Source organism: Lycium ferocissimum, chromosome 8 (genome assembly GCF_029784015.1).
Source record: "Lycium ferocissimum isolate CSIRO_LF1 chromosome 8, AGI_CSIRO_Lferr_CH_V1, whole genome shotgun sequence".
Lineage (NCBI taxonomy): Eukaryota > Viridiplantae > Streptophyta > Magnoliopsida > Solanales > Solanaceae > Lycium > Lycium ferocissimum.
This window is the reverse complement of record NC_081349.1, coordinates 29529469-29601557: the sequence shown is the minus strand read 5'-3', so window position 1 is coordinate 29601557 and position 72089 is coordinate 29529469. Positions and strand designations below refer to the sequence as shown.

The following is a 72089-nucleotide window of genomic DNA, read 5'->3' as shown; positions in this document are numbered from 1 at the left end:
TCATCTCTTATTTTTAATTTTCAAAATAAGAGTAAAAAGAAAATTAAAAACAAGAGAAATTAAAGCATTTTTGTCATTTAGCCAAGTTATTGTACTGTACTTTGTAAGGAAAACTAGTAAAGTCCAAAAAAGAAGCTACACACTTATTTTTGAACTAGATGATGAAAGCCCGTGCTAGCTGAACATAAAAAATAGCATTTTTTTTTGTTTCAATTTATATGATACATTTTTTTTTTAGTCTGTCTAAAAATGAATGATATATTTTTATGTTGAGAAATTATTTAACTTGAAACTTCTCTTTTTGCCTTTAATGAGATGATTTACGTCCACACAAATATCTATGACTTATTTTAGGCTACAAGTTTCAAAGATTTTTCTTTTATTTTTTAAACTTCGTGTCTAGTCAAACTATATCACATAAATTAGGATAGAGAGAGTACCTTTTAGTAATATGATTATGGAATTTTTATTATAGAAAGTATTATAATTCAATTAACTGAAATTATCAATAAATTATTTTACTTAGTCCGCTTCTCCTGTATATGACTTCCTGGTTTGGTTCTCCAATTGAAAGATTTGAAATACGCCTTCTCCTATCGAGTTTCATGCCATCATCTCTTTCTACTCAACAACACTGAAAAGCGTTTTCATGCGTTAGCATATGTTGTAGTCTTAAATTATTAAGTATAGACCAACTTCATCATTTTAAGAAAATATGTGTATACATTTCTTTATTTTCTTGGCCTTTTATATTTCATCTTCTTGATGTTATTCCTCATTATTTGTGTGAGACGTATGCGTCTAAAATTAGTGCATTTTTATCCTTACCCAAAGGTTTAAGATTTAAATCTTTTGGTTTTATGACTTCTTTAGCGGTTTTTGTGTTCAATTAATCGTTATGTCTTTTTTCCTGAATTTCTCTTCATTAAATTTTCTCTAAGCATACCGTTACCAATTTCTGAACTTAGTATCCTTATTTAAATGTCCTTTTTTTTTTTGTTGCAATTGTCTCCTATCTTTTAAACTATTAGGGAATTTGTCTAATACAAATTTAAAAACTTTATCCTAATACAATATTTGGATATTATCATTGTAAAAATATTGAAGCACACTACTAATCATTTCAATTTTTCATATTACTATTATGGGCCTAATTCATTATATTTTTCACAAATTGTTGAAAGAAAATATTTCATCTTTCAAAATAAATATGTTGTACAGTTTATAAGGTATTAGGTTTGTAGGATATTTTATTTTTAATGAAACATTTATTAAGTCATATAAAAGTAAATTAATTCCTCATTTGCTCTAGAAGTTGATCAAATTGACATGAAAAATTGACCTTAAAATAAAATTTGATAAGCAAATATTTAAAATTGGTAAATTAGTAAGGTGATCCTTGTCAGCTCTTTCTTATTCTTATTTAACATGATTGAGATGTTGGATAGGGTGTAATACAATTTTCTTCATTATAGCTCAGTATTGAATTTAATTTAAAAAAATAATTATACTAGTAGTTAACTATATTTTAAAGTATTTTTAAGTGCATAAAATTTAATGCCACCAGAGCGAAAAAGGTATCTGGCCTTTTTGGTGCTTTCAACAAATGAAAATATTCAATAAATGGAAGGAAATTTTAATTAATGCACACGCTATTAAAAAAAATTTAGTCACATAATTCAAAGAGAAAATTGCTTGTTAAGATCTGGCCAAAATACGTAGAGGTGAGAAATTGTTTGGCTAAGGGATGGTCCACGTGAATAAGTACAAAATTGATTAGGGGAGGTGGGAGAGTGCATGATGGGTTAACCAAAAGGGTGAAAAGATTAAATGTCAAAATGCCATTACATTTCATTGTAATTACAATTTAGGCACATGTCGACGATCCCCACCTTAAACCCATGCTTCTATATAGTTATAACGGAAAAGGCTCAAATATGCCATCCAACTATCAGAAATGACTCAAAATGATTATTTATCGCTACGTGATTAGTTTGGCTCATTTATGTTGCCATCAAATTATAGGAAATGACTCATTTATGCCATCGAACTATAGAAAATGTCTCATTTATGCCACTCATCAATAGTTTGACTCATTTATGTCATCGCTTATTATCAAAATGACTCATCGATGCCATATTTCATTAAAACTGGTTTACAATACCATATATGACACGTGGCCTCCAACTAGATTATGATTGTGAGTGGGTAAGGTGTATGGATCGAGTTTTTTATTAATTTGGTATTTAAAATTGGGCTGGTTTAATTAAACGACGTAAACCTCTAATTGGAGCCACGTGTCATATCTGGTATTATAAAACCGGCGTTAGTGAAAAATGGCATGAATGAGTCATTTTGGTAACGGGCGATGGCATAAATAAGTCAAACTATTGATGAGTGGCATAAATGAGCCATTTCCTATAGTTCGATGGCACAAATGAGCCAAACTATTGACGAGTGGCATAAATGAGCCATTTTCGATAATTGAATGACATATTTGAGCCTTTTCTGTAGTTATAAAGTCAATGAATCATGTGCAACGAATACAAAATTAAGGGGCTACGAATTAAGGACAACCTATAAATAAATAGCAATGTGAAATTTTACATTCTGAATTATATTGGGAACATCAAATCTATGTGCAATATGGTAAATTTTGCATTAATTAGCGAGTAAAAGTCATCTTTTTAATATATCATGTCAAATTGTCAACACACTTGTTGTATCACGTAACTTGAAGTTCAAGATTGAACGGTCAAAAACACATCTAAATTATCATATATTTTTTTGTGAGTTTCACACCCAAACTATCTATTGTTTCATTTTTCTATTTGAACTATCAACATCTATATATTAGAACACATTGCAGATTGAGCTCTTCATAAACAATCACATAGGAAAGAGATTTTACTTTACTTAATTATTAGATGTACCTAAGTATCAAGAGATTGGTTTAATTATCCGGTATTCAAAATTTATTAAGTGACTCATCAAGATTAGTGTTGTGGAAGACTCACTAAAGAGGGAAGCTTTCCCTACTAAGAGTTTCTCTATTTTCAGTGTCGAACAAGAAATCTATATCTATATATAATATAAAACTAGGCATAGACAAGGTGATGTGACACCTCTCTATGGCCAGAATTGACATTTATCTTTTTTCTCCTTTTTTTTTTTTGACATTTTGTCTCATTTTTCCCTTAAAATATTTGCTGAAAAATAAAGTTACTCTATAAGAAATTCTATAATAATTGTCTACATTTATTGCTCAATTAAAATGGAAGACATTAAAGGGTATGCATGAAGTGTTTCAGTTTCCAATCCTTTCATTTTCATTGGAGAGCTATAAGTAAAGAGATTGCCTCCAAATATTTCTAAAAACGAATTAACTCCAAATATTTCTAAATATTTTGGTCATTACCTTCCCTATAATTAATATTTCTTAATATGTATTAATGTAGATTTAGGCAAATTAAGTGCCAGCAAAGTGACAGAAACTCTTTTTCATTGTCTATAAACTATATTCCATTTTGATAACTGCAGCAGCACTCTAACGGACACTTTCTATGTTATATTATTAGCTTTACCAGTTTTGGAACGTTGATAAGGATAAAGAAAATGAGAAAGGTTAGAAGAAGAAAATCAAAGAGGTTTTTCATAAGCCAATTAGCAGATCTTATCTGGTTGCACAGACCAAAGGAAATTACGAAGGAGGAAAATAACAAGTGCCTATTTATGGGGAAACTTAACTAATGATCAGAGGCGGAGCCACAATTTGAAGCTTGTGGGTTCGGGATGCTAATTCGTTTAAGTTACTGGGTTCTAAAGTAACAATTTATACCTATTCAATAAACTTTTCAAGACAACTACAGGATTTGAACCAAAGTTACTGAGTTGGGCTGAACCCGCAAGTCGTATCTTTGGCTCCGCCCCTGCTAATAACGCCGAAAGCAACCTTGCGGTCCAGACCAATACCATCCTCTTCTTATCTATGTAATATGTTTTAGGAGGTAATGTGGCCAAAATCTTTATTTATGTTTTTACTCTTTTTCTTTTTTGCTTTTTAATTTTTGTTAATGACATTACTGTATGAATTAGTACCTACTTGATGGGATTTGTGTGATTTTATTTCAAACATTAGTTTTATTGTCTCAACGCACAATGAATCTTTTTTAATTATAATCATAATATATGATTATTGTATAATTATCCCAAATATATACTGTTTATGATCATTTCCTTTTTAATACTAGAAAAGATGAGTGATTTTAAGTTCCATTATAGGATTGCTCCTTATTTCATATATTTATTTATCGATCCTTAATTCTGGTAACGATCTAGGTGACTTGGCACCTCTTTTCTGGCCAAGATAAATATTTTTCTTTTTCACTTTTTTTTTTTTGTTGCTTTTTCCTTCTCAATTTGGCTTAAAACTTATTTTTCCCCTTCCGCTATTTAAAGTCCATATTTAACGGGAAGAAAGACAAAATGAAGTAATATAAAAAAAGAAAAATGAAAGAGAGAAGAAAGAGCAGATTGCCTCAAATCTCAATTATGTGATTGTACGTGAGAAGAACTTTGTTTAGATGTTATATTAAAAAGATAAACGAGTTATTTACATGTTCTTCACAATTTTTTTCTATTAAAAAAGTTATATAAACAATTAAAAGAATTATGAAAAGATGGTAGAATCATTGATTAGTAAATGCTGATTCTCTTCTTATAAAGAATTAGTTAATATTAATTTTGTTTTTGCAAAAAATTATGATATTAATATTTGACCATATTTAATTTTTTTTGTATAACCGCGCGAAGCGCGGATAAGTATACTAGTTTCTGATTAAGAGTGGAGAGATTCCATCTCTATTTCACCATTCTTTGATCAGAAGAGATTGATTTTAAGGAATAGATGGAAGAAATGTAAATGCGGAATACCTTTGTATTATTGTTGTTGTCGTCTTTATTCACAAAAAAATTGACATAAATTTATACTTCAACAAACCTAAAATCTCTTAACTGTCGTGACATCTCAACTCAATTGCTAAATTAGTGTATTATTGGCTTTTAACTCTATGGATTATATATGCACGGAAAATTCATTAAAGTCTAACTTGTATAACTTATGGTGTAACATATTTTTTCATTTTGAATAGATTTTTACATTATTAGGTCACCAAAAGGTATTTACATATTATCTCTCATAAAAGTGAGATATGTGATCATCTTAAAAAACATTACCTGCTACAATAAATATACATGATGATGGTGTAAATCTTTTTTGCAGCATTAGTGGATATTAGTTAAATTTAACTTTTAATTAGTTTGTTGCTCCCAAACTAGTACAATTCAAGTTTGGATATAGGGCGGGCAATTCACAGGAATGCTCTTATTTTGGGGTGGCCTTTAATTTTTGTCCCTCAAATTGGTGGTCTCAATCATCCCATTACATCCTTCTTCCGTGGTGATCAAACATTAGTATCACGACCTGGTCAAATGAAAAAACTTCCAATTCCCCTGTTGAAAATTATTTATTTGAATGTTCTTTAAGCAAATAGTCAAACAAAAGGCTCCACTTCTGAGTTGTTGACATGCTAATGAGAACTACTACTACAAAAGATGCACCAAAAGTAAAAGGTGGTATATCTCATATTGTTTCCTTCATTTTCCATTTCACAACAATCATCTTCTTCTTGATCTTTGCTCGTCATCATTCACCTCCAATGTCTGCTTCTACAGAAAATCGTAGCCTACGGCTAGAGATCCTTCAATCAACTGGCCACATAAAAGGAGCTAATTCTGGCCATTTTCGTGTCCTTTCAATCCTCTTCGGCTTGCCTATCTTTTTCACTCTCGTCACATATCCTTATTTCCGCCTTGCCGTCTTTCATCCTGACTACGATTTCACCATTTTCACTCAACCTCAACTTTCCCACTTTTTCGTTTCCAATTTCGAAATATTCTTACTCCTAATGTTTACTTTCTTTGTGTTCCTGTTTTTCCTTTGTGCCGTAGCTACAATTACATATAGCACGGTTCATGCATCCTATGGTAGACGTATCAACCTTGTTTCGTCTATTAAATCTATCAGAAGTTCCTTCTTCCCTCTTCTCTCTACCTTTATCGTATCGCAAACCATTTTCATTTCGATCACTCTCCTTTTCGCGCTAGTTTTGGTGCTGTTATCCCAAACTCTTCAAACTCTTGGACTACTTGAACTCAAATATGACCTGAATCACTTCTTATTTTTTGGTATTTTCGCGTTAATTGTGCTCGTACCAGTTCTGATATGGCTACAGGTAAACTGGTCATTAGCTTATGTGGTAGCAGTGGTTGAATCCAAATGGGGTATCGAAACACTGAGAAGAAGTGCACATTTAGTAAAGGGGATGAGATCGGTAGCTTTATCGGTGATGTTGTTTTACGGGCTTGTGGTGGTGGGAACGGTGGGTGGTAGTTATTTAGTCACCATGGGTACAGCAAAGGGTGAGCAATGGACGTTTTTGTCGTTGCAGATGTTGGAGAGTTCAGTGGTGGGATATGTGGTGATGAATCAGTATCTCATGGGGAACGCGGTGTTGTATATGTATTGCAAGGACTTGAATGATGAAAAATTGCCCTTTGAGATTGAAGACGAATTTGGCAATGAATACGTATCTCTTAATATGGTATGATACATTCCGTAAAAGTCCACACCCAATAATGGAGCCAAAAGAGCATTTGAATCTTCTATCATGTCAAAAAGATTCTAACTGTTTAGATATAATGAAAGATATTCATTTTGACCTTATTTATACATTGTATTTTCCGACGAACGGAATTCAGTTGAAACCCCTTGATTCTACATGTATATGTTTCTTTTTACATATACATAGTACTTTACATATAGCAACGCGTTACAAACTTTTTGCCTCTTACTTTGAAAGAGCTAGTGAGTATTCAGGTACAAAATACTATCATGATTACTGTCCAGAAAATTAGACATCTAACTGTTGCGTCCAAACGCACACGCAAGTGTACGTGGTTGTACAAGTAATATAGTGATTTTAGAAATCGGATGTCGAACCCTCAGGGAGTTATGATTAACCGTCAACTAAATTAAACTATCCAAATTATCTATACAAGAGATGAAATTCGAAGATTGTGATTATAAACTAATTGAAGATAAAAGAGACAAATAGTGAACTTCAACAAAGAAAGAGCGGGTTTTTATATTATCAATGAGACGAATGTTCCAGGATTGCGGTTGGTTCACCAATCCTGTTGAGTTTTTGAACTATTTCCCTTTAATCCGAATCGTCGACGATTGCTAATTTACCGGATTATTAACTCTCGTAGTATTCTCCCGAACTACTACTCGCCTATTCAAAACAGTTCGCCGCCTATATTCCTATGGAATTGACTTGTTAAGAACGCAATTCGTTTATGGTATTTAATTGAACGCGGCGCCTAGGTATATTCCTATCCTAGCCACAAATCCTAGCCCAACTTTAGGGATAATCAGATCACGCCCTCTTTAATCCTTCTCTAATCTAACAACATCCTTTCCCAAGCATGTATATTAGGTAGTCGATAGAACCTAACTGTTGGCCAAACAATCAAGCAATTATGAACAGAATTAAAGAAGCAATCAAACTCAACAACTCATATTAAGATAAGAAGTAATCACCAAACATCAATAATCATGGTTTACCACAACCCTAGAACGAGAAGTTTAGCTCCACATAGACATGGCGGAAAAGCAACAAATCATTCAAAGAAAATATATAAACTAGTAATAAGGAGAAGAAAAGATAAAACCCAATAATCTCCGCCCTCCACGGCGGCTCCTACTCTCTCTAGGTCAAAAGTCGACTATTCTAATGTAAAAACGGCTATTTATAAGTAGAGGTGGGCATTGGGGATCCGGTTCGGTATTTTCAAAGTTCGGATTCGGTAATTCGGTTTTCGGTAATTGAAAGTAGATACCAAATACCGAACCGAAAAAGTTTGATTCGGTTCGGTAAATTCGGTCGTATTCGGGATTTACCATTCAAGAAAGCAAATATTAATAATAAGATATTATCATTTACTTCAGAGGCCATGAATGCAAACCCATCTTTCACATATTGCGTATTTGAAATTAGTTGACAAACTATTGAAATTGCAAAAAATTTGGGCAGCTAAACATTATGTGTGCTAGATATAATTTTTTTAGAAAGCAAAAAAAAATAATCTGAAAAAGAAAAGAATAGAGAGAAATATTTATGGTTCATAGCTCCGGAAAAAGCAAATGAATATAATTCTAAATGTCCATCTCTTTCATATTTAAATTGAAGAAGTACAGTTTTGGGACTACAAAGGGAAAAAAGAAGTGAAGAAGAGCGGGGAATAGGAGGAAAAAAGATGAAGAAACCCCGTAGTATTACTAAATAATTCGGTATTCGGGAAATACCGAATACCAAACGGTACTAATAGCTCTTACCGAACCCAATCCCGAATACCATAATTTTAAATTTTTACTCCCGAATACCGAATTATTAAATACCGAATTACCGAAATAATCGGTTCGGTTCGGTAATTCGGGATTTGGTAATTTGTGCCCAGCCCTATTTATAAGCTAGGGAAAATATGAGATAAGTGGGCCCAATCCCGATCAACTTAGGAGAACGCGCCTCTCTTGTGCGATCGCGCATCCGCTATGCTCCGCACGAGAATCGAGGGTATTTTGTGCGGCGGGTGTGCGGACACAGCCAATGCATGAGACCCTTCAGTGGTCGTATTTTGCCTTCAAGTGTTGCAACCTCCTTCCGCTCACTCGTCCAACCCGCACTGCCTCAGAATCAGCCAGAATTGCTCGGATTACCCTTCATTGGTCCTTGTTGTACCCAAAAGACTTCAACGTGACCTTCTTTTCTTTTTCCTCTTCTTCAATTTTGCTCCAAATCTCTTCATCTTCACACTGTAGCATTTTCAACTTAAACCACCTAGATTTCACAATAAAGCACAAATTAGTCCCATATCACATAGTTAATAGATGTTAGGTGAATTTAATGCATTTAAGCTCTAAAATACAGTATAAGTATGGGTAAAAGATGGCGGAAAAGTGTATAAATACACCTAACATCACCACCCCACACTTAAACCTTTGTTCGTCCTCGAACAACACTAAACACACCCAACTTCACTTTCGATTCTCAACATGCTACCAAATTGAACAGGTCTGTATCAGAACAAGGTCACTATGACAATTTAAACATTTACGAGAAAATATCTCAAGCACAACACGAATTGCACACATGCCAACAACTTCGTCAAAACATCCTAACCTCTAAAACTGACTCGCTCATATGAATATAGGCAAAAACGGTCCTGCCGCCTAATTAAGGAATCAAACAAGTCACCAATCTCTTACCAATTATGTGCCCTCACTTCAAAGAGAGTTGCCCAAATTTTTTTTCAATGAACACACAACAAGGGTAATGAATAGAAAGAATTACGCTCACTCTCACAAGAAAATTCACATGCTCATACGACATACCATAGGCTTGCCCTTAATGTCATACTCTATTAATAAAAGTACATTAAGCATAGGATCAAATAGGACTTTTATGGTTGTAATGTCGGCTAAGGGACGGGTAGAAATTATTTGGGTAAATAGTGACTAACCTCCCTAAGCACTTTAAGACATATACATTATCAATCCTTTATGCACTTCCTCTTGTTTCATCAATATTTCAACCATTCTTTTTCACTTCACCTTATGCACCCTTTAACATTAAGCACTCTCTTTATTTTTTTCCGTACGCCATTAGCAAGGAGCATTTTTTTTTTTGTTTATTTTTTTCTTTCACCCGTACTAACAACACACACTAACTATATTCACCAAGTGCACCCTCCACCTTTTTTTTTTTTTGTTTTGTTTGTTTGTTTGTTTTTTTTTTTTTTTTTTTTTTTAAGTTTCCACCTTAACTTCCCTTTGTATCAACCTCCCCATTTACTTTCAAGCTCTAAATTTCTAAAGTGCTTTAGGAGTTCGGGATCAAATATTACAAGTTATAACAACAAAGGGAATGGCTAAAGATGTGGCTACCAAAGAAAATAGGCAAAAGGCTCAAAGGGGTTAACGAAGGATATCACATATGGGTAGGCAAATAGATGGTCAAAAATTATGGCTAACAAAGAAATGCCTATATCCTCTCCTAGCTTAACACACCTAGTTTCACTTTGTAGACATACCGGGCAAGTTCTAGACATCAATACGATACATGGAGTATATACAAGAACACTCACCACACATGGCACACTCATGGTTCAAGATGGATCCACATTGACCTTCTACTTAGCAAACCAGGACACGAATTCAATGCAAGCATTATTAGGCCAAAAATTTAATACAAGAGTCAAGTAGAAGAGCTTAGGTGTTCCGAAACAAGCTATTATTTTTAAGCACAATTTTACTTTCAAAAGTTCAAGAATTGCTCATGTTGTCAATAGTGTACCTAATCCCGAGCACCTAGCATTCAATTGGTTTCAAGGGCTCTCATCTCCACCTTCTCCTAAAAAAATTTAATCCTAAAAAAATAAAAAATTACCCGATTCAAAGGTCCCCCCTCGGGAAAGAACCGAGGCCATAAGAAAACCCAAGGGGGCGGATGATGAATGCCACTGATGAGGGACTTAAGAAGTTACTAAAGAAAATCAAAGAAAAAAATCTTTTTCGAATTTTTCAATTTTTTTTTTCAACACTAAGACTCAAAACTAATAATAATAAAAATAAAAACAAAATCCTAAGGCATATTAAATCATCATCCTCAACCTTACCAGAGACGTATTTCCCACCCCACACTTAAAATCATGCAAAAGCAAGAAATACTCCCCGGGGCCCTCTAGGACCTAGCTAGCAATATGCTCTCATCATTAAGGGTCGGCACGACCCCACACTTAAGCTCAAACATGCTCCTCAGCTTTCAACTTCGGGTACTCAGATTTCCCCTAATCTGCAAAACAAAAACAAAACAAAACAAAACGTGACACTATAAAAATAAAAAACTATAATTATTACACATGAATTGCCTCCCAATAAGCGCCTTAGTTAACGTCGTGGCATGACGTGAATCAACTTCACCACTTTGCCCTCCGCCTTGAGGATATGAATTGCGCCCTAATTTTGCATCAAATTTTTCGCTCCGCTCGGGGCGGTGGTGTGAAAATAAAGGAACCAAGCAATAGGTGTCGCATCTTGCACTTCTTGGCCCTTAAGTGAGGAATGTCGTTTTGCCCTTTTGGTGTGGCAAATTTTAGGATATAAGGGTCTTGCTCCTTATTTATACACTTCTCCAAAAACTTGGAGGGCTCGATTGCCATGTCACCAACCAAACATAATGTAGAAAAATGTTTAGAATGAGGACCAACACGCCCCAATTCCGAAACTGCCTTATTTTTGACATCCTCACTCATATGCACCCCCTCAACATTGGCATCATCAACAATATTCTGATCGAATGGTTGGAATTCCTCTTCCTGCTCCACAAGTAGGCTAGTATCCACAATAACTGGTGGTTGGGCGTCAGACATCTCAACCTTTTTATTCATTAGCATGCATTGGTCATGGATATCTGAGTCAAATTTGTCTATCTCTTGTCTGAGTTCTGTTCTACCTTCTATCAATTGTGTCGCCATGTTTGTGAGTCCATCGCGGAGAAACCCATGAAATTTCATTTGTTGAGCTTGTTCCGTTAGCCAAGATTGGCTCACTATCTTTGCTTCTTCGAAGTTATCTCTTGTAGGAACTCGCTCTCTTCTTGTTTGAGGTTCGTCTTGGGTATTGGCTAAGCACAGTAACTGCAGTTACAAGTTTCGGACTCGGCCGCATCTCGTGAGTTTGGCACGAATCCTCTCCATGGCCTTCTCTAGTTCTGCGTTTTGCTCTCTTATGAATGTGTCTTGCTCCACTATTTTTTTCATCATATCTGTAACCCGAGCAAGACTCTCTGCATCCTCCACTTCATTACTCCTGTTAACATCACAAACAACAAGAGAATCATAATAGGGGCTCGGGGATGGGGAATAAGAGTTAGGACAACCATTCCAATGGCCATCTTGACCACCACATATACTACAAACATTCCACTCAAAGGATTGGGTAGGTGCGCACAACCCATTCTCGAAAATATTATGACAGTGTTTTCACAGGTGGGGTCCTCCACAAATCAGACAAGAATCACCAAAATAGGCACGACCAATATTCGACCAATTTTTATTCCAAGATGCCATATCAAGAAAGATATCCAAACTATTAAATAAAAAAAAATAAAAACTTGAATAGACAAAAAGAAAAGTATAATCTAGATAACGAGTTAATTTCTAACTCCCTGTCAACGGCGCCAAAAACTTGTTGCGTCCAAACGCACACGCAAGTGTACGTTGTCGTACAAGTAATATAGTGATTTTAGAAATCGGATGTCGAACCCTAAGGGAGTTATGATTAACCGTCAACTAAATTAAACTATCCAAATTATCTATACAAGAGATGAAATTCGAAGATTGTGATTATAAACTAATTGAAGATAAAAGAGACAAATAGTGAACTTCAACAAAGAAAGAGCGGGTTTTTATATTATCAATGAGACTAATGTTCCAGGGTTGCGGTTGGTTCATCAATCCTGTTGAGTTTTTGAACTATTTCCCTTTAATCCGAATCGTCGACGATTGCTAATTTACCGGATTATTAACTCTCGCGATATTCTCCCGAACCACTACTCGGCGATTCAAAATAATTCGTCGCCTATATTCTTATGGGATTGACCTGTTGAGGACACAATTTGTTTATGGTATTTAATTGAATGCAGCGACTAAGTATATTCCTATCCTAGCCACAAATCCTAGCCCAACTGTAGGGATAATCTGATCACACCCTCTTTAATCCTTCTCTAATGTAACAACATCTTTCCCAAGCATGAATATTAGATAGTCGATAGAGCCTAACTGTTGGCCAAACAATCAAGCAATTGTGAACGTAATTAAAGAAGCAATCAAACTCAACAACTCATATTAAGATAAGAAATAATCACCAAACATCAATAATCATGGTTTACCACAACCCTAGAACGAGAAGTTTAGCTCCACATAGACATGGAGGAAAAGCAACAAATCATTCAAAGAAAATATATAAACTAGTAATAAGGAGAAGAAAAGATAAAACCCAATAATCTCCGCTCCTCCCTGCTGCTCCTACTCTCTCTAGGTCAAAAGTCGACTATTCTAATGTAAAAACGGCTATTTATAAGCTAGGGAAAATATGAGATAAGTGGGCCCAATCCCGATCAACTTAGGAGAACTGAAGCCTCTTGTGCTTTGGTCATGCGTTGCATGGCCATCGCATGACTATGTCTGTGCATCCGCTGTGCTCCGCGCGCCACGATGCATAACAACCGAGAATCGAAAGGGATATTTTGTGCGGCGGGTGTGCGACACACGGCCAATGCATGAGACCCTTCGGTGGTCGTATTTTGCCTTCAAGTGTTGCAACCTCCTTCCGCTCGCTCGTCCCAACCCGCACCGCCTCGAATCGACGAATTGCTCGGATTACCCTTCATTGGTCCTTGTTGTACCCAAAAGACTTCAACGTGACCTTCTTTTCTTTTTCCTCTTCTTAAATTTTGCTCCAAATCTCTTCATCTTCACACTGTAGCATTTTCAACTTAAACCACCTAGATTTCACAATAAAGCACAAATTAGTCCCATATCACATAGTTAATAGATGTTAGGTGTATTTAATGCATTTAAGCTCTAAAATACAGTATAAGTATGGGTAAAAGATGGCGGAAAAGTGTATAAATACACCTCACATCACTAACCATGACCTGCTTTCAAGATATGAGCTCTAATAATTTCTTCCCTAAATTTCAACAAAGGATATTAATTTTTGATAACCACAATTTCCCCCATTCTATTTCACCTTCATGACGACAACAAACCATTAGGTCATTTTTCCCAAGGAATGGAAGAATGTAGTAATATTCAAATTCTCTAGCTACGCGATGAGAAAAATACATCTGTGAATTCTTTAGTACTCTATTAATAGTTTCCTCAATATGGTACTTAATTAAGATGAAAATTGATAACGCATCCGAATCAACTATGTAAATTGGAGTTCCTTGCTGCCCTAACCACAATAACAACAACAAAATTTGCAATTGGTTGAGTTGTACCTCTATTAGAAAAGATTACACGAGATAAAAAGGATACAAATTGGAGGTGAACTTCTTCGTGTCTTCTTCAGCTTCCTATGTAATTTCTTTGAATCTTCTTTGAGGTCTACTATCTGTCGAAGGCAACATGCACTATGAAAAAATATGGTACATGACTTGACATATCTATTCACTTTCATGACTTTAAGAGGAGAAAATTTAATATTGACATAAATAAGAATATTCTTTCTTTAAGCCCTCATATGTCTTATATATGCAAAATTATTAATAGCAGTTTCTCGGAGTACGAGGGTCAAAATACTTAATTTTGACTATGACATCTGTACAAATTTTTCAAATGTTTTAAAAAATAAAATTTATATATTTGAAAACTACGAAATGTACTACAAGTCAACATAGTTAATGATTGAAAATATTTAAAAAAACGGTTTGAGAGAATTAGAATCAAAGAAAAGATCGTTTGACTCCCCAAATAGTAATACCTTCACATAAATTAAGGCGAACCAAGTAAGTTTAACTACTACAAACTAACAATAGAAAAAATATAGTATCATGTGGCATAAAAAAGAAGTACATGTAACTGAAAATAATAAATGAAACTAATTACCTACTAGACACGATCCCTCATGTCTGATTTACTTGTCACTTCATAAACCTCTTGCCAACCCTTCAAGAAAGCATCTTTATAAGAGTTATTCTTTGATTTCTCTTTTTTTTTTTATTCTTTCAAGGGCATTGATTCGAGTAATAAGGGTGAAATTGAAATAAAAAATATTATTTCTTATCTAAGTCTTGATAAACAAAGTTATATGATACTTGTGTTGGTGAAAGGTGTAGCAGGTATCCCGTGAAAGAAGTCGAATTGGGCAAGTTGGTCGCCCACCATGATCATAGGGAAACACACTACATAATTCTTTCTAGATTTTCTAAATATTAATAATTATTTTTCAAGATAAGTTAAATTTAAAAAGATTACATTGGAACTTCGGTTTTAAGATCGGGACAAAAAGTTACTATCAGACTTTTAGTGAAAAGAAGCAACTTCCAACGCCACTGTTGAAAATAATTACTCGTTATTATTATTAAGCGTGTTGAAAATTATTTGATTGAATGTTTCTTGAGCTCATAGCTAGTCAAAGAAGAAATTAAAAGGCATGACTTCAGAACCTTATAAAATATGAATTTTTCCATTTCACAACGATCATACTATAATGTCTGCTCCAACAGAAAATCGTAGCCTATGGAGAGACATAATTATATCAACGAGGAACATATCCGAAGCTAATTTTGGCCATTTTCATGCAATTTCAATCCTCTTTCTCTTACCTATCTTTTTCACTCTAGTTGTATATCCTTGTTTCCACCTTGCCCTCTTTCATCCCGATAATGTTTTCACAAGTTTTTCACTTTCCAAATTCGAAATTATTGTACTCATAGTGTACATTCTGTTTTTGGTCCTGTTTTTCCTCTGTGCCGTAGCCACAACTATATATAGCACGGTTCAAGCATACCATGATAGACCTATCAACTTTGTTTCGTCTATTAAATCTATTAGAAATTCCTTCTTCCCCCTTCTTTCCACCTTTATCGTATCGCAAACCATCTTCATTTCAATCACTCTCCTTTTCTCCCTAGTCTTTGTTTTCATAGTCCGAATTCTTGAATCTCTCAGACTAATTGAACTCAAATACAACTCGAATCACTTGTTTTTTGTTATTCCCACGTTGATAGTGCTCGTACCAGTTCTGATTTGGCTACAGGTAAACTGGTCATTAGCTTATGCCATAGCAGTGATTGAATCAAAATGGGGTTACGAAACACTGAGGAGAAGTGCAAATTTGGTGAAGGGGAAGAGATGGGTAGCTTTTTGGATACATATGTATTACGGGCTTGTGATTGTAGTAACGGTGGTTGGTGGTGCCGTGTTTTTAGTCAGTTTGGGTGCAGCGAAGGGTAACCAGTGGAGGAGCTTCGGGGTGATCCTGCAGACTGTGCTCGCTATAGTGTTCGGATATGTGCGGATGAATCAGTATCTTATGGCAAACACGGTGTTGTATATGTATTGCAAGGACTTGAACGATGAAAATTTGCCCTTGGAAACTGGAAGCGAGTATGTTTCCCTGCCCTTGGATGAAGAGAAGAATGATCATGCCATAATAATGTCTGCTCCCTCAGAAAATCGTAGCGTATGGAGAGACATAATTGCATCAACGAGGAATATATTCAAAGCTAATTTTGGCCATTTTCATGCAATTTCAATCCTCTTTCTCTTACCTATCTTTTTCACTCTAGTTGTATATCCTTGTTTCCACCTAGCCCTCTTTCATCCCGATAATAATTTCACAAGTTTTTTACCTTCCAAATTCGAAATTATTGTACTCATAGTGTACATTCTGTTTTTGGTCCTGTTTTTCCTCTGTGCCGTAGCCACAACTATATATAGCACGGTTCAAGCATACCATGATAGACCTATCAACCTTGTTTCATCTATTAAATCTATTAGAAATTCCTTCTCCCCCCTTCTTTCCACCTTTATCGTATCGCAAACCATCTTCATTTCAATCACTCTCCTTTTCTCCCTAGTCTTTGTTTTGTTAGTCCAAATTCTTCAAGTTCTCCGACTAATTGAACTCAAATACGACTTGAATCACTTGTTGTTCTTGGTTATTCCCACGTTGATAGTGCTCATACCAGTTCTGGTTTGGCTACAGGTAAACTGGTCATTAGCTTATGCGATAGCAGTGATTGAATCAAAATGGGGTTACGAAACACTGAGGAGAAGTGCAAATTTGGTGAAGGGGAAGAGATGGATAGCTTTTGGGATACATATGTATTACGGGCTTGTGATTGTAGCAATGGTAGTTGGTGGTGCCGTGTTTTTAGTCATTTTGGGTGCAGCAAAGGGTAACCAGTGGAGGAGCTTCAAGGCCATACTGCAGACCGCGCTCACTATAGTGTTCGGATATGTGCTGATGAATCAGTATCTTATGGCAAACACGGTGTTGTATATGTATTGCAAGGACTTGAACGATGAAAATTTGCCCTTGGAAACTGGAAGCGAGTACGTTTCCCTGCCCTTGAATGAAGAGAAGAATGATCATGCTATTGTGTAATTTGTTTAATGACTCTATGAATCGTATAAAATTTGGTTTGTCTTCCTTAGAAAGATTAAACGTGTGGTACTAGTAGTAGTATTTATTGAAGAGATGTGTGAGTCAAATGGTTTTTCTCTTTTTCCTGTTGTTGAATATTGAATAAAAATCGTACTGTGTTGTATTTTTTTAATGATAGTATTTTTTTAATTATACCACCGGCTAAAAACACCAATACGGGACATGGACATAAAATTCGTGTTTTTGTTGAATTCAAACCTAAAATTTCTTAACTGTCACGATCTCAACCCAAATTTTAAAATAATGTATTATAATTGGCATCTTAGGATTTTTTTGATTTAGTTAATTAGGTGCCCCTAACGGCCAAACATAGTGCAAGTCAAATATGGGTTGGTCGTCATCCTAGGAAAGAAAGAAAGAAAGAAAGACACTCAAGACTTTATATAGGGATTTAAGACTTTATTTAGCTTCAACAAGCATTGGGATTCATTACTTGTTGAGGCTTCATAAATAATCGTCTTATGAAATACCAAAATGTATCTATATTCTTTTCTCACTTAATAAAAGTCAAGACACGGATAAGAGTTCTCACGAAGTGGTAAATACTCTTTGTTCTTAATTAAAGGTTTCAAGTTTGAATCTGGAAATGAAGTCGCATTTGTTAGGTAGCGTTTATCCTCCAATGTCGGACTTCTCGATGTGATTCCTGCTTTAGTCGGTTCCAATGGGGGTATTAAAAAAATGAAAAGTTCAAACTGCCTAGTAATATTTCGGCATCACATGAAAAGGAATTCCCAACCCGTCTGAATGTTTCTTGAGCTCATAGATGCACGATATATAATTGAAAGGGGTAATTAATAACATCTCAAAGTAGTGTTTCCTTCATTGTCAATTTCACATAGTAGTAATGTCTGCTTCTACAGAAAATCATAGCCTATGTGGAGAGATCCTAAAATCAACGAAGCTCATATTCAAAGCTAATTCTAACCATTTTCTTGCACTTTCAATCCTCTTCCTCTTGCCTATCTTTTTCACTCTCGCCGTGTATCATTTTTTACATCACTTTGGCTTCAATTACAATTATTTTCAAATTGATTACACTTGAAATGTTTTAATTAACTTTTGCACAAAATCTGGTTACGATTGAAACGAATGTGGTTAATTTTTAAATTATATTATATGCACGCATGGCCATTTTTCATTAAAATCTTCAATGAATACATAGTATGGCCAAAACCCAAACATTTCAGTCGAGCCCAATCCAACAGATAGAAATAAAATAAAAACGGAATTCAGAAGAAAAAACGGATTCTAATGAATTTTAAACTCTAAAAAACTATAGAGTGACAGATAGATAAGATTATGATTTCACTAGTTTTGCTCAGCCTAAATTTTCCCAATTTTCCCTTTCCACTTTCGAAATTATAGTACCCATAGTGTGCACTATGTTTTTAGTCCTCCTTTGCCGTTGTGCCGTAGCCGCATTTACATATAGCGCGGTTCATGCATCCTATGGTAAACCTATCAACCTCATTTCGTCTATTAAATCTATCAGAAATTCATTCGTCCCCCTTCTCTCCACCTTTATCGTTTCGCATGTAATGTTCATTTCAATCACTCTTCTTTTCGCGCTAGTTTTGGTTTTCTCAGTCCAAATTCTTCAAGCTCTCGGATTCATTGAACTCAAATATGATTTCAATCACTTGTTGTTTTTTGCTATTTTCGCGTTGGCTGTGCTCGAACCTTTTCTGCTCTGGCTGCAGGTAAATTGGTTTTTAGCTTATGTTGTGGCACTGGTTGAGTCCAAATGGGGTTTCGAAACACTGAGGAGAATCTCCTATTTGGTAAAGGGAAAAAGACCGATAGTTATGTCGATGATGGTATTATACGGGTTTATGATGGGATTCATGATGGTTGGCGGTTCAATAATTTTTGTCATAGCGGGTGCAGCGAAGGGTAATCAGTTGATCACGAGCTTCGGGGTGATGTTCCAAATTATGCAGAGTTCATTGATGGGATATGTGATGATGAATCAGTATCTTGTGGGGAACGTGGTTTTGTATATGTATTACAAGGATTTGAATGGAGAAAATTTGCCCTCCGAGATCAGAGATGTGCTTGCTAGCAAGTATATATCTCTGCCATTGGATTTGGATGATGAGAATAATCATGGTATTGTGCAACTTGTTTAATTTATTTTAGAAATCATACTTTATAAAATTTGGTTTGTTTTTCATACAAAAGATTAAAAGTGTGTGGTACTTAGAGTGTGTTTGGTATGAAGGAAAATGTGTTGTTTTTTTTTTCTTTAAAAAAAAATAAGTGAGTTTCTTACTTTTTTTTCTAGTGTTTGGTGTGTAAGTAAAGAATATTAACCCAAGAACATATAATTATTTTTAATCTATTATGATCGAGTTTTCTTAATCATCATACTACCGGCTAAAACAACAATATCAACATATCCAGTGTGATCCCACAAGTGGGGTATGGGGAGCGTAGGATGTAAGCAGACCTTACTTCTGCCTTTGTGAGGCAAAGGGCTATTTTCGAAAGACCCTCGGCTCAAAGAAAGGAAAAGAGAGGGAAAGAAGAGAAAAGAAAGTGAAAGGAACAGAAGTGTACTTCGAAGCAGGTACAAAAAGTATAGCAGTAAAATAGCAACATACCTCACAAATGTTTCAGCAAATGTTAATGCACATCGAAGAGTAAGAAACTATGTGAGTACTAAATAATATTGCTAATAACAAGCCAAGAGGCAAAACAAATGAAGCAATAAATAGTAATATACATCGAAGCATAAGAGTCTACACAATAATTGAATCCCGCTACCTACTAACCTTCTATCCTAGTTCTCGACCTCCATACCTTTCTATCTAAGATCATGTCCTCAGTTAGCTGAAGTTGTGCCATGTCTTGTCTAATCACCTCCCTCAACTTCTAAAATAATGTATTATTGACATCTTAGAAGACATTTTTTATTTAGTTAATTAGGTGCCCCTAACGGCTAAACTAGGGCAATTCAAATTTGCATAGATCAATCCTTGGAATGAAAGAAAGACACTCAAGAATTTATATAGTGCTTTTAGGTCTGTATTTAGCTTCAACAAGCATTAGGATTCATTATGTGTTGACGCTCCATAAATGATCGTTGTATAAAATGTATCTATGTTCTTTGCTCAGTTTAACAACATAGAGTTGTGGTGAAGTGGTAAATATTCTATCATCTTTAATCGTATATTCTGACTTTTAGCTTTGGATATGAAGTTGTTTAATATGGACTTCCCGGCGTGAATCCGAAATTAGTCGATCTTCAATGCGAATACCGCATAACAGGTGAAAAAACAAGAAGTCAAATTGACTAGTAATGTTGGTTCGTAAAGCAGCTTCAACCCCATTCTGTGCACTTTCTTTTCTTTTCAGATTATGTATCCAGACTATGTATTTGGTCTATCTTAGATGTTCCTTCACAGTATGTATTTGTGTTTGGGCTACATTGTCAGACATTGTAATTATTTTAGAATTTCGCTGCTTTGAGTGTTTCTTTCATACATGTACGCTCACGGATTTGTTTCAGACTATTTTGATGTTTTCATTGGATTATCGTGATGGTTTACCTAGCAAATAGTAGCTCGCTAGGTATCAGTCGTGGCTAGAGACTTTGGGTCGTGACAGTAATAAATGTTTTAACGTAATATAACATGTACTTTCATACTTTTTACATATCAATACAACGATGGTACATTTACATTCATTATTCAACAGCAGGAAAAAAAAGCAAAACTATTTGGCTCACACGATCTCTTCAATTAATACGTACCCCACATTAATCTTTCTATGAAGACAAACCAAAGTTTACACAATATCTAGAGAAATTAAACTGATTACTACACAATAGCATGATTGTTCTTCTCATCGTCCGAGGGCAGATATACGTATTCAAAAGGCACTTTTTCGCCTTTCAAGTCCTTGCAATACATATACAATACCACATTCAATACAAGAAACTGATTCATTGCCAAAGATCCTAGCACCGAACACTGAACAGTTTGCGAGATCACTGAAAAACTCTTCCATTTATCACCCTTCATTTCACCCAAAAGAACAAAAAGGACGTTAGTGCCAATCACCATTCCTCCTATAGTAAGCCCGTAAAACAAATGTGTCCAAAAAGCTATCCATCTCATCCCCTTCACCAAATTCGCACTTCTCCTCAGTGTTTCGTAACCACATTTGGATTCAACCACTGCTATCACATAAGCTAATGACCAGTTTACCCGTAGCCATAACATAATCGGTACGAGCACAAGAATGACAGGGAAAAAAAAGTGATTCGAGTCGTATTTGAGTTCAATTAATCCAAGATTTTGAAGAATTTGGAGTAAAAAGACTAAGACAAGGACGAATACGAGCGTGATTGAAATGAAAATGGTATGCGAAACGATAAAGGTAGAGAGAAGGGGGAAGAAGGAATTTTTGATAGATTTAAATGACGAAACAAGGCTGATAGGTCTACCATGGTATGCTTGAACCGCGCTATATGTAGTTGTGGCTAGAGCACAGAGGAAAAAGAGGACCACAAACAGAATGTACACTATGGATAAAATAACTTCGAAACTGGATATTAGGAAAAAGTGGGAAAATTGAGGTTGAATGGAACTGGTGAAATTATAATCGGGATGAAAGAGGGCGAGGTGGAAAGAAGGATATACGACGAGAGTGAAAAAGATAGGCAAGAGGAAAAGGCTCGAAAGGGCATAGAAATGGAGAGAGTGAGATCTGATTATGCGCGCGGTTGATTCAAGGATCTCTCTCCATAGGCTACCATTTTCTGTAGCAGCAAACGACATTGGAGTTGGATGATGAGCAAAGATCAATGAAGACTAAGATGAATGCTGGTGAAATGAAAAATGAAAGAAACAGTTTGAGATATTAGTTCTTATTAGCCCTATCTTTGACTATTTGTAGTATTAGCTGTATTGGCTCAAGAAACATTCAAATGCATAATTTTCAACAGGGGCATTGAAAGTTGCTCCAGTTGTAATTTGACCAAGACCAAGTCGTGATATTAATATTTGGTCGCACTCCAAGGGTACCGTAGTGAAATGTTGTAATTATTTTATCAATGTTGTAATTATTTTATCTTTAATCGGAAATAAGGAAAGTAAATATAATATTATAACTACAAGGAAGATTAGCATATGAAGGCAAAATCGGCAAAGGAGTCTACGAAATTATTGCTTTTTTTGTCTTATTGAGTCACCAAAAGGCTGAAGACTAGTACCAAGAATTAGTGACGGAGTCAGGATTTTCATCTAGGAGGTTCAAAAATATGAAGAAATAAATAAACGAAGAAGCCAAGGTGGTTCAACATCTACTATATATACACATAAAAATTTTTTTTTTAACCTTATATATATACTATAATTTTTCGCCGAGAGGGTCCGGATGAACCTTCTGGAGCCTACCTAGCTCCGTGCCAAGAACATCAACACGAGAAATGGACATAAATTCATAATTTAAATAGAATTCAAACCTAACTTCTGTTGATATGATCGTCATGATACCTCAATCTAATTACTAAAGTAATACTATACTGTTGGCGTTTCAAAACTCCACGGAAGGAAAATATTTGCATAGATCATCATCCTTAGAAAGAAACACTAGATCATCATCCTTAGAAAGAAACACACTCAAAGACTACGTCTTTATTTAGCTTAAAGAAGCATTAGAATTCATTATTTTTCTGGTCGGGCTCCACAAATAATTGTCAAATTAAATTCCATAGTATATATCTATGTTCTTTGTTCACGAGTAAAAAATCAAACTAACTTGTACATATGCTTTGACGTTATGTGAAAAGGAAATCCCAACCCCTCCACCTCCCCTATCAATGGCGGAGTTAAAAGGGAGCCGAAGTGATTCGATTGAATCTCTTTCGAGTAAATTACACGAATAAAATACTATATATATATATATTATACAAGTCGTTCATAGAAAAAATAATAATTTAATGACAGAGGAATTAAAAACTTGTCATAGATTAAAAGTTCAAATCATAGAGTGTGACGCTCTACTAATTTTTTGAATCAACTTTATGAATTTATGACTCCGCAAAAGATTTGACTTAATTACATATAATGATAACTCAAAAAAAAAATTATTATCACGGTAATATAACATGTTATAATAGATTATCTATTTACTCTGTAACTAGTTCCTAATTATGAACAATCATTTATAGTTATCTTAAAAATGATATGATAGTTTAAGGAAAAAATATATTGCACTAGGACTGGGAGGCGCATAATAATGCAAATAACATGTTAAACAAGCTAAATCAATAGTGGGAAATTCTTAGATAAGTTATTTTTTTTTTAAAAAAAAAAACATTACCTTGAAACTTCAGTTTTATAATATCGAGACCAAACATTAATATAAGAGTTAATGATCAAAAAAACACCTGAACTATCACTTTTTCACGAGTTTCACACTCCAATTATCAAATATTCCCTTTTTCTATCTAAACTATCACTATCTATATATGTTGGACCTATTCCACCTCATCCTGATTAGTTTTACGCATATTATGAAGTTTCTGAATTCATTATTTGTACTGGGCTTGGCCCACATTGTATTATTGTACTAGTCCGAATATTGGGTCCACATATAAAAAGGATAGGCCCATTTCTTATGTAATCAGATTTTGCTATTCACTTAATAAGAAATTTCTCTCTCTAATTTTCCCCAAAATCGATTTCGTATTTCTTCATTATTAACCGATAATTCCGCTGCTAACCTCTGGAGGAAAGAGCCTGGGACAGTTTAGCATACCACTGCCTGGAGGCCTGCCGCAAACCATAAAGGGATTTTTGTAACTTGCAAACCAATGTGGAGGAGGAAGAAGGGGGGGGTATAACCAGGTGGTAATTTCATAAACACCTCTTCTCATGGTATTTTCTTCAACAATGCTGCTGATCTCTCTTTGGTGCCACTTCTTGTAATGATGTTGACCGGGCATCCGTCCCGATTCTGAGGAGAGATCTGTCACTGGTTATTGTGTGCTTCTTGGTGGCAGTCTTATTGGTTGGAAAGCGAAGAAACAACAGGTTGTTTCCATGTCTTCAGCTGAGGCTGAATACAGAGCCATGAGCAGGGCTGCTGCTGATCTTACTTGGTTGTCTCGGCTCCTTGGTGATTTGGGTGTTTCTTGTTCTTCTCCTATTCCTCTTTCTTTGTGACAGCCAGGCTGCTATACATATTGCTAAAAATCCTGTTTTCCATGAACGGACTAAACATATTGAGCTTGATTGTCATTTCGTTAGGTCCAAGCTTACTGAGGGTCTGCTTTCTTTACATCACACTTCCTCATCTACACAGCTAGCTGACCTTTTCACCAAGTCCCTCCCAGGTGCTGCTCACCATGCTTTTCTTCACAAGTTAGGAGTGCTATCCCCCTCCAACTTGAGGGGGGGTGTTGGACCTATTCCACCTCATCCTGATTAGTTATACGCATATTATGAAGTTTCTGAATTCATTATTTGTACTGGGCTTGGCCCACATTGTATTATTGTACTAGTCCGAATATTGGGTCCACATATAAAAAGGATAGGCCCATTTCTTATGTAATCAGATTTTGCTATTCACTTAATAAGAAATTTCTCTCTCTAATTTTCCCCAAAATCGATTTCGTATTTCTTCATTATTAACCGATAATTCCGCTGCTAACAATATATTAAAACACACCTCAACTATCAGACGTGTTTTTATCATTATCTCTTAATATAACGACTACGTGAAATCAGGAGCGGTCCTATGTGGTTTCAAGTGGGTTCATATGAACCCACTTCGTTGAAAAATAACATTGTATATACATGTATATTTAATTTGTTTTTAAAAAATATATATGTATATACAGTGTTATTTATATATTTCTTATATATTGAACCCACTTGGTAAAAATTTTAGATCCGCCACTGCGTGAAATGAAGAAACTTTCAGTGTCATTGTTGAAGACAATTACTCCTATTTTAATACTACTCTATTTGTTTAGCTTATAGTTAGTCAAAAATGAAAAGGCATGCTATGAACCACAAAAGTTGCATAATAAGTCAAAAGGGGATAATATCTCTATTCTGTTTCCTTCATTTTCCCAAATTTCAGAGTGATCATCTTCTTCATCATCATTATTGTTCATCATCATTCATATCTGATGTCTTCTTCTACAGAAAATCTTAGCACTTGGAGAGAGATCCTTAAGTCAACCGTGCTCTTAATCAAATCTCACTCTTACCATTTCTATGCACTTTCAATCCTCTTTCTTTTGCCTATCTTTTTAACTCTAGTTATATATCCTTGTTTCCACCTCGCCCTCTTTCATCCCGATTATCATTTCACTAGTTTCACTAAACTTCAACCCCATATATCGCTTTCCAGCTTTAAAATTGTTATACCCTTGATCGTTGGTAGGTAGCCAAAATTATCCCGAGATTATAATTTATCTCATCTTTTAGATGGTATAAAATAATCCCGGGATAAGTGGGATAAGAAGGGATATCCCATCCTTGGGATTATGCTTTATTTTGTACCGTGTTTGGTAGGAGGTATAAATTTATCTATATCTCCTATCAAACACTGTACAAAAAATTAGCGCTGGGATATCCCAACCTATACCATGCATCAAACGACCCCTTAGTGATCGTTTGGTAAGTAGTCAAAATTATCCCGGGATTACTAATTTATCCCATCTCTTGGGATTATTTTATACCATCTAAAAGATGGTATAAAATAATCCCGGGATAAGTGGGATAAGAAGGGATATCCCATCCTTGGGATTACGCTTCATTTTGTACCTTGTTTGATAGGAGGTATAAATTTATCTATACCTCCTACCAAACACTGTACAAAAAATTAGCGCTGGGATATCCCAGCCTATACCATGCACCAAACGACCCCTGTATACACTCTATTCACAGTCCTGTTAGCCGTAGCCACAATTACATATAGCGCGGTTCATGCATACCATGATAGACCTATAAACCTTGTTTCGTCTATTAAATCTATCAGAAATTCCTTCTTCCCACTTATCTCCACCTTTATCGTTTCGCAAACCATTTTCATTTCAATCATTCTTTTTTCCTCCCTTGTCTTTATTTTTCAAGTCCAAGTTCTTGAATCTTTCAGATTACTTGAACTCAAATATGGCGAGAAGGACTCGAATAACTTCTTGTTTTTGGTTATTATCGGGTTGATCATGCTCGTAACACTTCTGATATGGCTACAGGTAAACTGGTCTCTAGGTTATGTGATAGCAGTTGTTGAATCAAAGTGTCGTTTCGAAACACTGAGGAGAAGTGCTTATTTAGTAAAAGGGAAGAGATGGGTAGCTTTGTTAATGATGCTTTTATATGGACTTGTAATATGGGATTAATGGTGGTATGTGGTTCAATGTTTTAGTCATAGTCGGTGCAGCTAAGGGTGAAACTGGACAACATCCTGGTCCATTTGCCAAATTCCTAGAAAAACGTGGCATATGTGCTCAATACACAATGCCTGGCACGCCATAACAAAATGGTGTAGCAGAAAGGCATAATCGTACATTAATGGATATGGTTAGGAGTATGTTAAGTAATTCATCTTTACTCATTTCGTTGTGAAAGTACACTTTAAGAACTGTCGTTTATTTGCTAAATAGGGTTCCTAGTAAAGCAGTTTCAAAGACACCTTTTGAACTGTGGACTGGTAGGAAACCTAGTTTGCGGCACCTGCATGTTTGGGGTTGCCCGACAGAAGTTAGAGTTTATAACCCACAAGAAAAGAAACTGGATTCAAGAACAATCAGTGGTTTCTTCATTGGTTATGCAGAAAAATCAAAAGGGTATAGATTTTACTGTCCTAATCATAGTATGAGAATAGTTAAAACTGGAAATGCTAGGTTCATTGAGAATGGTGAAGTTAGTGGGAGTGAAGTACCGCGTAATCTGGAAATTAAAGATGTTAGGGTGCAAATTCCTCTACCCTGCACTTCTTATAAAATTGTTGTTCCTGATGTATGACCCCCATAACTCATATTAGTTGATTTATTCAAACAACAAATGATGTTGGATTTAGCATATGTGCACATTATGATTGAAATTTTATTAAACCGTTAAGTGAATAATGTTACGTGTGCCAAGTGGGAGAATGTTAATTTTTATGGCCCACGTATATTAGTTCATGGCCCACATTTAATATTATTTTTTGGTTTAATAAATAATTGTTAAATCCTAATTTTATAATAACTCCCATTACCCACTTTGATGAGGAGTGAGAAATAACCGCTTGGTCCCTCTCTCTGCCTATTAAAGGGAATTACCTACCCCATCTACGGTATTCTGAATAGAACGCATAAGGTAAAGAGAGAGAAAAGAAAAACTTATTAAGTCAAGAACTGAAGATCAAGTTCTTTCGCTTCGATTCAAGTCAAGAATACTATATGGCCGATTCTGATATGTTTTCTTGACTGAATTATCGTTGTTGTAAGTTTATGTGAAAATCATGAAGTTCCACGTTCCTGAATAATTGATAGAATTTCAAGTTAGATTGTTTATGTTTTAAGGTCTATGATTTGTGAAAATCCTTACAATTGAGTCACCAAAGGCTGAAGGCTAGTACCAAGAACATCAACACGAGAAATGGACATAAATTCATAATTTAAATAGAATTCAAACCTAACTTCTCTCGATCGTCATGATACCTCAATCTAATTACTAAAGTAATACTATATCGTTGGCGTTTCAAAACTCCACGGAAGGAAAATATTTGCATAGATCATCATCCTCGGAAAGAAAGAAACACACTCAAAAGTCTACGTCTTTATTTATCCTAAAGAAGCATTAGAATTCATTATTTTAATTGTCGGGCTCCACAAATAATTGTCAAATTAAATTCCATAATATATATCTATGTTCTTTGTTCACTAGTAAAAAATCAAACTAACTTGTACGTATGCTTTGACGATATGTGAAAAGGAAATCCCAACCCCTCCACCTCCACTATCAATGGCGGAGATAAAAGGGAGCCGAAGTGATTCGATTGAATCTCTTTCGAGGAAATTACACTAATAAATACTATATATATATATATATATATATATATATTTTTACTTTTTTTATTATACAAGTCGTTCATAGAAAAAAAATTAATTTAATGACAAAGGAATTAAAAAAATTGTCTTAGATTACACTCTACTAATTTTTTGAATCAACTTTATGAATTTATGACTCCGCAAAAAATTTGACTTACATATAAAGATAACTCAAAAAAAAAAAAAAATTTATTATCACTGTAATATAACATGTTATAATAGATTATCTATTTACTCTGGAACTAGTTCCTAATTATGAACAATCATTTATAGTTATCTTAAAAATGATACGATAGTTTAAGGAAACAATATATTGCACTAGGACTGGCAGGCGTATAATAATGCAAATAACATGTTAAACAAGTTAAATCAATAGCGGGAAATTCTTAACATCCTCAGTATAGATAAGTTAATTTTTCCTTAGAAAAACATTACCTTGAAACTTCAGTTTTATAATATCGAGACCAAACATTAATATAAGAGTTAATTGTTAAAAACACACCTAAACTATTACTTTTTCGCGAGTTTCACACTCCAACTATCAAATATTCTCTTTTCCCACTCCAACTATCAAATATTTCCTTTTTCTAACTAAACTATCACTATCTATGTATTAAAACACACCTTAACTATCAGACGATGTTTTTACCATTATCTCTTAATATAACGACTACGTGAAATGAAGAAATTTTCAATGTCATTGTTGAAGACGACTACTTCTATTTTAATACTTTCTCCGTTTCAAATTATGTGAACCCATTTGACTGGGCACGACATTTAAGAAAGAGTAAAGACTTTTGAAACTTGTGGTTCAAAATAAGTCTTGAATATTTGTGTGGCTCTAAATTATTTCATAAAGTGAATTTGTTTCTAAATTATGAAAGAGGTCATTTATTTTGGCATGAATTAAAAATGAAATAGGTTCACATAAATTGAAACAAAGGAGTAGTTATTTAGCTTATAGTCAGTCAAAGAAGAAAATGAATGCTATGAACCAAAAAGTTGCATAAGTCAAAAGGAGATAATATCCGTGTACTGTTTTCTTCATTTTCCCCAATTTCACCACGATCATCTTCATCATCATTGTTCATCATCATTCATATCTGATGTCTGCTTCTACAGAAAATCTTAGCTCATGGAGAGAGATCTTTAAATCAACCGCGCTTTTAATGAAATCTCACTCTTACCATTTTTATGCACTTTCAATCATCTTCCTCTTGCCTATCTTTTTAACTCTAGTTATATATCCTTGTTTCCACCTCGCCCTCTTTCATCCCGATTATCATTTCACTAGTTTCACTAAACTTCAATCCCATATATCGCTTTCCAGCTTTGAAATTATTATACCCTTAGTATACACTCTGTTCACAGTCCTGTTATTCCTTTGTGCCGTAGCCACAATTACACATTGCGCAGTTCATGCATACCATGATAGACCTATCTACCTTGTTTCATCTATTAAATCTATCAGAAATTCCTTCTTCCCACTTATCTCCACCTTTATCGTTTCGCAAACCATTTTCTTTTCAATTATTCTTGTTTTCTCCCTTGTCTTTATCTTTTCAGTCCAAGTTCTTGAATCTTTCGGATTACTTGAACTCAAATACGACGAAAAGGACTCGAATAACTTCTTGTTTTTGGTTATTGTGGGGTTGATCATGCTCGTACCAGTTCTGATATGGCTACAGGTTAACTGGTCATTAGGTTATGTGATAGCAGTCGTTGAATCAAAGTATGGTTTCGAAACACTGAGGAAAAGTGCTTATTTAGTAAAAGGGAAGAGAGGTGTAGCTTTGTTAATGATGCTTTTATACGGGCTTTTGATGGGATCAATGGTGGTATGTGGTTCAATGTTTTTAGTCATAGTCGGTGCAGCTAAGGGTAATGAATGGAGGAGCTTGGGGGTAATATTGCAAACTATGGAGAGTTCAGTGATGGGATTTCTTATGATGAATCAGTATCTTGTGGGGAACGTTGTTTTTTATATGTATTGTAAGGACTTTAATGGTGAAAAAATGCCCTTGGAGATCGGAGACAAGTTCGCCGGAGCCGCTGAGTATGTATCTCTGCCCTTGGATGATGAGAAGAATCACGGTAATGTGTAATGGTTATGATCTATTGTATTGTATCGTATTGTTACTTTAAACGTGTGTGGTGCTTGGTGTTAGTTGAAGAGATGTGTGTGCTGAATGGTTTTGCTCTTTTTCTTCCTGTTGTTGAATATTGAATAAAAATGCAGTTGTATTGATATGTAAAAAGATATACGGAATATATGTTATATTACAAACATAAGGCATCTATTACTCCATGAAATTTGGCACTTTTAACGTGGTGTGATATTATTCATAAAAGTTTACTCATCATTAAGATTTAAGAGTACATTCGTACATTTTAAATGTATAGTCTTTTTTTCTGCCTTTTAATGTGTATCATTTAATTTCTACTTCTGAATGAGTCCGCAGTGTCTAGTCTCTTTCTTCGTAAATGGTTAATCACTAAAATTCGTGAACTTATTTAGAGATTCATCAACCGAGCATGTATGTCCACTTAACTCTTCATGGGTCACCATATGAGAGCTATTTTTCGCACCTTGGTACCCGTGATGTCCTGCTGAATCATCGTTTCTTAAATCAGTTTGTTGGGTTAAACCAACCTAATACATTCTTAGTATGGTGGAATGTGGTCCAGTTTTCTCGAAAACAAGTATATACCTACATCTTATATATAACCTCTCATGAAGATTGGCACACTCAATAGCATTAGTTGGTTTGAAGGGATAAACTACTAGACGGCTGCTAACAGCAATCTTAGAAATGGGAGGACAGTCTGGCGTCGAGTTGGTTTCCCTGCCCTTGGACGATGAGGAGAATCATGCCATTGTGTAATTTGTTAAGTTATCTAGGGACCTGTTTGTGGTTTGTCCACGAATGCGGGGATTAATAATGAAACGTATGGTTGTACAGTAACTAATAAGAGAATCCCTCGTTGTTATTACGTGAATTAATTACTCTAAAAGGGCATCTTTGTCATTAAATAGTTTAATCTCGCCAACTTCATCCTATTCCTTAGAGATCCTAGATGAGGGAACCCTAAGAAAACTGTGGATGTCTAGGGAACAATGAAGCTTTATAGGGTATTTCTGTCTAGGTGAAGGTAGTCCGCATCTTCACAAACATTTCTATTTTACCGAGACACTCTCCGAGATAATGCCCAAATCGTTACGCCTTTCGTGCGCGTACTCGATAAGGAATTTCGCTACCTTAGAACCGTTATAGTTACGACCGCTACTGGGAATTCGGTCGCTAGCCCCTTGTCATCAGGTTATCAACTTCCTTAACCTTGTGAAACACATGTTCTTATTTCATCTTCTATTTCGTATAAAATGAATAGATGTTCTCACTTTAATGTGAATTTTCTTTAATGTGAATTTTATTCAATAAGGCCAATGATGAAATTTAAAGATGGAAAATTATTCATATACCCCAATAAAACACTCTATCATCTTACGTGAGATTTTGTGCTGGGATTAATTCTTTTTATACCTCAACCAAACGAACCCTAAGGCTTTTCAATAGTAATTGAAAGCTTCGTCCTTCACAATGGTGTCCTCTATTTGAAGAGGCTACATGGATGCAAAGTTATAGCTAGCAAGTATTCTTTATCTAGGAGTCTACATTTGAGTTCAAACGTAAATAAGATTACATTGGGGAATACTTCCTTTCTCTAGGTTTAACTCCTAGCTATGCCTAGCGATCTCAAAGAGACTGGTATTAAGGAATTGATGGAAGAAATTATAAATACTTAGGAGTATTTTATTTTGTTATTGTCTTTATTTGTCGCTATCGTTTTTAGTGGTATGATCTTAATACCATTCTTTTTAATCATATCTTAAGTCACCAACGGCTAAAGACGGTACCAAGAACATCAAGACAATAGATGGACATGAATTCATACTCCTTCGATTTACTTTGTTTGTCATAGTTTGATTTAACATGAAATTTAAGAAAAGTTAGAAGATATTTTAAATTTACGGTCTAAAACATGTCATAATATTTATGTGACTATAAAACTTTTAAAACGCATAATCTTAAACATGTCAGTGCGTATAAAAATTTCACATTGAGAAAATAAAGACGTACTCTTTCTGGATGAACTTTTAAGTAAATACCTTCATATAAAATGGGACGAGAGAGTACTTTAATAAAAGTCAAACCTAAATTCTTTTTGTTGTCATTATACCTCAACCCAATTACTAAACTAAACCTATATTCTTTTTGTTGTCATGATGCCTCGACCCAATTACTAAACTAATGTATTATTGGCATTTCAAAATTCCATGGACGGAAATTTTTTATTTAGTCTGTTGCCTCCAAACTAGTGCAAGTCATCATCATCCTTGGAAAGAAACACACACACTCAAAGACTAAGCCTTTATTTAGCTTAAAGAAGCATTAGAATTCATAATTTTAACTGTCGATCGGGCTCCACAAATAATTGTCAAATTAAATTCCATATTATATATCCAGGTTCTTTGTTCACTTGTGAAAAATCAAACTAACTTGTAATATGTTTTGACGTTATGTGAAAAGGAAATTTCAACCCCTCCACCTCTCCTATCGACGGCAGAGTTAAAAGGGAGCCGAAGTGATTCAATAAAATCTCTTTCGAGGAAATTGTCACACAAATAAAATACTACTACTTTTGTCCCAATTTATGTGACACATTTCGAATTTCGAGAGTCAAATCTGTTAATTTTGACTGTATATTCAGACAAAAAATGTTAAAGTTTTTTGACATAAAGTTGAAAACTACGTAAAAAACAGTATAAGTCACAATATTTGACAATTCAAAATATTAAAAGGATATCTATATAAAAAAATTATAGTCAAAGAAAAATTTGTTCAAATCTCGAATCCCAAAGTTTCCCACATATATTGGGATGGAGGGAGTATTGTGTAATTATTTTTTTATTACATAAGTCGTTGATAGAAAAAATCTAGTTTAATGATAAAAGAAGTTCAAATTGCCTTAGATTAAAAGTTCAAATCATAGAAGTGGCATTACTATCTTTTTTGGATCCTCTTTATGAATTTCTGGCTAGCAAAAGATTTAACTCGCATACAATGATAACTAACATACAATGATAACTCAAAAGAAAATTGCAATATAGTTTAACATGTTATTATAAAGTATCTATTTACTAGGTAACTAGTTTTACTTATTATGAGCAGTTACTTATTTAACATCCTCATTCCTCAGTATAGATAAGTTAAATACATAAAAAAATTACCTTGAAACTTCGGTTTTGATATCGAGACCAAGCATTAATATAATTACAATTAGGTGAAAATGAAGAAACTTCCAACCCACTGTTGAAGATAATTATTTGAATTTATTTGTTTAGCTTAGTTAGTCGAAGAAGAAAGGGCATGTTATAAACCACAAAAGTTGCAAGTCAAAAGGGGATAATACCTCTATACTGTTTCCTTCTTCTTCATCATTGCTCATCATCAATTATAGCTGATCATGTCTGCTTCTACAATAGATCTTAATGGAAAAACTACCTTTCTTAAGATTATGAAATTGGACTTTGAGTTGAAGTGTTCGAGAACTGACTTGATCACGGAATAAGCGCTCAATTTGAAGCCATGCATCTTTAGAAGTGAGAGAGCGATTTGGCTTGATTATCGCTTGAAGAATTTCTTGAGAAATAGTTGCCTGAATCCATGAAAGGACAATGGAGTCCAGTTGAATCCATTGCTGGAAGGAAGGGTTAGGGACGGAGGTACCATCATCACGCAAAATAGTAGACTCGGGACAAGGGAAACTCCCATCAATAAAGCCATAAACACCATGACCTTTGAAAACGGGTAGAAAAAGTTCTCTCCACAACATATAGTTTGTATAATCAAGAATAGTAGGAACAAGATTTTTAATGTTAGAGACGGAAATAGCAGATGGAGAGGATGGAAGAAGGGAGGACACATCAGTCGTGGAGGCTGGTGAAGAATGAACTGATTGGGTAGAGGAAGTGGAAGCCGTGAGGGCGGGTGAAGAATGAACTAATTGAGTAGAGGAAGTGGAAGACATGATTCAACTGTAGAGAGTAAACCTAGACTTCTGATACCATGAAACAATGTATATTTCTTGATGAATAAATTTACAGATACAATGATATATATAGTGTACATGTAGATGAAAAGATAAGATTAAAACTCTACTCTAAGTATAGTTATCCTCTTAAGTACAATAATAATCCAAAATAATTTGAATAACAAAGTTACCAGTTATCACTTAGCTCTTGGAGAGAGATCCTAAAGTCAGCAGCGCTCTTGATCAAATCTCACTCTTACCATTTTTATGCACTTTCAATCCTCTTTCTTTTACCTATCTTTTTACTCTAGTTGTATATCCTTGTTTCCACCTCGCCTTGTTTCATCCCGATTATCATTTCACTAGTTTCACTAAACTTCAACCCCATATATCGCTTTCCAGCTTTGAAATTATTATACCCTAGTATACACTTTGTTCACAGTCCTGTTATTCCTTTATGCCGTAGCCACAATTACCACTACAAGAAAATATAGAAATCGCAACAAAAAATTTTATATTTAGCAACAACTTAGTTTTATTGTTGGCAAATGATTTTTTTGTTGCTAAAGAATTTAATTTTGTTGCCATAATATTGATTATTGTTGCAAAAAGTACTTTTGGCAATAAAAAAAAAAAGTTGTTGCAATAACAGCCGTTGGGAAAAGTTCATGCAACAAAATATTTTTTTTGTTGCCAAAAGTACTTTTTGCAACAATAATCAATCTATGACAACAAAAAAAAATTTGTTGTCAAATATAGTTTTTCTTGTAGTGTACATATAGCGCGGTTCATGCATACCATGATAGACCTATCAACCTTGTTTCATCTATTAAATCTATCAGAAATTCCTTCTTCCCACTTATCTCCACCTTTATCGTTTCGCAAACCATTTTCATTTCAATCATTCTTGTTTTCTCCCTTGTCTTTATCTTTTCAGTCCAAGTTCTTGAATCTTTCGGATTACTTGAACTCAAATACGACGAAAAGGACTCGAATAACTTCTTGTTTTTGGTTATTGTGGGGTTGATCATGCTCGTACCAGTTCTGATATGGCTACAAGTTAACTGGTCATTAGGTTATGTGATAGCAGTCGTTGAATCAAAGTATGGTTTCGAAACACTGAGGAAAAGTGCTTATTTAGTAAAAGGGAAGAGAGGTGTAGCTTTGTTAATGATGCTTTTATACGGGCTTGTGATGGGATTAATGGTGGTATGTGGTTCAATGTTTTTAGTCATAGTAGGTGCAGCTAAGGGTAATGAATGGAGGAGCTTGGGAGTAATATTGCAAACTATGCAGAGTTCAGTGATGGGATTACTTATGATGAATCAGTATCTTGTGGGGAACGTTGTTTTGTATATGTATTGTAAGCACTTTAGTGGTGAAAAAAAGCCCTTGGAGATCGGAGACAAGTTCGCCGGAGCCGGTGAGTATGTATCTCTGCCCTTGGATGCTGAGAAGAATCACGGTAATGTGTAATGGTTATGATCCAGTATCGTATTGTTACTTTAAACGTGTGTGGTGCTTGGTGTTAATTGAAGAGATGTGTGTGCTAAATGGCTTTGCTCTTCTTCTTCTTCTTTTTTTTTTTTTTTTTTTTTTTTACTGTCGTTGAATATTTGAATAAAATTGTAGTTGTATTGATATGTAAAAAGATATATGGAATATATGTTTTATATATATATATATATATATATATATATATATTACGTACATAAGACATCTATCACTGCATGAAATATTCAGATTGGGATCTTTTGGATTAAGTCAATCCAAAGATACTTTTAATGTTGTGTAATATTATTCGTAAAAGTCTACTCATCATTAAGAGTATTCCTACATTTTATATGTTAGGTTTTTTTTTTTCTTCTGACTTTTAATGTCCGATTTTCTTCGCACGCTCAATCTCATTATAATTATCATTTAGTTGGTGTCTAGTCTAAAGGTGTCAACCGGTTCCAACCGGAACCGGTTATGGAACCGGTTAATGAACCGGCCGGTTCCGGTTAAAAAACCGGAACCGCTTAACCGTTCCGGTTTAACCGGTTCCGGTTTACCGATTTTAAACTCCAAACCGGAACCGGTCCGGTTTGCAGTGTTTAAAATATTTTTTTTTTTTTGTTTTTTGTATTATATATATATATTATAGTATTTATTTGTATATTGTAGGTATATTTACATATGTTATACAACTTTATAATTAAATTTTAAATATTTACTGACTAACGGCCTAAATAAGTCGGCTGAGAATAGTGTTTTTTCGTATACATATATATGTATAACTTACATATACTTATATATATGTATAACTTAATATATATAGTATATATACTTATATACTATATATACTTATATATATGTATAACTTAATATATATACTATATATATGTATAACTTAATATATATACTAAATATATATACTTAATATATATACTATATTTATATTAAGTTATACATATATATATATAACTTATATATACTTATATATATGTATAACTTAATATATATAGTATATATACTTATATACTATATATACTTATATATATGTATAACTTAATATATATACTAAATATAGGTATAACTTAATATATATACTATATATACTATATATACTATATATACTTAATATATATACTAAATATGTGTATAACTTAATATATATACTATATATATGTATATATATATACTATATACTATATATATATATATATAGGTATAACTTAATATATATACTATATATACATATATACTATATATACTTAATATATATACTAAATATATGTATAACTTAATATATATACTATATATATATTAAGTTATACATATATATATATAACTTACAAATACTTATATATATGTATAACTTAATATATATAGTATATATACTTATATACTATATATACTTATATATATGTATAACTTAATATATATACTATATATATGTATAACTTAATATATATACTAAATATAGGTATAACTTAATATATATACATATATACTATATATACTATATATACTTAATATATATACTAAATATGTGTATAACTTAATATATATACTATATATATGTATATATATATACTATATACTATATATACTTATATATAGGTATAACTTAATATATATACTATATATACATATATACTATATATACTTAATATATATACTAAATATATGTATACTTAATATATATACTATATATACTTACTTATATACTATATATACTTATATATAGTATATACTATATATACTTATATATGTTTAAGTATACTATATAACTTAATATACTTATAAGTATATTCTTAGTATATTTTAGGTATATTTCTAACTTAATAAAAGAAAAAACAATTCCTAACTTCCAATTTTTTTTTTTATTTAATTTTCACCGGTTTAACCGGTCCGGTTCCGGTTTTACCGGTTCCGGTTCCTAAAATATTGGAACCGGACCGGTAAACAATTATACGGTTAACCGGAACCGGTTAACCGGTTCTACCGGTTCCGGTTCCGGTTACCGGTTAAAACCGGTTAGCCCGAACCGGTTGACACCTTTAGTCTAGTCTACTTCTGAATGCGTCCGCTCTATCTAGTCTCTTGCTTCATAAATGTTCAATAAGTAAAATTCATGAACGTTACCCCAGCATGTATGTCCGCTTAACTCTTCATGGGTCACCATATGAAAGATATTTTTCGCACCTCCGTACCCGTAATGTCCCGCTTAATCATCGGTTCTTAAATTAATTTGTTGGGTTAAACCAACCTAAATACATTCTTAATATGGTGGAATGTGGTCCAGTTTTCTCGAAAACAAGAATATACCTACATCTTATATATAACCTCTTTACTTCAATCTTCAACATGAACTTTATTGGCACACTCAATAGCATTAGTTGGTTTAAAGGGATAAACTACTAGACGGCTACTAACAACAATCTTAGAATTTCTCCTGGACAAATTAGGTATCCTCGTCCACACAATAAGATTTCAACATATGAAACATATTGAATTTAAAAGTTTTTCTCGTTCTTTTTCCTTCAAGTGTGATGGATTACACTTGCTGGTTATGAGGAGGGGGGTTGAAGAATATAAATAGGTTTAAGGCTCATATATATCTCTTATTAGATCCTTAAAATCTGCAAATCTTTGGGTTCACTCCCTAGCTATAGGTTACTCGCATATACCAAAATTGTCTTCTGATTTGATGGAGGTGTTGGAATCAAATATTGAGGAGGCCTCTAAAGCTTGATCGCATTACTTACCCCCTGTTTGGATGGTGGTTTAAAGTGTTCGTTAATGTATGGTTTTTAAACGTGTTTGTTCCATTATTGCTAAAATTATGTGGTATGGTGTTATAAACGCGGTTTTTCCGTAATTACGTATTTTCATTTCTCCATTATCTCCCACCCTCCACCATCCGTCCCACCCCACCCCCACCCCCCACCCCGTCCGCCCCACCTCTCACTCCACCCCCCCCCCGCAACTCACCCCGCCCCCGCCTACTAGCCACCCCCATCCCAACTACCCCACTCCTTTGCTACCCACGCCCACCACCCTAACCAACACCCACTACCCCTCACCACCGCCCAAACCCACCCCACAACAACTCACCCCCACGCTACCACCCACCCCTCCACCACCCCACCCACTACCCCTCAGCACCACCCACCCCCACCCTACCACCCACTGCCCCCACCTTCATCCCACAACCACCCACCTCACACCACCTACCCCTCCACCACCCCAACCCAATACCTACTTATTTTTTAAAGTTCCTATTTTATTCTTTACCTGAGTTTTATTAATATATATAAACTAATTTCTAATTAAGAGTTAAGGATATTTTAGTAAACTTACAAGTTATTATCATGATACCATACATCAAACCAAACAATACAAATGTTATTAAACCATAACAATCGATACAGTCTATCCAAACATTATGTTCATTAATACAGTACAATACAATACAACACCAGACTGTACAATACCATACTGTACATTAATGAACCACGGGAAACAACCATCCAAACAGAGGCTTAGGGGTGTTAAAACAACTTAGGGGTGTCAAAACAATCTTGAAAGCCGGTCGAACCAATCATTAGGTTTTTTTAAGTAGCCTTAGATTTTAATGTGAATTTATAACCATACCGAAAATTCGAGTCTTTTCTTTTATTTTATAAAAAATATCAAATTGAACCGAATAAATTCATATATATAAAATATATTTTTATATGTTGAAATTTCAGATAGAAAGCATTAAAATTTGACCTTTGGTGTTAGCCTTGGGGTCAATACAGATAGGAAAAACTAAAAGATTATCCAAAGCTACCCTATCATTATTGGAAACTTAGCATGTTTTTTTACATGCCTGGGTGCAAGTCTTTTTAAGGATAGTAGTACTGATGTACTTATGCAAAAAATTTAGTAAATAGGCAAAGACCAATATAGGAAAAGTAGGGAACAAGTAGGCATTTCGATTGGTTGGAAATTTTATCTCGCACTATCATCTTGTTGGTGAGGTTAATCCTAATATGTAATTCCTTCCCTCATTTCTCCTTCCCCTATCCCCCTATGTAATAAAAACAATTTAAATAATAATAATAAACAATATAGGAAAAAATATTGCTCCTAGTATAAAGATTTGCTTTGAGTTACCGGCCTAGTTTATATAAAATTTGTCACGTCCTTCCTATATATATTCTAAAAATATCCTTATTATATATTCTAAAAATATCTTTATTCTTCTTGGTTCTCATGGAAGCAAGTACAAACTTGTTCTGCAAATGATATATATATATATATATATATATATATATATATTCTACTACTACTATTCCTTTCCAAAGGTCATATATATATATATATATATATATATATATATATATATATATTCTTATTCTATTCCTTTCCAAAGGTCTATTCTAATTCTACCTTTGGGGATCATAATTGCTATATTTAGTATTTTACATTTATTACCTTCTTCTTGGAGTGTAATAAACTCTTCTATAGGCATTCTTTTTCCTGATGGCTTTATATTTTCTATGGGTTCTCCTGTTGTTCAATATATATATATATATATATATAGTTAAACGTAGTCATCTTGATGGTAATGCTTGACTATCTAGTGTATACATAGAAGAGTGGAAAGGGGGGAGTGCACAAATATCCGCTTTTAGATTCGTCATTTCACTTGTGTCCGCTTTTTAAAAAAATTGCAAGTTTATCCGCTTTGGGAACAACTTCATACGTACGCGAGTGAAGTAGAAAACTTGCGTCTGACTTTAGACATTTTGGTCGGAAGTGCATGGCCTTGTGAAGGCTAAACATTGGACATTTAAGCTAAAGTAGGACATTTCTGCCTGAAGTTCGATGTGGCTTGCTAAGGCCAACTTCGGATATTTTGACTGAAGTTGTGGACTTGAAAAGGCCAAATTTCAAACATATTTTATAGAAGTTTTACCTGGCTTGCCAAGGCTAACTTCAAGAATTATTGATTGTAGTACATATCCAAATTGGCTAAAACTTCAGTCATGTGTATCTGAAGTGTTTTTGGCCCAAAAAAAAAAAAAAAGAAGAAGGAATAATTACTTGACATAGCTACCTCTACGAGGTAATTATTGATAATAACTACCTTTTAATTTATTTATATTTAGTAGCTACAGTGATTTTGTAAATTATCATTCATAGCTATACCAAAATACATCAAGCGGTAGTGGCTGGAGTGGTTATTGGGAGTGGGCTCTGCCCCTGCCCGCCCAAGTTCGAACCCAACTTCACTGCAACTCAAATACAGTCAAATACATGTGACATCAGATAAATTTGGATATAACTGAACAGTATATTCAACTAAACTGAAATACATCAAATGGTAAGAAGCTATAATAAGGTAGTTATTCCTGTAAGTTCTCTTCGAATTTCAACAATTCAACACATGATTCAACACCAAAATCTACTCCAAATATGCTCAAATTCGAAACACATGTTCCACATATCATAAAGAATAAAACTCAATCATCAATTTATCAAAATAATAACAAACCTAACAGTCCCATTTGACACCCTTTTAATTTTTTCATGTATGCGTACTTCACTCATATATGACTGAATTGCATGTAAAAATTGGTTAAAACTTTATTCATGTGTGTTTGAAGTGAGGTTGAATTTTATTTTTATTTTTTTGGCCCAAAAACATTCTTTGAATTTCAATAATCGAACACCCGATTCAATACCCAAATGATCTCAAATTTAAAATATAAGTTTCAAATATCACAAAGAACAAATTTTAATCATCAATTTGCCAAAATAACAGCAAATCTAACAAACTCATTTTGCAATAATGGTGATTTGTCATTGTATTCCCGACTTATTTGATTTCAACTCACTTTTCATATTTGAAATTAAAGAAATCATTATATTTCAATTGCTATAAATTCAAAAAATACTATTATACAACAATTAAGAAGAAGATGACGACAATTTTATCTAAAACTACTTAATACTCAATATCAGGTAGATATTTTTTTTTAAAAAAATAGGTACAATTTAAATGGGGCAACCAAATAAGATGCCCGTGAGATTTTTACGAGCGAAAAGCAGGACAACGAAGGGTCGTGTTGATATTTTGATTTCCCTAAAATGGACATTCAGCATCTTCTTTGTGTAATTGATTAGACAATGTAATTAATTTCTTTTGAAATAATTTCATTTGTGTCCCACCTCTTGGTTCTAGCTTACACGTGTCCTATTTAGAAGCATACATTCTGTCAGTGGGCCATATAACTTTATGATTGTGGCTGATAAACTTCTTGTAGTAACTTATCAACCCCATCCAACAAAATGACAAACTCGTTTAAGCATCAAATAATATCTCATTCTTCTTTATTGTATTCATACTAAACTAGATAAAATGGGCCTGGGCACAGGCTCGAGCTCAAGAAATGGCACATCACGTATATTTAACTTTTATTACTCCATGCAGATAAAAAGAATGTCCATTTAATCATATGTATATTTTTTAAGAAAATATTAACTCTTAAAAAAATAGATAATTTGACTAAAATGCCTTTAATTAAATAGGTATTGAGATTTAATTACATAACACTTAATAGGGCAAATCTTGAAAGATAAGGTTAATTTTTTCTTGATTTGATAAGTGGACACTCTTTTTGGTATAAAAAAAAAAGGCTAAATGGACACTTTTTTTTATCCGGAGGGAGTATAAAGTACTGTTTTCTCAACCAAAAAAAAAATGTATGAAGGTTAACTTAAATTTTTTATTTATTCGAAAAACTTTTTTTAGTAATTTTGTGAAAATTCAGGGTTAAATTGGTAAATTCCATTTTCATATTGTCCCAAAATAGCAATAAAATAATTCTCATATTCTGTTAATTCACTATGCTAATTTTCCCTCCATTCCAATATAATTGAATATTGGGATGTGGTAAGCTCCTTAGAAATTTAATTAATACAAGCACTATGAAATGGTCATTTGGCTTAATTACCATATGTTTTTCCCCAGACTTTTATTAAAGATGAAATAGTGAGTGTTGGGATACCAAAAACCATTGAAAAGAAGGGTAATAAAAAAAAAAAAAAAAAATCTTTTAGACTCTGACCAATTAACTTATTTTGGCCAAAAAAAAAATCTCAAAAATTCACTTATTTTGAAATGGAGCGAGTACTGATTATAAAAACCATTAAAAGAAAGTTAAAATGTTGATATACAAATGTGCAAATGCATATAAAAAACGAAATTGTAAAGAGCCATAGGGAAGGGTCTACGTGGGAAATCTAGGAAATTAATGGTGTGAGATGTGTTGATGAGTGATGACAAATGATGTAAGCAAAGGACAAACTGATCAAGGCACCCGAAAGTTTTTATTGAAATTAGAGAAAACACATGTTTTAACCCCTGAACTTGGCATGAAAACTCACTTTAGCAACTAAACTTAACTTCTATTTTTTTACCCCCCTTAACAACTTACGTTTTAATTGTTTTCCACCCTAAAAAATAATACCACTCACAACGGAGGTGTATTACACTCGCGGTATGTCATTGCCACTTCAATGCCACATCATTGCCATTCTTGTCGTCGTTACGTCATCATTGCTTATGTCAAAATTACCAACATATCATTTTTATATTTTTTCGTTATTATTTTTTTCTTCTCTCTTTCTTCTTCTTTCTCCTCATCCTCACCCTATTTTTATCAACCACCATGCCGCCTTTCGTCACCGCCGCCGCCCCCCTCTCCGCCGCCGCCGCCCCGCCGCCGCCGCCGCAAAAAATTGGACGAACCGCCTCTTAAAAAAAATCATCACCATCATCTTTAACCCACACCCACCACCACCACCATCATCTCCCCACCAAATTTCATCAAATTCCTTAAAAGAAAAAAATCACCACCACCATCTTTAACCCACATCCACAACCAAGACCATTTCTAGCAAACCCATTTCTTCCACCACCATTATTAAAGCAAACCCATTTCTTCCACCACCATTATTAGCAAACCCATTTCTTCCATAACTTTATTTTTGAAAGAGAATCAAAAATACCCACATCCACAACCACCACCATTTCTAAGAACTCATTTCTTCCACCACCATTAGTCCCACTTACACTTAAATTCGTTCAAATTAGTTGTTTTGGTTGTTATTGTTGGCCATTATTAGTATTATTATTAACAAACCCATTTCTTCCATAACTTTATTTTTGAAAGAAAACAAAATCTAAATCAAGAAACAAAAAAATGGTGAAAATGAAAAGAAAAAAATGATGAGAATATAGAGAGAAAAAGGGATTTGTGAAGAAGAAGAAGAAGGATGGTGGGGCTGGAGCGGGTAGAGGGTGTGGCCGGGTGGGGTGGGGCGGGAAAGAAAAATGTGGTCGGGGGGGGGGGGGGGGGGGCTGTGAAGAAACGGTCGTGGCGGGGGAGGGGGAGGGGGTGAAGAAGAAGAAACGGATGAAACCAACCAAGCCATGGAAATCCACCCTCTCTCCCTTTCTTCTTCAATCACATTAACACATCAATGATGAAAAGAAACCAACCAGGCAGCCATGGAAATTTTAGCTACAGTGCCAAGTCCACTTTTTTTTTATTTTTCACTCTCTTAATTTTTTATTTTTTTATTTTTTTTGCCACGTCAGCATTTGGGGTGGAAAATAATTGAAACGTAAGTTGTTAAGGGGGGTAAAAAAATAGAAGTTAAGTTTAGTTGCTAAAGTGAGTTTTCGTGCCAAGTTCAGGGGTTAAAACATGTCTTTTCCCTTGAAATTACAGAAATTACAGTCAAACGCTATTACAACCAATAGAATTGATTTATTATGATACAACTACCAAAACACCCTTGAGCACAAATAGTCATGAAACAGATGGCTGAAGCACCTAAATTGTTGCTTCTTGTATACTCTCCGTCCCAATTAAGTGGCTTAGTTTGACTAGGCACAAGGTTTAACGAATAACAATAGACTTTTAAATCTTTTGTCCTAAATTAAAGATTTGTAAATTTATCAGGTAGAATGTTTGAATGCCAACTTACTAAACACAAAAAAGAGACACTCTTTTTAAGACAAACCAAAAACAAAAAAAAAAACACTAAAATTTGGATAGGGATAGTAGTAAGAGAAAGAGAATGTACTTGCAATACTCAAAGCTTCTAAAATTAATTTTTTTATCCCAGTAAACATTGTCATGACCTTCTACAAGCAAACATATAAAAATTCTTTGAATTTAATTCTTCTAAATCATATGCTAGAATTATATTATATGATAGCGATTGATTTCTGCCTTTTAAGTTTAGTGCACTAAAAGTTATACACTAACAACTTATTCCAATAGATCTTTTTTCCAATTACCAAATCATTTATAAAAAGCAATTATCAAATCATTCATCTTTTACTATGGTTAATTTTTTTTTTCCTAAAAACTTCTATATAGTTGATGTATCAAATAAATAGAGAAACACCTACGGAGTACTTTGTTGTGATTAGTTTGGTTTAAATCAAGTTGAACAAAGATACTTTACAAAAGTCAAAATAGATGGGCCCCTTCTTCCTTATTATCTGAAATCCATTTATACTCTCTCCCTCCCAAAAAAAATATTTTAATTTGATTTGACACAAAATTTAAGAAATAAAATAAGACTTTTAAAATGTGTGGTCCAAAACAAATCTTACATATTTGTGTGACTGTAAATTATCTCATAAAGTTAAATTATTTCTAAATATAGAAAGATATCAATTTTTTAGGGACAAACTAAAAATGAAATGAAGATAATTTTTTTGGGATGGAGGGAGTATATCTTATTTACATTAGAATTATTTCTAGTAGATATACTTATGATCACCTAGTATATAGTAGAAATAGTAGAAAGAATAAATGCAACACGATTTAATTATATTTATTATTATTTTATCATATACTACTGTCAAAGATTGATAAGTACGTAGCCTAAGCAGTCCAAATACTCTAAGATGAGATATTAGTTTCCAGAAATCCACACGAGTTGGAGACACACTTAAGGCTAAGATATTTTTAGCTTTCAATGCTTCACTTCCACTATAAATATATGGAATCCACCTATCACATTGAACCAGAAAAGCAAAAACTTCTACCTGAAGAACCATCCAACACTACTTTTTTTATTCACTCAACCAACAGTGACCAAAAATGGATATTTTTCGAAGCTATTTTTCGGACCCACTTATTGAGTCTGATACTAGCAGCAGCGCCCCTGATCTTTATACTGAATATTCACCAGTGATGTTAGCTTCGAATAACCCAAAAAAGCAGGCCGGGAGGAAGAAGTTTAAGGAAACTCGACATCCAGTATACAGGGGAGTAAGAAAAAGAAATTCAAATAAATGGGTTTGTGAAGTCAGAGAACCCAATAAAAAATCAAGGATTTGGCTAGGCACTTTCCCAACAGTAGAAATGGCAGCTAGAGCTCATGACGTGGCGGCCATAGCCTTGAGGGGTCGTTCTGCTTGCTTGAACTTTGCTGACTCTACTTGGAGGTTGCCTATCCCAGCTTCCTCCTGCACCAAGGATATCCAGAAGGCAGCTGCTGAGGCCGCCGAATCTTTTCGACTGCCACTAAAGTTAGAAAGAGTTTCAAGAGAATACATATACACTCCTGAAACGCCACAGAGTATGTTCTTTGTGGATGAGGAAGCGGTCTTCTACATGCCGGGATTACTTGCGAATTTAGCCCAAGGACTAATGCTACCTCCACCTCAATATTTAGAAATCGAAAATCATGCCGAAGCGGATGCTCATACGTCCTTATGGAGTTATTCTATCTAAATAATTGGTTCTGGTTAATTATAACCACTTGTTTGAAAGTTTACATGCAGGGGCGATTTTAGGCCCTATTTTTGGAGCACATGAACACATTGTCTCGCCATAAAACTAGATATTTTATGTATATATTTTCTAAAATTAGTATAATACTACCTACTGGAACACATACTACAAAAGACCAAATGGTGCACTTGGTTGAAAGCTGAGCTATTTACCTAGTAGACTAGGGATCAATTCCCTCTTAATACATTTTTTCTTTTTTTTTTAAGTGGTGAACCCATGCTCCAGAAATCCTAAATTCGCCTCTGTTTACATGCAATTGGAATGCTGAAAGTGAGCCTACTTAAATTAGGATTTTTAGGAGATATTCCAAGTTTTGTGCTCAATAATTGGATGGTACTAATGTAAAAAGGTACTGTAATTTAGTACAACAACAATGTAATTTAGTCATTGTAGATATTTCCAACCACAAGAAAAACATGTAGTCCTATGTTGTCCTATTATTGGAAAGTGTTTCCAGCTTAATGCAGATTAATGTGGCCTAGATCGTGTGGACAAGACGATGTCTTGAACGACCCTGACTCCCGAAGTGTCCGGGAGCCCGATCCCCCAGTGCCACAGTTTGTAGGCTCCCCGCCTGGCGTACAAATAGTTGGGGCTGCTACGGGAGGTGTTGGTGTCCCAGTGTTGGGGTATGCTAGAAAGGATGTTTGGATGTTTACTTGGATCATACGTGTATAACGTGTTTTCCAAGTAAACATTTGATGCTCCTTTTCTGAAGAAGCCTAAAGGTTTTCCTGTCTTGTTGAGAACTGGACAACTTTAATTAGGTTATTACGCCTCTTGAGTTTTCATAAATTTCACATAAGATAAAAGCTTTTTTAATCATCAGAATTGGTTATAACCTCAATTACTTGTTCAAACCGAGTCATGAATGCACTTTGTTGCGATGCCAATATGCTTTGTACGTTGTGACACCAATAGCCATTAGAGGCGGATTTAGGATTTGAACATTGCGGTTGCCACTATTTTATATATGCAATACCTACTAAAAAAAAGGACAGCCCAATGCATTAAGGTCCCGCTATGAGCGGGGTCCGGGGAATACCTACTACTAGTCACAAAGACCGAATAGGCAGGATGGATCGGATCAGTTAATTTTGGGTTAATTCGATTAGGTCTATTAGGTCTTCTATTCATAAATAGACAAATAAGTTTCGTTCAGTTTAACTTTTCTTTTTACACTTGATTTAAACATTTAAATTCTATTCTAAAATAAAATTACAAAACAAAAACGCAAAAACCAATAACTCTTGAAAGAGAGCCCATATTATTAGATAAATTGCTAAAATGTACCTTAATTTCTACATCTTTTTAGTTTGGCTAGATTAATTTACTTCAATATTTTTGAGTTAGTTTTTCCGTCTTAATTGTCAATTTTTATAACAATTATTAGCAAAACAAGAGTTTCCAGTTATCAATATATTAGAATCAACCAAACTGTCTACTAAATAAACCATTTTGATCTCTCAAAAGTTAAAAAATAACTGCTCAAATTATATTCGAATATATATCAATGTCGCGTCATCAAAACGAGAAAAAACTATGTATTAAATAAAATAAATTCAAATTACTTATCAAAAGAAGTTTTCTTACGAAGTAAGATTTAATTGAAGAAACAAAATAATGGTTGGTGTAAATAAATTAAAAAAGAAAAGATGATGATGCAGAAGGAGTTTGAGAAAGAACTATTTTAGCAATATAATGGAGAATAAAAAGAAGAAAAGTGGAAAAGAAAAGGAAGAACAAGGAGAAAGCAAGGTGAGGCTGCTTGCAGCCGGATTAGAACTTGGATAGTCAGAGAAAGGAGGACTTTCGCGGCTGCACGAACCAGTGGCACCAGAAGTGCTTTGTTTAGTGAGAGTGCCATTTAAAGTATTTATACGTTATTTCACAGATATCTACATAAATACTCGGAATTTCTGCCGAAGCTGCTGGTTGCGTGGCAGTCCTACCTCATAAGGTAGATCCGCCCCTGAAAGCCATTATGGCTTTTTCAATGTTAGATGGCTCCTTTCTTCGGCCTCGAGATGACTCAGGGTAATCCAGCTTGCCCCTGCCGGGTTACCCCAGTTATCGTGCTATCGTTTATTGGGTTATGTTTTCCACTATTTCGCTGAGTCTGGTCACTCTCATGCGATAACGTCTGATCTTTCTCGTTTCGCTGACTTTGGTCACCAACATCCTGCAGTGTTTCAAAACCTGGTGGTATATAGCCGGGTTAACGATTTGACAACTATGTTGTCCTGCCAACGTCCCATCACTTTGGTCACCGACGAGCTGGTTATTACGCTGATCTCCAGACATGATATGGTTTTCTCTTGGGAAACAAACAGAAGGAAGTTAGCAAAGAGTTAACAACATATCAAAACAATACCACTGTTTTCCTGGCCCAACGCTGGACGCCAAACTGCCTAAAATCTGAAACTAAGATTTACAACTTAATTTGTATTTAGGGTCGAGGGAAAATAGATTGTAATGATCATTATTAACTTCTTGATACTTTTCTATGAATATGATAAAATAAGTAAAGGACAGTGAATTAAAGAGCAATAAAGCAAAAGAGTAAGAATGTTCTTATTCAAGTGTCTCTAGTCGAACTGCCATACAACTTCACTAGAGAAACTTGCTTGTTACAATTCGAATGCTTATCACTAGCAATGATGAAAATAAGATGGGTACAAGTGAAGGAAAGCAGGTGTTCTTATAGATTATCGCTAGGTAACGTTTCTCAAATATTAATAATGATCACTATATTTGCACATTTGCGCCTGTTACGTATATGGATATGTAGCCGTCGTAGTGAATCTTGAATTTCTCAGAACCGTCACTGATGACATACCAGTCACTTGACTCAAGAGCAAGACCGCCTGTTACCGGTGTGCCAACCTCCTGGGCGCTATTTTGGTCCTTGATCAAAGTCGTCTTTGCTGACCTGGATCTGATTAGACTTGAATTTCCACATGTCACTTTCCAAGTCGCCCACGTGTTAAATCCATCATTTGCCCAATACACTAGTATATACTCCCCCGTCTCAAATTATTTGTCTTGGTTACTAAAATAGTTGTCTCACATTATTTGTCGTTTTAGAAGTTCAAGGCGCAATTAGTTATTCTTTCCCCATTTTACCCTTAGTAAAACTTTGTCATTAATGGAGATGATACATAAATAGAGTATATATTTAATGAAAAGAGATTATAACTTAGATATAAATAAGGGTAAAGTTAGTCAAATATCACTCCTAATTAACATTTCTGAAGGAGCATGTAATAAAAAATGACAGATAATTTGAGACGGAGGAAGCAGTAGAATAGCAAAAGTAGATGCAACACGATTTAATTATATTTATTTATCATTTAATAATGTCAAAGATTGATAAGTAGCCTAATTAGTAGTCCAAACTAGAAAGATTCACAAGTTACTGCATCAGCAGAAACCCACACAATTAAAGACTTGGAATTTCCCTCTGACTTGGGGTATTTTGAATCTAAGACACGTCATAAGCAGAATCCACTTGTCCCATAAAACACCTGGGCTTGGCTTAGGATACTTTGAAGGTCCCTTTCAAAATTCAGCGTGTTTTCTTTTCAACCTCAAATTACATTTTCATTTTTTTGAGTCATCAAACTTTTGAGCTTCAAATAATACTTCACTTCCACTATAGTCTATAAATATATGGAGAACCGCCACCCACACCCCATCAGCCAGATGTACAACCAAGAAATGTAGACTGTGATGCATTTTTGTCCTTGTTTTTTCATGTTATAAAAATAGGCATGGTTGGATTTATAGACAGGAAAATAACATATACATTATTCCAGTATAAGTCGGTGCCTTTAATGACTACTCAAATTTGTTGTGACCAGAGGCGTATCGTGATTTGAATTCATATTTGACGTGCTCAACCTTTCGGTTCTTAAAACATAAACTCATTACACTTTTAAAATCAGAGGTGTCGAGATCGAGCCTTGAATATGAAATCGCCGTTAGGAGGAAGCGCCTTATCACCAAAGTGGGACTTTCTAACAGAGGCGGATTTAGCATTGCGTTTATAGGTTCAACATAACCCAATATCTTAGACACAGACTCTATATTTGTATTGAAAATTCATTTTATATAAATAAATAATCTTATTCAGGACTCAGTACATAAATAGTTGTGATTCAGAACCCATAAATTAAAAAAATCTGGCTCCGCCTCTGCTTCCTGACATGAATTTAATTAATCAAGCCTGAAAATGAATACCAAACATCGGTGAGAAATTAGATAAGAAAAAGATATAACTTTCCAAATTATTGGGCTCTTGCTAGGCACGGGCAAACCTGCTTAGTACACAGTAGAAACAGAAAAAATAGAAGTGACACGATTTAATAATGTCCCTTTCTGTTTTGGGATATTTTGAAGGCCCCTTGTCCCCTAAGAGCTTAGCTTACGATATTTTGAAGGCCCCTTTTAAAATCCAGCTTGTCTCCTTTTCAACCTCAAAGTCAATGTTTTTTAGGCATCTAACTTTTTAGCTTCAAATATAGCTTCACTTCCACTATAGTCTATAATTATAGAGAACCCACTTATCACACTAAACCTAAAGGCAAACCCATCGACACTACTTTTTTACTCTCTCAACCAGCAGATCTAGTCCAACAATGGATATTTTTATTCGGTATTTTTATTCGGACCCACTTACCGAGTCTGATATTAGCAGCAGCCCACCCAACCTTGCTCAATATTCATTAGTGATGTTAGCTTCAAATAACTCCAAAAAGCAAGCAAGAAATTTTAAGGAAATTCAACATCTAGTATACGGGAGAATGAGGAAAAGAAATTCATACAAATGGGTTTGTGAAGTCAGAAAACCCAGTAAGAAATCAGAATTTAGCTTGGCACTTTCCCAACAATATAGATTATAGGCTAAGGCCAATCATACTTTTAACGAGGTCCTTACAACGTCAGGCAGTATTTACTAAAATCCCGTCAGCAAAATATTCTTTGATTGTAAAACCAATAGCGACAATGTTAGGACACACGTTGTAATTTGATGAACTAGTTGCATGGTTACATTGATGAGAATGGATATCGGTGCCCAGGGCAGAGCTAGTGTTTCGGTCACGGATTCGGATGATTTCAATAGCTTTGACCAAACTCTGTATTTATATTAAATTAAGCCCATAAGATTTAAAGGACTAAAATTTTTGAACCCATAAGGTTTAATTAAATCCTGGCTCCACCTCTACCGGTATGTGCTGCACTGGGCAATAATTTTAACTTCAGCTGCTTGCATAATCTTCGCTTAGATGATGTCAAAACATTAAAATTAGATTCTCAAAAAGCAACTACAAAAGAAGTTAGAAATTTTATTATTATTTTTAATATCAAAATGGCAAAAGAATACATTCTAGAATATATTGAACAGTGTGTGATAGATGAAATAGCTCCTAAATCAACTTGCTCACTTCTTTCATTCAACTATACAATGACTTGAAAATAACAAAACTAATCTTTTTCACTTGCCTAAACCGAATCAACAAATTATTAGATCACGCTATAATAGTCTTTTCCGCACGTCTAGGCCACATTAATTTGCATTAAGCTTGAACCACTTTCTAATAATACATTACATCGGACTACACTGTTTTTTTTGTGGTTGGAAATTAAATATCTACATTGTCACTAAATTACAATACTTGTTTACATCCTTACAATCCAAATATTGAGTACGAAAATATCTCATAAATATCCTAATTTAAGTAGGCCTCACTTTGAGCATTACAATCGCATATAAGTGTCAAAAAGTACTCCCTCCGTCTCAAATTATTTATCGTGATTTCTAAAAATAGTTATCTCAAATTATTTGTCGTTTTAAAAGTTTAAGACAAAACTAATTACTTTTTCCCATTTTTAACCTTATTAATATGTTTTTGAAGACTAAAAACACTTCAGTTATGGGGAGATAACACAAAAAAAGACTAAATTAAATATTCAACGAAGAGAGATTATATCTTTAAACATAAATAAGGGTAAATAGTTAAAAGTCCCTCTTAATTAATATTTCTTAAAGGGCTTGTAAAAGAGAAACACGATAGATAATTTAAGAGGAAGGAAGTAATAATATCATTAATCAAATTTTTAAGATAGAGTAATTCCATAAAGACATTTCAGCATCAACTTCGGCATGATCTTTGATTTCTAAACGTTGAGGAGGCGGCGGTAGCATCAGTCCTTGAGCCAAATTCGCAAGTAATCCCGGCATGTCGTAGAGCTATTCCTCGTCCACATAGAACATACTCTCTGGCATTTCAGCGGTATCCCCAGAAACGCTTTCCGAGTAGGAGTGCTCTAGTGGACGTCAAGCAGACTTCCAGTTGCTGCAGTCGCAGGAAGCCGGGATAGGCAACCTCCAAGCAGAGTCGACAAAGTTCAAGCAAGTAGAACAAGCCGCCACCATTCCTACTTTGAGAATGTGCCTAGCCAAATTCTTGATTTTTTTATTGGATTCTCTAACTTCACAAACCCATTTATCTGAATTTTTTTTCCTCACTCCCCTTTATACTGGATGTCTAGTTTCCCAAAACTTCATCCTCCCGGCTAGCATTTTCGGGTTATTGAAAGCTAACATAACTGATGAATTTTTTTTCAAGCTAATCTTTCAATATTTGAAGCTAACATCACCAATGTTGAGCTTTTACTAGAAACCTCCTCAAATGTGTGTCTCAGATCCTTCAAATAATGCTTTTTTGGAGGATCTGACATGGGTGCAGCAACATTTTTAAAGGATTCTGAGCAACATAAGTGATGTCTAAGTCATGAAGAATATGAAGGGTTTTTCCGTGAGAGGACGTCAAAGGCTCAAAGCAAACACATTAATGTGCTTTCAGCTGAAAGTAAGAAACCAGCGCGTCAACAAAGAACACCCCTGTTCTCTTTTCAAATGAAGTAAAATTTTGACCCATGAGGCATGTGATGTAAGATCAATAGTTTACCTTTCTGAGTTCGACTTTCAGTGGGGGTTCCTTGTAAAAGCTCGGCATTGATGATGTTAGCTTCAAATATTGGAAAATTAGCTTGGAAAAATATTCATCAGTGATGTTAGCTTCAAATAACCAGATAAAGCGAGCCGAGAGGAAAAAGTTTCGAGAAACTCGACATCCAGCATACAGGGGAGTGAGAAAAATAAATTCTGATAAATGGGGTTATGAAGTTGGAGAACCCAACAAAAAATTAAGAATTTGGCTAGGTACATTCCCAAGATAGAAATGGTGGCTAGAGCTCATGACGTGGCGGCTAAAGCATTAAGGGGTTGTTCTACTTGCTTGAACTTTGCTGACTCTGCTTGGAGGTAGCCTATCTCGGCTTCCTCCAAATGCAAGGATATTTAAAAGGCGGCTGCAAAGGCCGCCAAAGCTTTCCATCTCGGAAAGCGTTTTTGGGGAGAAACTCCCCTGAAATGCCACAGAGTATGTTCTATGTGGACGAGGAAGCGCTCGGATTAATTTTTAATTTGGCCCAAGGACTGATGCTACCTCCACCTCCGCCTCAATGTTTAAAAATGAAGATCTTGCCGAAGCTGACACGTCTTTATGGAATTATTCTACCTACTAATTAAATCATTTTGCACCAGTTTATATGCAATCAGAATGCTCAAAGTGAGGCCTACTTGACTTAGATATTTAGGAGATATTTGTTTCGCACTCAATATTTGGATTGTGCGCATGTAGACAGGTGTAGTAATTTAGTGACAATTCAGATATTTCATATGTCCAACAAAAAAAAGACAAGTGTAGACTGTAGTCACTAGTCAGATGTTGTCCTATTATTAGTCAGTGGTAGCTTAATGGAAATTAATGTGGCCTAGACGTGCGAACAAGACTATTAGCGTAAGCATGGTCATCTAATAATTTGTTGACTTGATTTAGGCAAGTAAAAAGAAAATTAGTGTTGTTATTTTCAAGCCATTTGATATGTGAATGAGTGAAGTGCACAAGTGTTTTGGTAACAATACTAGTGAGTATTATATTTGTTGTTTACATACCTGCTTAGCAGTGAAGGGTTTTTGGTTTTTCAGAAATTGTGTCACGTGTCGCACTCATTTTGCAGACGACTTCAATTAGCCACGTACGTACGTGCTCTTCTACTGGTGGTTTATTTCTATAGAACAATGTATGGCCTCTTTTTCATGTTTCCCTACTTTTTTTAAAAAACAGGGGCCCATGAGACTGGACATAGAAATATCTTAGGGGTCGTTTGGTGCATGGTATAAACTGGGATATTCCAGCACTAATTTTTTGTACCATGTTTAATAGAAAGTATAAATTTATCCTAGAATAAATTTATACCTTGTACCAAACAAGGTATAAAATGCATCCCAACTTAAAAGATGGGATATCCCTTCTTATCCTTATCTTTGGGATTATTTTATACCATCTTTTAGACAGATATAAAATAATCAAGAGATGGGATAAATTAATTTGCGATTATAATCGCAGGATAATTTTGGCTACCTACCAAACGACCACTTACAGTACTATTACAAAAGAAGAGGGGGGCTAAAGCCTGACCTCTTAAAACATTTAAGAGAATATTACAGTGTTACATTTCGCCCGCCCTTAGTTCTTTATTACTTATGAACCTTCATGCTTTCTTGTAATTAAAATGTAAATATAGCAATGTTTTGAACGCCCAAAAGATAGAATTGATAATGTCAGGTAGAGCTATTTTTGTACTCCTCGTTTTGCCAAGGTTTGAAGAAATACTTCGTATAGGAAACGGACCAAGAATTGCATAACAAGAATTATGCAATAATAACAAAAAAAAAAAAATGAACACACAATTTTAACGTGGAAATCTTCAAGGGGAAGAAAACCACGATCGTCACCAACTTTTATTATTCACAAAGAAAGAAATTTTTAGGCTACATAATTACGAAGGGAAGTAATCAGATCACTTTTCCATATAGGAAACGGACCACTTTTCCATGTCGATCATAGGAACTAGTCCTTATATCAGTCCCACAAACATAACATATCTTTTTCCTAAAAATGAAAAGTTCCTACAAACATTAATAAACTACTCCCTCCGTCCACTTTTACTTGTCATGTGTATTGACTTGATACGTCTATCAAACTCATTACACTTTTAAAATTATAACAGCTTCAATTTATTTTTTTCAATGTTACTGATTTATCTCTTATATATCTATACTCTGGATCGGAAATATTGGCATCGATTGAACCTATTGACTATATGTTACATCGTCCAGTACTACTACTAATTTCAATGTAGACATTCGGTTTAATTATACAAATTTAGCCGTGATGATAGAAGGAGAATTGGGAACTCAATGTGTCGAACTTGGGATATTTTTGAAAGAATAAACCAAATAAATCAAATAAGGAAAGAGGAAAAAATACTTGGTTAAAATGCAAGAGGGGACACAATACACTCATCCCCTGTGGGTGGACCAAATTCTATATAAATAAAAAATAAAATAGAGAGAGAGAAGGGAAAAAAGACAAGATAAATTTGAGATTTGAACTTCCAGACTCAACTTTTCGAAACAAAACAAAAAAAGAAACGAGAAGATAAACATGAAATTTGAAATCTCGACTTCATTTGTAAGCCTTATTATATTAAATGCATATTTTATAATAAAAAAAATGACTTAAAAAGATTTCTCCTAACACCTAGAATAATGATTTTTTGACTTAAAACATAACAATAAACAAAACACTATGTACTGATAGATTTAGGCCTTTTTATAATTTAAAATATATACAAATTTGGTAGGCCTTTTGACATAAAAATGAGATATAAAAAAAATAATTAAAAAGAAGTTGAAAAGGAGTACTTCGAATTGAAATTAGGTTTGGATATGTATTCAATTTGAAGAAAAAAAAATGCAAAAGTCTTGTGAGTGAAAAATTATCACTTGAAAAATTGGGCAAAATCATTTTTTCAAACTTGAAACATATCTTCAAAAAGAAAAATTAGAAATCCTTCCAATATATTACCAAATATTGTTTAAAACGGAAGAATTTATGCCTAAATAGGCCCTTAAAATCCTCACATGATAAAATAGCCTAGCTAATTAAAGAGTGAACTAATAAGTTTGACCAGAATCAAGTTATCTATTTGTGAACGACATTCATTTATTATTTTTTTTATAGAATTTATCATCAAATTTGTTAAAAAGAAGATTTTACTCAAGGGCAATACTATCAATTGACAATATAATATATCCAGCTTAGAGTAGGTGTACATTGTGATAGAAAGAAAAAAATATGGAGTCGCCTTTAGTAGGGAGCACTTTACTTCCAAAGTAGAACTTCATAGGAGGGGCAAGTTTAGCAATTCGTTTATGGGTTCAACACAATCCAATATCTTAGGCTCAAGCTCTATATTGTATTGAAAAAAGGGAAAAGGTTACAAAACACACTCCAACTTTGGCCGAAATTGCTATAACATACTTCAATTTTGCGAGGGTCCTATGACCCCCCTGGACTATTTTTTTGTATATTATTGAGGGTATTATAGGGTGATATGGATAAAAAAGTGAGCATAAAGAAGGATTATTTGGAATTCAACATGGCAAATAAAGACGGGTCTGTTCAGTTTTCCACCCTTGCGCGCTCAATCAACATGTGCTCACTTGCTTGTCCACGTCACCCGATAATACCCTCAATAATACACAAAAAAATAGTCCAGGGGAGTCATAAGACCCCCGCAAAGTTGGAGTGTGTTATAGCACTTTCGGCCAAAGTTAGAGTGTGTTTTGAATCCTTTTTCCTTAAACAAATCATTTTATATGAATAAAAATACTTATTCGAAACCCAGTACATGAATAGTTATTATTCAGTACCCATAAACTAGAAAACTCTGGCTCCACATCTGCTTCCTGGCCTGAATTCGAATTAATCAAGCCTCAAAACGAATATCAAACACCAGTGAGAAACATAAAAAAGAGGAAGACAAAACTGTGCGAATTATTTAATCCTCCTCTAGAAATGCGACACGTAAATCGGAGAAAGACCTTCTGCTAGCCCAAGATCGTTAACTAAGATCGGAAGATTCAACTAAAGAAGAGGAAGTTATGAAAAGGAGAATTTGGTTGAAGAAGACTTTCTTGAATTGGCTTGAATGACTTAAAATTGGGTTTGGCTTGGCTTGGTTACAAATGACTAAGGTCACCCCTATTTATACTTGTCTAGGGATGCTTCTAGATATTATTCTAGATACATCCATAAGAAAAATCTAATCATCTTTATCTCCACTACTCTAGAATATCTAGATTTTTCTTTAGGATAATTATCCAAGATCCTACACTAGACTATTCTAGATAATTCTATCATCAACTATAAATATCCAAGTGTCTAGAATTTCTAAACAATTCCTAAATACAATATATATCAAAGATATTATATTATAACTTTCTAGAAACTCTTTTAAATATCTATGATATTTTTGTTCTTCCAAAAAATTAACTTTAATATTTCACACTCCCCCTTAAAGTAATTTTTTGGAAGCTATCCCGAACTCGTCGCGGAAGAACTCAGACGAATCTTTTGGACGTGCCTTGGTGAAGATCTCAACAATGTTTTCCCGACACTTCTTCCTTCTTCAAATGATGACGGTTTTCCGCTGATAATTGGGCCTCCAAAGAAACATGAATACTCCTTGATAAAATTCTCATCTCTGTGGCGGGCAGTCTTGCCACTATTTCTTATTGGCCTTTGCGAACCACGTGAATCATCTTCATGCTGAATTTTACATTCTTGAGTTTCCAGACTCCCCCTTTCTCTTAGCTCCTTAACAATTGTGTTATATGGAGAAACACCTGAGTCGGTGACGATCTGAGCATTAATTTCCTGTGAAGACTTAGCACTACCGTAGGATCCACCACCAGAATCCTTTTTCAACTCCTCAATGAACTGTTTGTCAGCTACAGAGCATCCGAGAACCATATTATCTGTCTCTCCATATGAAATTGAGCCTTCAACGTCAACCTCTTTATTTATTTGATCGTCGGCTTCTCCATCTGCTTCCAGTATTTGATCTGAGCTAGTGATTGAGTCTGATATGGCAGATGATTGGCCAGAGACTTCAACTTCCACTACAACTCCCTCAATGCTTTCTCCAGAATGGTCACCATTGTCATATATAGTTTCAGAAACGTCATGCTTAGGATCTACTTCAACATCCTCTACGTCCAGATTTTTATTACCAGTTTCAGGATCTGCTTCGTTGATTTCCTCGGTAGCAGCTACCACGTCACTAGTCTGAACGTCTTTGGAATCTTCTTGCTTTTTGATGATGACACCAATGTCTTCCTTCTCCACGTGATGGACGTATTATCTGCTGTCACAATGACATCACAACCATTGTTTTCTTGGAAGTTGAAAAATTTAGATTCATCTTCAGTGAGATGGTGCCCACATCCTAAATCCACGATCCAGCCTCTTTCGAAATTGAGAGAAGCCAAGGCATCTACTACTTGAGTCTCAGCTACAAAGCACCTTCCCCATCTTCTTCTTCAGGAGGCTCTCGGTTGAGCCGTAGCTTTCCTTGGCTCGGCAAAATCTTTTTATGTGTCCTACTTCACCACATCGATAACATTTAATAGGCTTCTTACCATTATTAGAAGACTGTTCCTTCTGTCTTGGCGAGCTTGACCCCTCATGAAATTGAGAATGTGTCATCTCTCTTGAGCCACTTCGCTTTTGTCTTCCTTTAAAAAACCTCTTGTCAGCTACAAGTGCATTTCCTTCCCCTTCTTTGATAGACACACTAGCCATCTGTTTGGCTAGTAGCTCCTGTGATGACAACAAATTCTCAAACTCCTCCAAAGATGGTTGTTGAGCCCATCCTTGAATTGATGTAACAAAAGGAATATATTCGACTTCAAACCACGAATGATAGTTCTTCTCTATTCGTGCTTCGGAAGATAGCCTCGTCGGATTTAATAAAGAGATTTCTGAACATATGTTCTTAATCCTCAAAAAATACTCAGCAATAGAAAGATTACCTTGAGTGGTGTTCGCCAATTCATTCTCCAGTATTTGTAGCCGGGCTTCATCCTTCTTGTTGAACAAACGATCAAGGGTCCTCCATATCTCATGAGCTGATTTGCACATTATAATATGATCAAACAAGTTGTGAGAGATGGATCTCTTCAGGATGAACTCCGCCTTAGCATTAATTTGCTTCCACTTCTTGTATGCCTTTGCTATTTTCCGGTCCGTCAATAGGAGGACTTGTGTAACTACCATTAACAACATCCCACAAATCCTCTCCCACAAGGTATGACTCCATACATGTCTTCCATACCTTGTAATGAGTGACCGACGCAACAACTCCATCCCCACCATTAACACGACCGCTCAAATCCATTTAGAAACCTTGATTGAATCTACCACTAACCCGATCTTGAAACAAAACCCAAAGAACTAATCTATGGCTATGGCTACGATGCAAGTAGAGAAATATACAGAAGAAAAGTAAATCGGAGAAAGACGCCTTTAGCTCCAAGATCTTTAACTAAGATCGGAAGATTAGTAAAGAAGAGGAAGTTATGAAAAGGAGAATTTGGTTGAAAAGACTTTGAATTGAGCATTAATGAGCTTAAAATTGGGTTTGGCTTGGCTTGTTTCTAAATGGTAAGCGCCACCCCTATTTATCTTGTCATTCAGGATCTTCAGATATTATTCAGATACATCCATAAGAAAATCTAATCATCTTTATCTCTCATTACTCTAGAATATCTAGATTTTTCTTTAGTGATAATTATCCAAGATCCTACACTAGACTATTCTAGATAATTACTATCCTCAACTATAAATATCCAAGTGTAGAATTTCTAGTCAATTCCTAAATACAATATATATCAAAGATATTATATTATAACTTTCTAGAAACTCTTTTAAATATCTATGATATTTTTGTTCTTCCAAAAAATTAACTTTAATATTTCACAACACGATTTAATTATATAGTACCATTCTGTCTTGAGATATTTTGAACCTAAGAGTAGATAAAGCTCCTCTAGGAATGCGACACGATTTAATTATAGAGTACCTTTATGTCTTGAGATATTTTGAACCTAACAGCACATCAAGATAAATAATCTGTCCAAATTAGAAAGATTGACAAGTAACAGCATCAGCAGAAACCCCTACACTTATAAAACTTGGAATGTACCTTTCTGTGTTGGGATATTTTGAAGGCCCCTTGTCCCATCAAACACCTGAGCATGGCTTAGGATATTTTGAAGGCTCCTTTTAATATGCAGCGTGTCTCCTTTTCAACCTCAAACTCCTTTATTCATTATTTGTCCTCGTTTTTTCGTATGTAACAAGAATAGGCATTTTCCTATTTAGAGGCACGAAAATGGCATATATGACGTTGCAATTATAAGTCATAGCCTTTAATCAGTGGCGGACGCAGATTGATAGTATTCAATAAGATTTTGCGCTCATCTTAAAATCAATAAAAAATATACGGAAAAGGCTCATAAATACCCTTAACCTATTGGAAAAGGCTCATAAATACCCTCCTTCCACATTTGGGTCTAAAAATACCCTTAAGGTTTATTTTTGGCTCAAATATACCCTTCAAACTAACAGACCAAATTTGACTGTGTTAAAAAGCCGCGTGACATTTTTTAATTGGTGCCACATTTTGATTTAAAATAATTATGTAAAACCCACCCAAGTTCTAAACCCAAACCCGTGGCTCGATTCTGCTCCTGGGAGGTACGATACACTAAATGAAAAGTGAAAAAGCTTATAACTTTATTATCTTAAGAAGCTTTAGAATATCTAGCCATGGTGGGTGATGAAAAAACAGAGTTATATGTGGACGCTTTTTTTGAGGCTCCTCAGATGTAGCAGAGTTCTCCATTTATATCTTTAATATGAATTTCATGAAAGAAAAAAAAACCCAACTTTATAAAAATTAGAATTCTCAATTCAAAGCACTTCAATTTCTCCAATATCTTGAAATCAAAACTGGAAAAAAAAATCAAGAAAATGATGGAAACTGATGAAGGGAAGAAAACCCACAAAGGGGTAGGTGGGTGGGGTGTTGAGGAAGAAATTCACTGAAAAATAAGACATGGCAGTCGCATGTGATGTTTTCCTTCAAATAAGAAAATAATGGCTTAGCAAAAGGATAAAAATCGTTTGACAATTCATAGGTTATAGGTTATAATTTCACATAAAAACAAAACCCTGTTATATATATTGCAAATCAAAACTTTCAAATCTCATTGAGTATTTGAGTTTCTGATTTATTAGAGACAAAGGAGGAGAAAAAGAACGTATGGTACCTCCAGAACGGGTCGGCTCACGGGTTTGGGTTTAGAATTTGAGTGGGTTTTATATAATTATTTTAAATTAAAATGTGGCACCAATTAGAAAATGTCACGTGGCTTTTTAACACCGTCAAATTTGGTTTGTTAGTTTGAAGGGTATATTTGAGCCAAAAACAAACTTTAAGGGTATTTTTAGACCCAAATGTGGAAGGAGGATATGTATGAGCCTTTTCCGAAAAATATATTGCTTTGAGTAGGTTTCGAACTCCGCTCCTTCATGGGTTTCGAACTCCGCTCCTTCATGGGTTGGCCTAAAACCTATCACCTTTTAATCAAAGCACCAAGATCTTTTATTGCTTCTTGGGTGCTATTTAGTATATTATATTCAAATTTCAATTTTTTCTTTATGTTTCCATAAAGTATCCGCCACGGTTAATGGGTGCTCGAGCACCAAAAATTAATACATGAGTCCGCCGCTGCCTTTAATGACTACTCATGTTTGTTGTGACCAAAGGCGTATTCAGGATTTCAAGCAGGTATGCACACTATTATTGAGAGGTGAATCCAGAATTTTTATTTGACTGGTTCAACTTTTAAGTTCTACCCATGAACTCATTACACTTGTACAATTATAGGTTCAATTTTTATTTTTGTTTGTTTTGCAATTTTACTGATTTTCTCTTATATATCTATGCTCCGTCACATAAATATTGGCATCAGATGAACTATTGATTATATGTTACATCTTCCACTGCTCAATACATACACCAATTTATTATATAAATTTTAATAGTGATGATAGAAGGAGAATAGGGAATTCAATATATCAGACTTGGGAACTTTGAACGAATAAGGCAAGAGGGGATACAAGACATACTCGTTCTCCATGGCTTGATCCAATTCTATATAAAAAGAAAGGACCTCGAGGGTCAATTATTCTAAAAAAAATGATAAGATAGGCGCCAAATTTGAAATCTCAATTTCATTTGTAAGACCTTATTATAGTATTTGAAAATAAAAAAAGTGAATAAAAAAGAACACCTAAAAACTTTGTTTATTGGATGTCGCTGAAGGGACTTTCATCTAATAACTTAAAGTAATGAATGTTTGACTTTTGACTAAAAATATAACAATAAACAAAACATAGTGTACTTGATAGATTTAGGCCTTCTTATATCTAAAATATATTCAAACTTTGAAGGCATTTGGACATAAAAATGTGGTATTGAATAAATATAACCAAATGCTAGTTTGAATTATTTTAAAAAACGAAAAAAGGAAAAAGGAATTCATGTCCAAACAGGCCCATAAATTCACCCAAGATAAAAGAACCTTGACAGACAGTGAATAAGCGTCACCTGTTTTTACATACTAATGAGTTTGAGCCGAACCAAGTTATTTTTGTGAACATTATATTCATTTATATATAAGTATCATAAAACTCTTTGATATTATTATAATGTAGAATTTAAGTGAGGAACTTTTTATTTCTATTACATAGAAGATTAAAGAGGTCGACTATGAAAAGTAAAACCATCAGCTCACAAAATATTCTGCTTAGAGTAGGTGTACATTATGTCCTAGACTAAATATCTAGGAAAGCTAGCTATCATAATCTATTACCTTTTAAGTCTTCTCAGTCCTCTTATTTGCTCAATCGGAATACTCATTTCCACATTCCATTAATTTGAGGTTAAATCAAACCATTATTTTTCTGTTGCATTATTAGGGGTAATTTTGGACTCCTCTCATGTATATGTCAACAATCAAATTAAATGTAATAAAAAGTAATTTATATTTCGAACCCACCTCGAAACTTTTGAAAATCTATAATTTCTTGATTTGCTCGAACTAATTGTATGAACATATGCCGCACTAGTAATATTAATGTGATAAGAGAACTAAATTCTAACACATATACTGAAAAAATTGTAAAACCTCATTACTGTAAATGCATATTGAAAATAAACAAAACATTATGTACTTGGTAGATTTAGGATTTTTTATAATTAAAATATATGCAAAATTAGTAGGCATTTGAAGAAAACATAATTTGGAAATGGAATTAGTGTTTGGACATGCATTTATTTGAGGGAAAAAAAAACAAAAGTTTTGTGAGTGGAAAAGAATCATTTAAACATTGGTCAAAATTATTTTTCAAACTTGAAACTCATCTTCAAAAAAGGATCAAAATTGTTCTAATGTATAACCAAATGTTGTTTTAAAATGTTTTTGAAAAAATAAAAATCATGTTCAAACAAAACCCTAATTAAATCGGGCACCAAAATGAATACCAAACAATATCGGTGGGAAACTAAAAAAATAAAATATGAAATGTACAAATTATTGGATCCTTGCTATGCACGGGCAAACCTCCTCTAGTACATAACACTCCCTCATTTCATAATAAGTGGTGTTTTCAGCCTGGGCACGCCCCTTAAGAGCATACTCACTCCTAGAAAGTAAGAACCGTTTTTTCTAACTTACCCTTGATCAAATGCTTTGAAAAAGAAGTAGCTAACTTTTTAATGATTTCTTGGTTATGTAAAACTCCTTTATTTAAATAAGGGTAAATGTGAAAGAAAAAAATTAATGTCTTCTTGATTTGGTGAAACACCACTTATTCCGAAACAAAATGAAAAAAGATAAAAAAACACCACTTATTATGAAACTTAAGGAGTAGAAATAGAAAAACAAATGCAACACAATTTCATTATATTTGTTTAGCATTTACTAATGCCAAACATTGATAAGTAGTCCAAACTAGAAAGATTCACAAGTTACCACACACTTTAAGATATGGAATTTACCTTTCTCCCTTGGGATATTTTGAACCTAAGTCAAAAAGATAAATGCATTAGCAGACCTTTTTGGCTTAGGATATTTTGAAGGCCCCTCTGAAAATCCAGCCTTTCCTTTTTTCACACTTAAACTCCATGTTCATTTTTTTTGCTTCAAATTAATAATGCTTCACTTCCACTATAAATATATAGAACCAACTTCTCACATTGAACAATTAAACCAAAAACCTCTACCTGAAGAAAACATCTAACACTACTTTCTTACTTTCTCAACCAGCAGTCACCAAAAATGGATATTTTTCCAAGCTATTTTTCGGACCCACTTTCTGAGTCTGATACTTCTAGCAGCTCACCTAATCTTACTGAGTATTCATCAGTGATGTTAGCTTCAAATAACCCTAAAAAGCGAGCCGGGAGAAAGAAATTTTAGGAAACTCGACATCCAGTATACGGGGGAGTGAGAAAAAGAAAGCTCGATAAATGGGTCCAACGAAGTCGAGAACCCAATAAAAAATCAAGGCTTTGGCTTGGCACATACCCAACGGTAGAAATGGCGGCTAGAGCTCATGACGTGACAGCTATAGCCTTGAGGGGTCGTTCGCTTGTTTGAACTTTGCGACTCTACTTGGAGGTTGCCTATCCCAGCTTCCTCCTGCACCAAGGATATTCAGAAGGCGGCCGCTGAGGCCGCCGAATCTTTCCGACTGCCACTAAAGTCGGAAAGAGTTTCAGGAGAATACATATACACTCCTGAAACACCACAAAGTATGTTCTTTTTGGATGAGGAAGCGCTCTACTACATGCCGGGATTACTTGCGAATTTAGCCCAAGGAATGATGCTACCTCCACCTCAATGTTTAGAAATCGGAGATCATGCCGAAATTGATGATGACATGTCTTTATGGAGTTATATTTAAATAATTAATTCTGGTTATTACTTCTTTGACAGTTATATGCAATGGGAATGCTCAAAGTCTCAAAATAGAGATATGCCTATTTTCGTACTCATTAATTGGATGGGAATGTAAACAAGTTTGTAATTTAGTGCCAATGTAGATACTTCCAACCACAAATCGAAAAAACATGTAGTCCTATGTTGTCCTATTATTAGAAAGTGGCTCCACCTTAATGCAAATTAATCAATGCATGTGGCCTAGAGCCCTAGATGGACGTTGGTGCGGACAAGACTATTAAAGCGTCAGCATGGTCATCTAATTATAATTTGTTGACTTGGTTTAGGCAAGTGAAAAGAAAACTAGCTTTGTTATTTTCAAGCCATTGTATTTGAATGAAACAAATCCGCAAGTTACGTTAATTAATTAGGAGCTATTCATCTCTCACAAAATATTCAGTATATTTTAGAATGTAATAACTTGCCATTTTGATATTGAAAAAAATAAAATTTCTAACTTCTTTTGTAATAGCTTTTTGAGCGTCTAAATTTTACGTAATGTTTTACAACCACAGAATATTCTACTGATCATGGGACTTTGGTAGGCCATACTCAGTGATGTTGACGTAAGGACCTCGTTGAAATCATAATTGGGCTTAGCCTATTATCTACATGGCGGACAACCAAACAGCCAGATGAACAACCATCATGATAATGAGTAACCTTTATATATTAAGAAGATCATACTAATGAGAACAATTTAAATCTATTGTTATTAACTCTTTTCGACGCGTTTTCATATTCATGGTAATGCCATAAAGTATTCTAAAAAAATGAGTCTATGCTGGGGATGAACACCCGATCTATATTGAACAGTGAAGTGTTTAACCCGTTGAACTAGAATGTGCAACTTATAAGCTGTGTCAATTTTACATCATGTTTATGTCATTTGTTTTTGGGTAATTAAGAAACTTTTACTACGTCCTGGAATTATATACAGCAACAAAAATAACTGTAATTGGATATATGATCCCAATTACAACTAACCACTTAGCTTACTAATAACAACAAAAACAAGCTAATAAGTGAATATAGCAATGACTATTTTGGTCGCGCTATTTAAGTAACTAAAGTAATGAATTCTTTACTTAAAATATAAGAATAAACAAAAAATTTTTACTGTAAAAATTTCATGGGGTGCTCTATTTTGATCACGCTATTTAAGTAACGGTTGTCTTGTGTGTGTGTGTGTTTTTTTTCACGAGTACCCATTGCTTCTTCTCGCTTCTTCTTGCTCAGGCATACATGTCTGAAATTTCAGCTCATTTCTGCATGTATTTCATGCATGTATGCATGATTGAAGTGCATGCATGTGCATACTTAAAAAAAGTGTGTAATGGATTTGTTATATTTGTTGTATTTTCGACAAATTGATGATCGACTTTGTTCTTTATGACATATGGAACTTATGTTTCAAATTTGAGCTTATAAATAGTAGATTTGGGTGTTTAATCGTGTGTTGGAGTGTTGAAATTCGAAGAACAAATTATTATTTTTTGTTCAGACGCTCATGTTCGAAATTTCAGCCCGCTTTTACATGTATTTCAGTCATGTATGACTGAGGTGCGTCTATACATGAAAATTATTTTTGACAAAAAAAGATTCAGATATACATGCATGACTGAAATTTTAGCCTGCTTTTACATGTAATTCAGTCATGTACAACTGAAGGTCAGGCATACATGAAAAGTTTTAACCAATTTTTACACACACCTCAATCAAAAATGTCCGAATTTTGCCTTAGCAAGTCATACCAAACATTAGGCAAAAATGTCTGATGTTTGGCTTTCGCAAGGTCACATTTTCATATGCGAATATCTAAAATTGTCAAAATTCAGACGTGAAGTAGTTACTCCTGCAAAAAAAAAAAAAACACACCCACACACACAAAATGGGTATTACTTAAATGGCGCAACCAAATAGGGTATTTGTGGGCTTCTCCCTTGTGTACTTGATAGATTTAGGCCTTCTTATAATTAAAATATATGTAAACTTAGAGCCTTTCGGACATAAAAAAATGTGGTATTGAAAAAAATATAATCAAATACTATTTTGATTCTTTTTAAAAATAAAAGAAAATGGAATTCATGTCCAAACAAGCCCGTAAATCCTCACAAGATAAAATAACCTAGCTAGAGAGTGCATGAGCTTCACCTGTATAATATACTAATTAGTTTGAGTCGAACCAAGTTACCTTTGGGAACATCTATTTATATAAGTATCATAAAACTCTTTGATATTATTAAAATGTAGAATTTAAGTGAGCACTTTTTATTTCTAGTACTCTCTCCTTCCCAATTTATATAACACTCTTTTTTTTTAGTCAATTCCAAAAAGAATAATACCTTTCTATATTTAATAAAAAATTAATTTTAATTTACTTTTTTATCTTTAATGAAATGATTTCTAGCCACACAAATTTTTATGGTTTATTTTAGATCACAAATTTTAAAAAATTTCCTTTATTTCTTAAATTTCGTGTCAAGTCAAACACATTCATATAAAATGAGACTAAGAGCCTGTTTGGATGGGCTTAAAATAAGCAGCTTATAAGCTGGAAACAACTTATAAACCAAAAAAAAAAAAAAAAAAAGTTGGGATAGGCTAACTTATTTTTTTTTTATTATGTTCAAAACAAATTTATAAAATTTACTTTAGATAAGCTTGCCCAAACGGCTCAATTATTTTTTTAGGCTTATTTTATGCATAAAATAACTTTAAACTAGCCAACTGAACACTCAAAAAAGCTTAAAAGAACTTATAAGCAATTTATAAGTCAATCCAAACGGGCTCCAGTAAAGAGGTGGTCCATCAGTTCACAAAATATCCAACTTAAGAGTTTGATGTTGTAGACTAACTATCTAGGAAAACTAGCTACAATTTTAAGTCCCCTTATTTGCTAGTCTGACACATTAGCAGAATTATCTTTTTCAGTGTTTATCTGTTGCGGGTGATTTTGAACTCGTCTTAAATCTACGTGACACTCTAGCTTTGAATTTCTCATTCTGCTCTTAATGATATTTTATAATCACACAAATATTTATAACTTATTTTAGATTATAAATTTAAAAAAATCATCCTTCTTTTTTAAACGACTCCCTATCCAATCAAACACATCATATAATTGAGTCGGAGCGAGTAAAAAGTAATTAATTTTGAATCCAATTTCTTTATTTGCTCGAACTAATTGTATGACTATATGGCATACAAATAATGTTAATTTGGTAAGAGAACAAAATTCAACATATACATTAAATAATTTGTAAAACCTCATTACTAAAAATTCATATTTGAGAAAAGTGACTTAAAAAATTTCACCTAATATCTAGAATAATGAATTTTTGACTTAAAATATAACAATAAACAAAACACTGTGTACTTAGTGTATTTAGGATTTTTTATAATTAAAATATATGCAAAATTAGTAGACGTTTGGACATAAAAAATGTGATACCGAAAAAAAACCTAGTTTGAAAATCGAATTGGTGTTTGGACATGCATTAATTTGAAAAACTACAAAAATTCTGTGTGGAAAAAAATCACTTAAAAATTGGTAAAAATTATTTTTCAAACTTGAAACTCATCTTCAAAAAAATTCAAAATCGTTCTAATTTATAACCAAATGTTGTTTTAAAATTTTTTGGAAAAAAAGAAAAAATTCATGTTCAAACAAGACCTTAGATCATGCACCAAAACGAATACCAATGAGAAACCAAAAAAAATAAAATATGATAGTACAAATTATTGGATCCATGCTATGCAAGGGCAAACCTCCTCTAGTATATAGTAGAAGTAGTAGAAATAGAAAAAATAAATGCAACACAATTTAATTATATTTATTCAGCATTTACTAGTGCCAAAGATTGATAAGTAGTCCAAACTAGAAAGATTCACAAGTTACCACACACTTAAAACATGGATTTTACCTTTCTGCCTTGGGATATTTTGAAACCTAAGACAAAAAGATAAATGCATTAGCAGACCTTTCTGGCTTAGGATATTTTGAAGGCCCCTCTAAAAATCCAGCCTCTCCTTTTTTCACACTTAAACTCCGTGTTCATTTTTTAGCTTCAAATTAATAATGCTTCACTTCCACTATAAATATATAGAACCCACTTATCACATTGAACAATTAAAGCAAAAACCTCTACCTGAAGAAAACATCTAACACTACTTTCTTACTCTCTCAACCAGCAGTCACCAAAAATGGATATTCTTCCAAGCTATTTTTCGGACCCACTTTCTGAGTCTGATACTACTAGCAGCTCACCTAATCTTACTGAATATTCATCAGTGATGTTAGCTTCAAATAACCCTAAAAAGCGAGCCGGGAGAAAGAAATTTCAGGAAACTCGACATCCAGTATACAGGGGAGTGAGAAAAAGAAACTCAGATAAATGGGTCTGTGAAGTCAGAGAACCCAATAAAAAATCAAGGCTTTGGCTTGGCACATACCCAACGGTAGAAATGGCGGCTAGAGCTCATGACGTGGCAGCTATAGCCTTGAGGGGTCGTTCTGCTTGCTTGAACTTTGCTGACTCTACTTGAAGGTTGCCTATCCCAGCTTCCTCCTGCACCAAGGATATTCAGAAGGCGGCCGCTGAGGCCGCCGAATCTTTCCGACTACCACTAAAGTCGGAAAGAGTTTCAGGAGAATACATATACATTCCTGAAACGCCACAAAGCATGTTCTTTGTGGATGAGGAAGCCCTCTACTACATGCCGGGATTACTTGCGAATTTAGCCCAAGGAATGATGCTACCTCCTCCTCAATGTTTAGAAATCGGAGATCATGCCGAAACTGATGCTGACATGTCTTTATGGAGTTATAGTTAAATAATTAATTATGGTTATTACTTCTTTGGCAATTTATATGCAATGGGAATGCTTAAAGTCTCAAAATAGAGATATGCCTATTTTCGTACTCAACAATTGGATGGGGAATTTAGTGGCGGACCCAGAATTTTTACCAAGCGGGTTCAAAATATAAATGAGTATGCATACAAAAAAAGTATCAATAAAATAAAATTTAATTAGTTAAAAATAATTAAAATATATTATTATAATTGTACTCTAGAAAGGAGATGGCTATAAATGTAATGGGACTTGATGTTTGGATTTTTTGCCGTTGAAACTTGAAAGGACCCAGCCGAGAAAAATGAGGAGATGTTTGGGAATTAGGGACTATTTATATCTTTTAGAATTATATGTATATAGAACAACTTTCCTAAGTTATATGAGTATCTTTTGTTAAAAAGAAATATTGGAAGAGTAAAATAGTATAGTTATTACACAGATAGCTTTCAGAAGTTAAATTGATTAGGAAATGGTAGTGCTCGTGTTTTGTTGGCCAGTTTCGAACTCAGATGCTTAGTGAAAAAATCAACCACTCTGCCGTTAGACAAGACATACTTTTATGTTCAAGTGGAGTCGATATTTAACTTATAAGTGGATTTCGTCAAAGACAGATCATATATACAGTATAATTTTTCGACGAAGTGGGTTCATATGAACCCACTTGACACTATGTAGGTCCACCCCTGATGGGGATGTAAACAAGTGTGTAATTTAGTGCCAATATATATATTTCCAACCACAAATCGAAAAAACTTGTAGTCCTGTTGTCCTATTATTAGACAGTGGCTCCACCTTAATGCAAATTAATCAATGTGGCCTAGATGGACGTTAGTGCGGACAAGACTATTGCAGCGTCGGCATGGTCATCTAATTATAATTTGTGGACTTGGTTTAGGCGAGTGAAAAGAAAATTAGCTTTGTTATTTTCAAGCCATTGTATTTGAATATAACAAATCCGCAAGTTACGTTAATTAATTAGGAGCTATTCATCTCTCACAAAATGTTCAGTATATTTTAGAATGTAATAGCTTGCCATTTTGATATTGAAAAAACTGAAATTTCAAACTTCTTTTGTAGTAGCTTTTTGAGCATCTAAATTTTACGTAATGTTTTACAACCACAGAATATTCTGCTGATCATGGAACTTTTGTAGCCCATACTCAGTGATGTTAACGTAAGGACCTCGTTGAAATCATAATTGGGCTTACCCTATAATGTACCTGGCGGACAACCAAACACAGCCAGATGTACAACCAACAAATAGCTCGGGCCTACTACTCATTTTTTGTCTCGATTATCCATATG

At 34.2% G+C, this 72089-nt stretch overlaps 6 protein-coding genes and 2 pseudogenes across 6 annotated transcripts; 6 read left to right on the top strand and 2 right to left on the bottom strand.

The window, feature by feature from the left end:
- The first annotated feature begins 5591 nt into the window (after nucleotides 1-5591).
- Nucleotides 5592-6668, top strand: LOC132066239 (uncharacterized). The gene has a single exon (XM_059459589.1). The coding sequence runs from the start codon at nucleotides 5592-5594 to the stop codon at nucleotides 6666-6668; it is 1077 nt and encodes a 358-aa protein (XP_059315572.1).
- An 8614-nt stretch (nucleotides 6669-15282) lies between these two features.
- On the top strand, nucleotides 15283-17352 carry LOC132067900 (uncharacterized). The gene has a single exon (XM_059461300.1). The coding sequence runs from the start codon at nucleotides 15398-15400 to the stop codon at nucleotides 17297-17299; it is 1902 nt and encodes a 633-aa protein (XP_059317283.1). The 5' UTR covers nucleotides 15283-15397; the 3' UTR covers nucleotides 17300-17352.
- A 1375-nt stretch (nucleotides 17353-18727) lies between these two features.
- On the top strand, nucleotides 18728-19527 carry LOC132066815 (uncharacterized). The gene has a single exon (XM_059460018.1). The coding sequence runs from the start codon at nucleotides 18745-18747 to the stop codon at nucleotides 19489-19491; it is 747 nt and encodes a 248-aa protein (XP_059316001.1). The 5' UTR covers nucleotides 18728-18744; the 3' UTR covers nucleotides 19492-19527.
- Nucleotides 19528-21183: 1656 nt separating this feature from the next.
- LOC132066238 (uncharacterized) lies at nucleotides 21184-21588 on the bottom strand. The gene has a single exon (XM_059459588.1). It carries the CDS (start codon nucleotides 21586-21588, stop codon nucleotides 21184-21186), a length of 405 nt encoding a protein of 134 aa, XP_059315571.1.
- Nucleotides 21589-45644: 24056 nt separating this feature from the next.
- Nucleotides 45645-46859, top strand: LOC132067899 (dehydration-responsive element-binding protein 1B-like). The gene has a single exon (XM_059461299.1). It carries the CDS (start codon nucleotides 46181-46183, stop codon nucleotides 46814-46816), a length of 636 nt encoding a protein of 211 aa, XP_059317282.1. The 5' UTR covers nucleotides 45645-46180; the 3' UTR covers nucleotides 46817-46859.
- Nucleotides 46860-52841: 5982 nt separating this feature from the next.
- LOC132067897 (dehydration-responsive element-binding protein 1B-like) lies at nucleotides 52842-53991 on the bottom strand (annotated as a pseudogene).
- A 132-nt stretch (nucleotides 53992-54123) lies between these two features.
- Nucleotides 54124-65909, top strand: LOC132067898 (dehydration-responsive element-binding protein 1B-like). Its single transcript, XM_059461298.1, has 2 exons — nucleotides 54124-54206; nucleotides 65607-65909. Exons 1-2 carry the CDS (start codon nucleotides 54124-54126, stop codon nucleotides 65890-65892), a joined length of 369 nt encoding a protein of 122 aa, XP_059317281.1. The 3' UTR covers nucleotides 65893-65909.
- A 4028-nt stretch (nucleotides 65910-69937) lies between these two features.
- On the top strand, nucleotides 69938-71640 carry LOC132067896 (dehydration-responsive element-binding protein 1B-like; annotated as a pseudogene).
- Nucleotides 71641-72089: the final 449 nt, after the last annotated feature.

Coding starts and splice junctions, on each gene's coding strand:
- LOC132066239 (XM_059459589.1), top strand. CDS start 5,592: ATGAGAACTACTACTACAAAAGATGCACCAAAAGTAAAAGGTGGTATA.
- LOC132067900 (XM_059461300.1), top strand. CDS start 15,398: ATGTCTGCTCCAACAGAAAATCGTAGCCTATGGAGAGACATAATTATA.
- LOC132066815 (XM_059460018.1), top strand. CDS start 18,745: ATGTTTTTAGTCCTCCTTTGCCGTTGTGCCGTAGCCGCATTTACATAT.
- LOC132066238 (XM_059459588.1), bottom strand. CDS start 21,588: ATGTTATGGCTACGGGTAAACTGGTCATTAGCTTATGTGATAGCAGTG.
- LOC132067899 (XM_059461299.1), top strand. CDS start 46,181: ATGGATATTTTTCGAAGCTATTTTTCGGACCCACTTATTGAGTCTGAT.
- LOC132067898 (XM_059461298.1), top strand. CDS start 54,124: ATGGTGGCTAGAGCTCATGACGTGGCGGCTAAAGCATTAAGGGGTTGT. Junction 54,207..65,606: donor TTTGCTGACTCTGCTTGGAG/GTAGCCTATCTC, acceptor CTCTACTTGGAG/GTTGCCTATCCCAGCTTCCT.